General features: G+C 35.1%; 13 protein-coding genes across 32 annotated transcripts in view; 9 read left to right on the forward strand and 4 right to left on the reverse strand.

The window, feature by feature from the left end:
- The window catches only part of LOC142532965 (DUF21 domain-containing protein At5g52790-like), a 3264-nt gene extending 3259 nt beyond the window's left edge, over positions 1-5 (forward strand). The window contains exon 8 of the mRNA XM_075639532.1: positions 1-5. This exon is cut by the window's left edge and continues 46 nt beyond it. Within this exon, the coding sequence (XP_075495647.1) occupies positions 1-5 (5 nt within the window).
- A 704-nt stretch (positions 6-709) lies between these two features.
- Positions 710-2775, forward strand: LOC142532968 (uncharacterized protein PAM68-like). The gene is given in 2 exon segments (XM_075639538.1): positions 710-2368; positions 2371-2775. Coding segments are annotated over 2 exon segments (573 nt in total). The 5' UTR covers positions 710-2004; the 3' UTR covers positions 2580-2775.
- A 538-nt stretch (positions 2776-3313) lies between these two features.
- LOC142532966 (protein REVEILLE 6-like) lies at positions 3314-8013 on the forward strand. Of its 5 annotated transcripts, none has more exons than XM_075639536.1 (9): positions 3324-3741; positions 4336-4393; positions 5234-5357; positions 5444-5596; positions 5691-5774; positions 6218-6327; positions 6874-6933; positions 7333-7432; positions 7528-8013. In XM_075639536.1, the coding sequence occupies exons 1-8, from the start codon at positions 3566-3568 to the stop codon at positions 7426-7428; spliced, it is 861 nt and encodes a 286-aa protein (XP_075495651.1). In that variant the 5' UTR covers positions 3324-3565; the 3' UTR covers positions 7429-7432; positions 7528-8013. The 5 variants fall into 5 exon arrangements, with proteins under 5 accessions (XP_075495652.1, XP_075495651.1, XP_075495650.1 ...); XM_075639535.1 differs by having other exon boundaries at positions 3326-3741; positions 5441-5596; positions 7525-8013; XM_075639534.1 differs by having other exon boundaries at positions 3327-3741; positions 5441-5596; positions 7333-7446.
- A 4292-nt stretch (positions 8014-12305) lies between these two features.
- Positions 12306-14635, forward strand: LOC142532205 (uncharacterized). The gene is made up of 2 exons (XM_075638487.1): positions 12306-12604; positions 13352-14635. Exon 2 carries the CDS (start codon positions 13809-13811, stop codon positions 14433-14435), a length of 627 nt encoding a protein of 208 aa, XP_075494602.1. The 5' UTR covers positions 12306-12604; positions 13352-13808; the 3' UTR covers positions 14436-14635.
- A 587-nt stretch (positions 14636-15222) lies between these two features.
- On the forward strand, positions 15223-17317 carry LOC142532206 (uncharacterized). 7 transcript variants are annotated; one of them, XM_075638493.1, is made up of 6 exons: positions 15223-15382; positions 15638-15739; positions 16100-16127; positions 16407-16480; positions 16567-16693; positions 16765-17317. In XM_075638493.1, the coding sequence occupies exons 3-6, from the start codon at positions 16125-16127 to the stop codon at positions 17038-17040; spliced, it is 480 nt and encodes a 159-aa protein (XP_075494608.1). In that variant the 5' UTR covers positions 15223-15382; positions 15638-15739; positions 16100-16124; the 3' UTR covers positions 17041-17317. The 7 variants fall into 7 exon arrangements, with proteins under 7 accessions (XP_075494608.1, XP_075494609.1, XP_075494610.1 ...); XM_075638494.1 differs by having other exon boundaries at positions 15668-15739; XM_075638495.1 differs by lacking the exon at positions 15638-15739.
- Positions 17318-19205: 1888 nt separating this feature from the next.
- LOC142533155 (ferric reduction oxidase 2-like) lies at positions 19206-22610 on the forward strand. The gene is made up of 8 exons (XM_075639819.1): positions 19206-19528; positions 19710-19809; positions 19901-20095; positions 20203-20437; positions 20512-20839; positions 20950-21187; positions 21472-22187; positions 22415-22610. The coding sequence occupies exons 1-8, from the start codon at positions 19336-19338 to the stop codon at positions 22552-22554; spliced, it is 2145 nt and encodes a 714-aa protein (XP_075495934.1). The 5' UTR covers positions 19206-19335; the 3' UTR covers positions 22555-22610.
- A 1458-nt stretch (positions 22611-24068) lies between these two features.
- LOC142532983 (uncharacterized) lies at positions 24069-26715 on the reverse strand. 3 transcript variants are annotated; one of them, XM_075639553.1, is made up of 5 exons: positions 26458-26715; positions 25294-25386; positions 24769-25197; positions 24632-24678; positions 24069-24549 (listed from the first exon to the last, which is right to left on the reverse strand). In XM_075639553.1, exons 2-5 carry the CDS (start codon positions 25349-25351, stop codon positions 24337-24339), a joined length of 747 nt encoding a protein of 248 aa, XP_075495668.1. In that variant the 5' UTR covers positions 25352-25386; positions 26458-26715; the 3' UTR covers positions 24069-24336. The 3 variants fall into 3 exon arrangements, with proteins under 3 accessions (XP_075495668.1, XP_075495669.1, XP_075495667.1); XM_075639554.1 differs by having other exon boundaries at positions 25294-25363; positions 26458-26714; XM_075639552.1 differs by having other exon boundaries at positions 25294-25416; positions 26458-26714.
- Positions 26716-29339: 2624 nt separating this feature from the next.
- LOC142533217 (uncharacterized) lies at positions 29340-30395 on the forward strand. The gene has a single exon (XM_075639903.1). It carries the CDS (start codon positions 29406-29408, stop codon positions 30234-30236), a length of 831 nt encoding a protein of 276 aa, XP_075496018.1. The 5' UTR covers positions 29340-29405; the 3' UTR covers positions 30237-30395.
- A 2398-nt stretch (positions 30396-32793) lies between these two features.
- Positions 32794-35672, forward strand: LOC142532605 (silicon efflux transporter LSI2-like). Its single transcript, XM_075638919.1, has 4 exons — positions 32794-32954; positions 33195-34564; positions 34637-34826; positions 35153-35672. Exons 2-4 carry the CDS (start codon positions 33284-33286, stop codon positions 35416-35418), a joined length of 1737 nt encoding a protein of 578 aa, XP_075495034.1. The 5' UTR covers positions 32794-32954; positions 33195-33283; the 3' UTR covers positions 35419-35672.
- Positions 35673-35800: 128 nt separating this feature from the next.
- LOC142532606 (short-chain dehydrogenase TIC 32, chloroplastic-like) lies at positions 35801-39114 on the reverse strand. The gene is made up of 8 exons (XM_075638920.1): positions 38772-39114; positions 38052-38283; positions 37569-37648; positions 37302-37455; positions 37140-37218; positions 36815-36920; positions 36552-36598; positions 35801-36153 (listed from the first exon to the last, which is right to left on the reverse strand). The coding sequence occupies exons 1-8, from the start codon at positions 39067-39069 to the stop codon at positions 35995-35997; spliced, it is 1155 nt and encodes a 384-aa protein (XP_075495035.1). The 5' UTR covers positions 39070-39114; the 3' UTR covers positions 35801-35994.
- A 545-nt stretch (positions 39115-39659) lies between these two features.
- On the reverse strand, positions 39660-47981 carry LOC142532710 (uncharacterized). 3 transcript variants are annotated; one of them, XM_075639090.1, is made up of 10 exons: positions 47808-47981; positions 46124-46304; positions 45832-45968; positions 45547-45591; positions 45413-45466; positions 43345-43449; positions 43015-43221; positions 42502-42587; positions 40305-41296; positions 39660-40200 (listed from the first exon to the last, which is right to left on the reverse strand). In XM_075639090.1, the coding sequence occupies exons 2-10, from the start codon at positions 46302-46304 to the stop codon at positions 39968-39970; spliced, it is 2040 nt and encodes a 679-aa protein (XP_075495205.1). In that variant the 5' UTR covers positions 47808-47981; the 3' UTR covers positions 39660-39967. The 3 variants fall into 3 exon arrangements, with proteins under 3 accessions (XP_075495205.1, XP_075495203.1, XP_075495202.1); XM_075639088.1 differs by having other exon boundaries at positions 46124-46339; positions 47825-47980; XM_075639087.1 differs by having other exon boundaries at positions 46124-46339; positions 47808-47980.
- A 931-nt stretch (positions 47982-48912) lies between these two features.
- Positions 48913-51574, forward strand: LOC142533220 (signal peptide peptidase-like 1). 2 transcript variants are annotated; one of them, XM_075639904.1, is made up of 4 exons: positions 48913-49029; positions 49575-50556; positions 51070-51270; positions 51452-51574. In XM_075639904.1, the coding sequence occupies exons 2-4, from the start codon at positions 49759-49761 to the stop codon at positions 51566-51568; spliced, it is 1116 nt and encodes a 371-aa protein (XP_075496019.1). In that variant the 5' UTR covers positions 48913-49029; positions 49575-49758; the 3' UTR covers positions 51569-51574. The 2 variants fall into 2 exon arrangements, with proteins under 2 accessions (XP_075496019.1, XP_075496020.1); XM_075639905.1 differs by having other exon boundaries at positions 48976-49058.
- Positions 51575-52722: 1148 nt separating this feature from the next.
- Positions 52723-58761, reverse strand: LOC142532676 (uncharacterized). 5 transcript variants are annotated; one of them, XR_012816593.1, is made up of 14 exons: positions 58625-58761; positions 58382-58529; positions 57993-58129; positions 57799-57880; positions 56841-56992; positions 55949-56089; positions 55720-55830; positions 55440-55551; positions 54616-54756; positions 54462-54499; positions 54295-54387; positions 53582-53658; positions 52992-53138; positions 52723-52915 (listed from the first exon to the last, which is right to left on the reverse strand). XR_012816593.1 is itself a non-coding variant. In XM_075639030.1 (14 exons), the coding sequence occupies exons 1-14, from the start codon at positions 58691-58693 to the stop codon at positions 52781-52783; spliced, it is 1587 nt and encodes a 528-aa protein (XP_075495145.1). In that variant the 5' UTR covers positions 58694-58761; the 3' UTR covers positions 52723-52780. The 5 variants fall into 5 exon arrangements, 4 of the variants coding, with proteins under 4 accessions (XP_075495145.1, XP_075495144.1, XP_075495147.1 ...); XM_075639030.1 differs by having other exon boundaries at positions 53582-53665; positions 56841-56989; XM_075639029.1 differs by having other exon boundaries at positions 53582-53665.
- Positions 58762-60948: the final 2187 nt, after the last annotated feature.

The raw sequence follows: 60948 nt of genomic DNA on the forward strand, positions 1-60948 counted from the left end.
AGTAAGTTAGACTCAACCTCTATCCTCTTTGATCAAATGTAGCACGATTAATCAATACCATGTACCTATGAAGTATCCTTTAGAATAACCACTTATAATTTATTTGCCATGGCTTTTTTTCTGTTTCCTAAAATACTCCTCTATTATTTTGATTTTTATCTACTTTAGTTTTTTCTTCATTTTTAAAAGACTGAACCATTTACTAATGAACACATAAAATTTTTATCATACAAGTATTTAATCTCTTCATGTGTTTGTTTCACTCCCTAAAATACGCATCACTTTAATAATGATACACTTTGATGTTTAAAATATCAATATTATATACATAAAATCATTAGACTTGGTTAAGAATTCCCTCTTCATGTGTACCACAGGATAGAGATGAATATATTAACTCCAGTTAAATTTGGACCCAAGTTTCCGGGAATGGCATCATCTTCTCACCTGAATTGGCGAAGCCCAACTGGATCTCCCTATTCTTCTAGCCATCAGACACCACTTTCATATAATCAAACGGCTACCACACGTTCGCCACTCTGGTATCATCAAACAGCCACAACACGTTCACCACTCTCTCCGTATATTCAATCACCTGATACTAGACCAAGTCTTTCTCCATCATCAGGAAACTCAGTGGCAAATTCTACAAATGGGATGGCTCGCCCTCGATGCGGATCACCATCCACCTATCAGGTCAGATAAAATATATTTAGAGGAAGAGTGGTATCCAGAAATGGAAGCTTTCAATTGAAAGTAGAAATACTTCAATCAAACTTGACCAAATCTTTATATGAATTCTAGTAAGTCAAATATAAAATAATAAAAATTTTGTAAATAGAGAATGCACTACAGAGATTATCTTCATGTCATGAACACGTATATCCTTGACACAATGGTCAAACGGAAAAACATAATTGACTCTCTTTTAATTTAAAATACAATCATCACCCTTAAAATAGGTTAAGTTTTGGGGGATAAATATATACAGTAGAAAGTCTATTATCCTAACACTAAATCACAAGAAAATTACATCAAATTGAGTATAATGTAAAGCCAATTACGTAAGTTGATTATGTGATGTGATTTCCAACATAATTCCTAAGTATCTAAAGTGCAAAATACATATGCATTCTTACCAGCTTAACCGCAAATCTAGGTATGTTAACTTTACATAGTTTCTTAATTAATGTATGCTAAGGATGACAAAACTTCATTAAGAGTAATTGCATCCCATTCTGTTGTTTAAATCAGGTTTCGAGGAAATCATATGAGAAGCTGAGAAAGCCGGGCAGTTGATAATTCCCCAGATGTTAGGAAGATTACGCTAGCTATTGACATCAAGCTTTGTCAATTGTCAGGATTATTTCCTGTGATATTTTGAAGCCGACAATTTAAAAGCAAAAATCTTGGTTGTAACTTTGTGGTACTTATTTAACTTAACAAAACATTCTATAGCCACAAATCTGTATCAACACTACCTGCTGCTTTTGACTTTGTACACAACAAGAATCACCGCTGTGCTAGACTAATAGGTAATATATACAGCACTTTGACACAGATAGATACATAGAAAAGTTTCAACACACTAAAATGAGCATGAAGTTAAAAAAAAATATTCATGCGAAGGTGAGAGATTGACTATTTTGTGCTGCTAGATGATCCCTCTGGTTGCAATATCATAAAGATCCAATCTTTGCATAAACAGACAGTAAACAGCACCCAGTGGCATAGAATTTGGTTTCCCAAAAGTTGGAGATGTCTGGTTTGACTCGGTAGGCAAATGTATTTTATCTTCTTTTATTTTATTGTATAAAGACTACAATTGTGGGGCAATAAATATCCTTTAGCAATATTCCAATCAACTCATAGTGAGAATTTTTTTAGCATAAAACAGAACCATTCATCTGTCTGGATAAGATTTCAACGCATCAATAATGACAAATTGTGCGCGCACACATTTCTTTCGAAAATATTGACATACAACAAACTGGAAGAAAAGCCATGAAAACTCTCACCATTCTCCAACAAATCACACTCCCACACACAACAAAACCATTTCCATGGTCGCAAAGCAACCCAAATCTCCATCATAACCGCCGTGGGTTGCCATTCCCACAACCAAGAACATGGAGGGTGCACGGCGAAGCAAAGGGGTTCACCGGAAAGTCAGACCCATACAAAAGACAGCCCAAGAATAAAGAAATCCCTGCAAGAAAAGGTAAAACAACTGGAAGAAGCAGCAGAGACTACGAAGAAGCTGATGATAAAATACCTGAAATTGTGTGGAAGAGAATGATTTCAAGAATCTTGTCGTACGTAGGCGTGCCATTGTTAACGGGTTTCGCTTCGCTGCAAGCTTTTAGCATAATAAAGAACAAAAACTGTGGGATGTACCGATTTGGCTGCCATATTTGACGACTTTGATCACCTTTGGAGCTTCAGCACTTGGGATAGCTTTTGGCAGTCTCTCAACGAGTCTGGATCCAGATGAAGAAGGCTCGATCTTGGGGCTTGAACAGTTGGAGAAAAATTGGACTGAAGTGTGGAAGGAAGAAGATGAGAGTGGCGAAACATGACTTTCCATTTCGAGTGCTTGATTTACATCTCAATTTCATGGACCTATCATTTTTGGGTTTCGATTTTCGAATCAGAGTTGAATTAATATAAAATCTCACATTTGATTATTGGAACGTTGCTAGAATCTGTAAGAATTTAATGTCAATCTTGGGTTTTGTTCTAATATGGATTCGAGTTCACGTCTTACACCAGCGTTCCAGGAAGAGTGATGACATTGACATATTATGCTCAAGCTATTGCCGTACGATTGAATCATTCGGTCCTCCAATATATATAAATATTATATATATATATATATATACACACGATTGAATAATTCGGTCCTCCAATATATATATATATATATATATTTATATTTAAATAAATTTATTTTATGTGTTTAAAATAAATATATATATTTATAATTTTATATATTAACATATTTTAATTTGAGATAATATTTTTTTTGTTTTTAAATATTAATAATATAAAATTAAAAAATAATTTATTAATTTTTAAATGATTCTATGGTATGATGATTAAAATTTAAAAATTATTTAATTTTAGTACGGTCCAACAAAAACGAGGTAAATGAGATTCTACTTATGTGGGCACTACTTTTACTTCATTTCAACGGGTAAGATCTTGTCATACGTACAATTTCAAAAAAAAATTGAGTCCTATATATACATAGATAAATCTTGATCATTCATCCATGAGAGGTAATGCCCAAAAACGAGGCGGTGTAAAGTGAAACAGGATAGATCCAAAATTGGGCCAAAGCTGACCCCAAACCCATCTTCATTTCATAAGTTGAAGCTAACCGGCAACCTTAGCAGAAACCCTCACTGGCTATTACTTTTATTTTTATAGAAATCAGAAGAATCGGTCCAGCCGGTTAATATTTGCTTTTAGTGGAAAAGTGGGCTTTACTGAGAATAAAGGGTGCCTGCTCAGCTTAGCAACCAAGCAGAAAACCGAAACCAAACTGGAAGCTCATACAGGCATGGCTTTGCCGAACCTCGGCTCGTTATCATCTCCTACGGATGCGGTTGCGGCCTCCAGTACGACGTTGTCTCAGGACGACTCGAACAGGAAGGTCCGAAAACAGTACACGATTTCCAAGTCACGAGAGAGCTGGACCGAACCCGAGCACGACAAGTTTATGGAAGCCATTCAGCTGTGAGCAAGAAATTTTGGATTTGGCATTTATTGATTCGTGTTTTGTTTTACCGATTTACGTGGATTAGAGTTTGGTTCGGGTGAATTTGACCGAGACTGTGCCAAGGAATTTTAAGTTGGTTAGATTTTCTTTAGATTTCATGAATTAAGTTTTATATGTGAGTACTTTCATTAGGCAAGTACTGTATGGCCAAATTCTCTTTGCTTTCTGTTTTTTGTCTTCCGACCTTTGTAACTGTGCTTTGATCAGGTAGTAGAAGGAGCGATTATCTGTATTTTGGCTGTTTATTTGTCTTCTTGAGACGCATGATTTCATATGTTTTGATCGAGGGTATTGCTATACTCAAGGTTTACTTAATATATGATTACGGTGACCTTCAAGGGTGCGAGTGAGTGGAGAGGGTAATACATTGTTTTCAACTGCGTTCAAAATTGTTGTGTGGCTGCTGATCTGCTAATCCTGCAGCAAGATGTCGGCTTACTCTTTGATGAACCAAACGTCCAAACCATAATTTTACATTCTTGCTCTGTATTGTTCCTTTATTTGCTATTGGTTCGATTTACAAAATATTTGAGCCCTTATCATAAACACAGCTTTGATCGTGATTGGAAGAAGATTGAAGCATTCATTGGATCAAAGAGTGTCATTCAGGTAACTTCTAAATTCGTACAATTATTTAATTAGTAATTACCCTGTCTCGCCTGTTTGAATGACTGTTACTTTTATTTCTTGTTGAATTAACTCCCCAACTCCTAAGCATGACATGTACATATTCTACGGGCACATTTTCTTTCAAAGGATAGGTTCTGAGGGCGAGCACTTCAGAAAGACCAGCTGAATTCAATCTACTTAATCATAACCTGGTTTCTGAACTGGGAATTCTTTTTGAATATGTGTTTTTGACATGTATAAAGTTTGTATATAAGGAGTTTCATTATATTTTTCATGGGATACAGAATTTTAGACTCAGCATCAGAGGAACGTTGACTCACCGAGGGACTGGAGCTTAAATAACTCATTCAGAACACTTTTTAAAATATTACGTGGTACGATTAGGTCAAATAAGCCTTTCTGGAATAAATATCCAGCTGCTTGTGAACCTTCAGGTACTGTTTTATTGTTGGAAGCTTTAGAGAAATATGCCTTAGACTAGGACCTCTATCAAAATTACTGGGATACACCTAGATTTGTTAGTGACTCCTGATAAGCAGGCAGAGAGAGATGCTGTCAACGGAGCTTTTCCGGCCATATCAACTGGATTATAATTTTCCTGGCTCTGCCAGATACATTTCCTGTGTTTGTACTTATTGGATTTACCACGTGAACTTCAATTACATAATTGAAACAATTGTTTTGGAGTTTACTTTCTGGTAACAAGAAAATAACATTTCTGTTGATATTGGTTTTTTGACATCTTTCCACTTTCCAATTTCTGTGTGAAGATTTTTTTTTTTTGAGTGACGTGATATAAAATGAATCATATTTTTGTAGATTCGCAGTCATGCACAGAAGTATTTTATGAAAGTTCAAAAGAGTGGGATCAAGGAACATCTACCTCCACCTCGGCCAAAAAGGAAAGCTGTTCATCCTTATCCACAGAAAGCTTCAAAAATTTGTAAGAGCGGATTGATTTTCTCTAATCCTGTTGGGAGTGGGTTTGAAATTAGTATAAAACTCTGCCATGTATTGTAAGCTCAGCAGTGGGGGGTGTTTTGCGACCTATGTCATCTCCCCAAGCATCCTCTCTTGTGCCTGATACTGGATCTGTAAGTAGGCCAGATTCTTCAGCTTCGCTTAGGCATTCTGATATGGCTGCCTCCCTACCTTGCTTGCTTGACAATTCTGTAAAAAAAGGTGTTCTTAATCTTATGTACAAATAAAGATACCCTATTCCATGATTCGAAGACTTTTGCATTACATCTCTGAATATGAATTTATGTTGTTGCAGGTGATGTCAGATCTGGTGGACAGTCACTGCCTGGTATTTACTGTTGCTGTGGAAGTGACAGCAGTCCAAGGGCTAAGCCAACAGGTAAGATATTCCACTGATAATTTAAGTTTTTAAGAATAAAGTTGTCGAGGCATTGTGCTCCTTGAGCTGTAATGGTTGAGTGCTTATGCTTAATCACGTGTATCTTGTGCCAATTCGTAAACAATTAGGTGGTATTTGATTATCGTCACATTAAGTGTTACACAATAGTGAAAATTTATATGGTTTGAAGTGCCGACACTCTCAAATATATTTTCAAATGAGTTTTTTTTACCTGGCTCCAAACTGTCTTGTCCGGTTCCTTTCTATGCACGCATCTGCTTAATAGCTATTTTTTCGTGTACAAACATGAAAACTTCTTGATGTTTTTCACTTTTCTGATTCCATCTCTAATGGATGTAATCTTCATTAATTGCTTATTTTGCTGGCTGCTTTCTGGTTATTACTGTTATTAATGCATCGATTGTTTTCGGTTTTTATTGCAGTTCTTCCTGATTTTGCTCAAGTGTATAACTTCATAGGCAGTATCTTTGACCCAAATGTGACCGGACATTTACAGAAATTGAAGAAGATGGATCAAATTGACATCGAAACTGTATGATTTTCAAGCATGACATTTGTGCATCTCGTTGCTTCATCATTATGTGGTAGAAACTTGAAACCATTAATTTTTGGTGTGAAGCAAAATCTATGGACGCATCATCTAAATCCTTAGGACTAAACTGTTGGAAAGGAATGAAGATATGATGTCTGATCTTGTACTGATGCTCAAATTTTTTTTGTTCTGTTTGTTACAGTTGGAACGTACATTCTGACTTCAAAGCTACTCTTTTTACTCTGTTTGGTTTGTTTCTCTTGTAACATGCCTAATTTATGCCCAAAAAAAAAATCTTTTAATGAAGTTTAAACATAATATCTTTACTCAGATGTTATATTTCAAAATAACCCCTACTCTTTTAAAGCTTGTAAAACAAGCTGCAAAAGGAAATTATATTCTGGTCCTTACTGCGGTCTGAGATGTCAGAAATAGTGTTATTTCCCTTACCAGTATAATTTGATGATCTTTATTAACTCTATATACCCTTGACATATGCTATAATTTTTACTGATTTGTTTCTTTTTTTCCCGGACTCGTTAACAGGTTTTATTGTTGATGAGAAATCTCTCCATCAATTTATCCAGTCCTGATTTTGAGGATCATGTAAGAACTATGTAGTCCGAGAATCACCGTATTAAGTCTCCTTTCTCTAATCTTCTGTTGTTGAGCAATTACTTCTAATGAAGTTTCCTACGACTTTTTACTGCCATATTATTAACATATAATGCAACGATGGACTCGTGAATATGGAATGGCAGTGGGGGGAAGAGTTATATAATAAGAAACTTTTTTGTGAGACACAAAAAAATAGAAAAAAATTGATGGAGCAAAGCCCGTGTATCAGAGAGTTAACTGTAAAATTTGAGTAAATTTTCACCAGAAGTAGGGAATGGGGTTGCACTTATCCCGTTTTCTGCTCCATTGGCCCTGGTGCTATGGCACGCTCGATCCATCTCTGTTTCTAATTACATGGAATGTAACCATTGTGATATATTCTTGCAGAGACGATTACTTTCAACCCACGAGATCGACAAAAGGGACAGTGCCTACGATGCAATAAAATATATCCGTACTGATCAATTTGACGATTCGACATAATGTGGTACTCCTTTGGCGGTTCGTTTTTTGAAATTATGATATTGGGGGAATGATGCTTATGATTTTTAATTAAAAACCAAAACGTGCTCATTTTAGCAGGTCAGGACCTTGGCTTGGCGCTACGGGTATTGGATTGTATAAAGTAAGGCAAAATCCAGTGTTTGTGAGCATATTTTCTTTTGGTTAGGCAGTTCTCATGTCCTCGCGTGTTGTACATAGTAACTGTACAATAAAAGGTGAAGGAGGACTAGTGTTAGCTTATTTCTTAGGTTGGACTTGGGGTGCAAACAAATGAAATCGATTTGAACACTGATAGTGTTATGAACAAACTATTTGAGCTCATACCCGGCTCAACTGTGTTAAAGATTCGAGCCCTGTTCATTTGATTCAGACTTGATTATCGAGTTTTATGATAGCAAGAGTCGGGCCTGTAATTTGTTTTAATTTTAAACAGTTATAGATTAATAATTAGTAGATAATTGAATGTAGCGGCCAACGAGAATGGTCCATGAACTGTCCAACAAAATATTTTAAGCTCGAAATGGTGTGCACCCCAAGCACTGAGTAAACTAGGCAAAAGTGTACCGAGTTTCATATTGTGTTGTAAGGTTGGAAGAAGATGTGGCACTGTATAATTCAGTATCAAAACCATGAGAAGGATTGTGTTGCGGGAAAGCAAGTAATAAAATGTGGAATGTAATGCAATTTTTGGTCGGTCCTGTTTTCTAGATTTTATGCAATAAAATGTATTTCTAGTTACTTTGCATGAAATGTACAACACCTTGTGTGATATACCTTTGCTTCTTGTTCGATAGTTGGATAATATTTGATCCGTGACAAAAATTTGTGTGAGACGGTCTTATAAGTCGTATTTTGTGAGACGGATCTCTTGTTTGGGTCATCCATGAAAAATTATTATTTTTTATGTTAAGAGGAATACTTTTATTGTAAATATTGGTAGGGTTGATCCGTCTCACAAATAAAGATTCGTGAGACCATCGATCCGTTTGTTTTTCCATGCATCTACTTGTGCTACATATTAAAAAAGAAAATTTCAATTCAGGCTTTTTTTATACATCATACTTACATAAACATCATAATTTATGAATTTTAAAACCTTTTTAATTAAATATTATTTTTGGGGCTTGGCTCTCTTGATCCAATTTGCCATTCATTGTATCCCGAATTTGCCACCAGCTCTCGGAACCAATATCAGTCTTTGGAATGAAATTATGGGTTGCTATCGTAATCAGCGTTGTAGTAATACTGCTTTCAATACTCATCTCTGTTCTTGTATTCGGGAAACGCAGAAAAAACAGCACTGAATCATCAAGTTCAAGATTGCTGATCAATCCCCGAGTTTCACGGATAAGAGGCTGTTATCCGTTAAGAGGGGCTATCGAGGCGAACATGGAGTAGCCAGAAAACCAAGTGATGTATTGTGATGATAAATGGCCTGGGATTAATGGGGAAAGCATTGTTGGTACTAGTGATGTGGAGGATTTGAGAACAGTCGTGTTGGATACCGTATCCGCGAAAATGCGATCTGGAATGGGGATCATGGGATCGTTTTTCGTTGTTTATCGATCGATAACACTCAAGTTGTTGTCAAAAGGCTATAGAATAACATGCATATATAAGAACTGTTGGCCAAATTGCTAAAAACGACAATATGAACAGTAGCAATCTAGTAAGTACAAAGTATTAAACGAAATAAATATATTTATATAAACTGAAGTCAGTAACAAGTATAGTTTCCTTAAAATATATTTGTCCTCTCATATATGTGCTTCGAAGATTTAGCCGGACGACATAGCGATGTTACTGAAAGGATTGCTACGCATAATCGTACAGAAACTGATCAGTTCAAAACTAGTTTGTCAGAATTCAGTGTTGTGTACGATGTTGTCAACACAGGACACAACACGGCAGCGGAAATTAAATATTAAAGGCAAACAATAGAACATATAATAAATGAACACTTCGGTAAAATCATGCACAAGTATTCGAATACTTGTGCGATGCCTCATAGCAAGAAATTCACTAGAAAATCTGTAAATCGTTTACACCAAAAATCAATACTAGTGAAACTTAACAAAACTAAATTCCCTGACAATCCAAGGAATTAAATTGCATCAATAATTCAAAATAAACATCAGATGCAAGCAACGTATTGTTCACACACAAAATCGAAAAACAAACACCCTTCAAACAACCACTCTGCGTCAGTGTTGTTCTTGGATGTAGGTTACACCAATTAGCAACACCGTCACTTGACTGACGAACCCTCGTGCTTTGTATGCAAGTCTTCACCAGCAAAAACTCCTGCGGCCGTCATTCTCTATTGATAATGGACCCTTGTATATATAGTCTCTTCTTTGACCTAGATCTTCATGGATCCTTCACACCTATAAACAAGGAAACTTATATCTTATAGATAATTTTCCAACTAAATTGAATCATTCCTAATGATAGGATATAATAAATCATGGAAAAAAAAATCTATTAAATTTGTCTAGAAGTGCAAAATCAAAATAATATCTAAAATGAATTTTGGAATACAATATTTCTTTCAGTTACACAACGCAAAAAACATAGATGGAGGCACCCAACAATCAAGTATGTGAAAGGTAGCTAAGCGATTTTTTGCCTTGATCAGTTGGATATTCGACACTCAGGTCGCGTCCATATGTTTGTACAAAAAGTCAAGCCTTTTCTCATTCAAATCAGGCCCTTGATTTGCACCCCTTCTGCGCCGACACACGCAAAAAAGAGCTTTTTGACCAATGACACTTACACTTTCAATTTTATTTTCCTATGTGGATAAACCCAACCTTCTTTAATTTTCATTCACACGAATGGAAAGCCCGCACACAACTCAATATACATCATATATAAATATATAATCCAACAAAGAACAACCGAAGAAGATATATAATAGCTGACAAGTTAAAAAACATTAGAATTTCACGTGTGATTTTCTAAAAAGATTCCAGTTTTAAGCATTGAATTTATTGAATAACCCTTATAAAGAATTTGGCGACGGTATCCATGCAAGCGGAAGATGAATTCCATCATCACCATTGATTTTGTGGGCTAATAAATTGACAGGATAGGATTTGTTAGGGAGGCCGAGGCATCGTTGTTGATTAGGCAGAAAGAATTTGGCGAGGTTGATGGGATATTGTGCAGAAGTAAACTGATGAAAATTTGTGTGAGACGGTCTCATGAATCGTATGTTGTGAGACAGATCTCTATTTGAGTCATCCATAAAAAAAAAAAATTTTTTATGCTAAGAATATTATTTTTTATTGTGAATATCGGTAGGATTGACCCGTCTCACAAATAAATATTCGTAAGACCGTCTCACAAGAGACCTATGCAAGAAACACGTATCATCCCCTTTTTCTTGGTTATTTGACATAAAAAAATTCAGATAAGTGCAAGTAATATTATAAAAGTTTCAAGTTTTCTGCGAGTCATAGAACAATTTCTTGGTTGTAATCAATGTGGGAAAATTCTCTCTACTCCACCTGTACCAAATAGCAACTGTTTTTCTAACTTCATCATATTTAAAAAAAATGTCATATTAACAGGAAATGTGTTCCGTCTATAAACTGTACATTTTTCCAACAAATATTAATTCCATTTCCCTACTGAAACCAAATTCTTGAATATAATCTCATAATTTATTTGTTAATTTAATATTATTCGTTCAGGGAATCGGGATGCTTCTGTGGGTGGAGTATACAGAATGTGAATTTTAGCCAGTGGCTTCACCAGTTGATAGGCTTAGCAAACTCTTTAAGTTGGAAAATTCGAGTGAGGATTTTTATAGGAATCACAAAAAGGTTTATGAATCTTTGAACGAGTATAAACTTGTTTCATTTGTCCTTGAGCTACCAATGTAGTCAATGGTGCTCATAACGTATATAAAATGCGTACACATGTATGTACTAAATTTGTAGATATGTGTGATTTATACTCGGTTTGACTTACATCCATTAAGACACAGAGCCAGCGATGATTCATCAAAACTTGAAATCAACCAATATATTGGCTGATAAACAATGGAATCCCAAGATTTTTGATAATGGGATCACCAAGCTTTTAGGCCTCGAGTGGAATCATGTCATGGTTCCTCCAATGAGAATGACCGGGTAAATATACTCTTTATGTCTTTTGAATTTCAAGAATCTTTCATGCCTAAGAATTGTAAGTTTATGATTTCAATATAATTTCGTTGGCTATGTAGAGATATATTCCACTGGAGTTGACGAACACGAGTTTAGTGAGCGTGAAGAGTGATGTTCACAGCTTTGGGGTTCTTGCACCGTAGATTGTATCCGGAAAGCTTTCTACGTATTTGACTTTGGAGGATATAGAGGTTAATATGTCCTAATTTTATAGACAAAGACACCAGTGAAATATCAAATTTTTGCATTGGTATTTCAAGATTGTTGAATGAACTTGGGTTAATTTTGGAGGATTGTGTAAAATCCAAGATGACAGACTAAAAATATGATTTCGTATTTGATTCTTGGTTGCCTGAACGCCCCCAATGAAGGAACTCAAATGAATTCTTCTCATTGCTTTTCGATACATGGATTTTGAGGTTGAAAATAGATCTTGAATAGAAAAAATTATGCATATGTTAGAATCTCGTCATTTGTTACTTATGTAAATATATTTCATTAATTATCTTTCTATACACGTTAAATGAATAATTGAATTAACACGATAGTCTATAAACATTCTATCTATAATTATTATTATTAGTGCGCAATCGTCCTATGTACTCAAATTTATTTGAAAGTTCTTTATTTATTTTAATATTCACCGAATAATATCTTGTTTTGTTAACAGAATGGATTACAGGAGACCTTGAGAAATCCGCAAGTATGACCGACTAATAATCAGGTGACACGTATCCATAATCCTCTAATTCCCAATTTTACCCTTGTTCTATTCACTCCCGGCTCTTCCCAGTTCCCACCGGCAAGCAATCTCATTCGATCGGTTCTTTTAAGGTTTATCCGTCTCACTCGTTACAGATCCATACATTTTTCTTCACCCGATTCACAGTTTTTCTCCTTTTTTCCCCTTAAAGTTGATCTTTTTTGTCCCTGATATCTTGTTGTTGAGGGGCCTTCTTTTCTCTCCTTGATCGTTACAGGTTTTACTTGGTTTTCATTCTGAATTACTGATTTATTCTATTATTTTATCGTTACAGGTTTTACTTGGTTTTCATTCTGAATTACTGATTATTCTATTATTTTTGCAGTTCTCTATGTGGATTTTTTATCTGATGCAAAACAGTGCATATGAGTGATTGATTTTCTTTCGAATTTAGATTTTGGCTTCTGGGTCTGGCGAATCGTGCGATTGATTGTGGGTTTTTGTCGGCTAAGTGTTATTGGATTTGGGTTTTCATTTAATCTAGGTTCTTAAAAATTGATTGTTTAGTTTTAAGGGAAAAAATTAAAGAACGGATAATTGTTCTAGTCTAGTGATGATATAATTCTGTTTAATTTACACTTAAATTGGAAGGCTCCGGTTAGGAGGACTGCATGTTAATTAGGGTATCTGTACTTCATCGAGGATTTGATCTTTGAGGTGGCTAGCATTGATCGGATCTTGAATAGTTATAGGAGCATTTGTCGTGGGCATTTTTCGATTGATGCTTTGGTAAAGGCCAAGTTATGTGTGCATTGCATAATAAATTGTTTTACGTGTCGCTTACCTACTTAATCAGTATGGTCGTGTTGATTTTTTGCATTGTCACTACTATTCGTAGTATTGTTTTTATTTTATCTTTGTCGTTTTTTCATGTCAGCATGCTGTTGTGATTTCTCTCTTGAATTTTTCTTTGCATTTAGTCAGATCTTCAGTGCTTTCTAATGATTCATCGATCTTTATGCAGGAGGAAGGCCATGTGAGTTATTCGAAATAGAGAGAAACAGTTAACTTAAAATCAATCAAATCATCCTTTTTTTATATTGTGACTGTGATATGGGTGGCACAGGTTGTGGGAAATTGGGAAAAATGGAAAGGGTTGGCGGATTAAGTTCTCATATGTTTTCTATTCTCCTATGTCCAGTTATTTCTTTTTGGGAGTGTAGTGTGCGTAAAATGAGGTACTCCTTTAGACCGGAGTGGGTGTAGGTGTAAGTTTGATCTATCTAAATAATTTCTGTAGTTTCCAATTTTAATATTTCGTTTCCATTATTAAGTATTTAATAGCAAGGTTCAAAAGGAAACGGAAACATATAGGTAGATCATGCTCACTGCTGAGGTAAGTTTTCTCGAAAAAGCACAAGGGTAATTTAAGAGAGAAAGGTACAAGGTATAGAGTTACGGTTGAGGCGTGACTGGGCACGATGGATTGTGTTAAAGTGACAGCTAGTGTTAGGAAAGCCAAGAAGAAGCAGGTGAAGGGAGAATTAGATCGCCTTAAACAGGCCGAGAAGAAGAGGAGGCGCTTAGAGAAGGCTCTGGCTACTTCTGCAGCCATCCGTTCCGAACTGGAAAAGAAGAAGCAGAAAAAGAAAGAAGAACAGGAGCGGCTCGATGAAGAAGGTGCCGCCATAGCTGAGGCAGTTGCACTTCATGTCCTACTTGGTGAAGACCCTGAAGATTCAGGCAATGTCGTGCGGAACAAGGACGAGGGGCTGTCCTCGTGGGATCATGCTCAACAAATTGATGTCATTTTCGGGAGAAGATGGGGGCTGTTTCCTTACCATGACCAACCGAATTATTCATTTGAAAGCATGGGACGTGCTTCTGATGCTCGTATATATGGGCAAATGCAAAATCAATGGGGAAATTCTATGTGGGCGACTGATCCTCAAGAAAATTATTTATACTCTCTGTGTTATGAAGAAAATGATTTGTGCTCTGCTGATTTATCTGCTGATCATGTTGCTGCTGAAGCTGTTTCATCACTTAAAATAGCTGATGATGCACGGGTAAATGCATATGTCTTCAACCATATTTTAAGAGGGTAGAAGGATGGATCTTTTTGTGGTGTGGTGTGGTGAAGTTGTGGGCCTTGCGAGTTTTAGTTGTTTTGAGCAAATGATATGTACATATATTACATCTCTGAGTTGAATTAGCGTGTGATTTTGTTGAAGAATACAGTTTGTATTGTGACATTTTGAAACTTTTAACTTTCAAGATCTTGCTGTTTGATTTTTGTTGCCGGAAATGTACTCATTTTTCTTACCGCATGGCAATTTTCATCATTTGGAATATTTTATGAAGTGCTCTTCAATAGCGCTATTCGCTGCAAGTCATAGCAAGGAATCCCGACCGATTGGAAATAATATGGATGTCAATAAACTAGCAATGGGTTTATAAAAACGGCGGTCTTGCATATGTTTTAGGCCAAGAATTGATTCGTGATTTTCAAAAAAAATAATTTTTTTTATATTTTAGAAATAATTGTAGGTTGAGCAGGAGCTGTTTGGGTGGGGTCCACTGGATTGTCGGGTCCCGCCTGATATGCTGATCAGATCGACAGTTTCCCAACCCGTCAAAATAGTGGGCTGGCCTGTTTGTCCCCACCAAGTGGTGGGTAGTGGATCAATTCCTCAAACTTAATTAAAAATTGACTGATGGATTGTGGGTTTTAGTGGGTCATGGGTTGGCCCGTTATGATGTGAGCTCCGTCACTTTCAAGGCAATATCCAAAAAAAATGTGTAAAACTGGGCTCCATGCAAAACGAGATCGTGGTCAACCCTGCCGGTTGTTTTATGGGTTAGGTCCATTTTAGTGCAGGCTGAGAGATGGACCATTTGTTGTCCGATTGGGCTTTACAACCATTCGGCTTTTAAAGCCCAATCAGTTTCATTTAGCTCGCAAATGCGTAGCACACACGAGCGTTGACACCAAGTCCCCTTTAATCGACCAGCTCGATGAATCAAATTCTCTCTTTGGATTCTCAATCTTGAGGTTATTCATCTAATCTTACTCAGATTTTTTATTTTTATTGTAAATTATATTGTTTTTACGATTAGGGTTTGGTTCATCGTACTTTGTATGTGATTGGGTTAGTTTCAATTTCTGGAGATTATATGCTTCATATTGTGTTGTGTGTGAATCATGATACAAAGCTCGTTTTTTTCTTTTTTGTAAAAAACGGAACCAAAGCATTTCAAATCCACCAAATACTCAATTATTGGAGTTAATCAAATTCATTTTTACAAGTTCATTCCTCGATGAAATCCTTCCATCCAGAAAGGCGTGCTTGAAGTCTCTGGAAATTGAAATTCCTAGCAGAGCTGATTTAGAATATGTGCCTTTAGTGTGGTGAGTATTTTGATCATCGTGAATTACACAAACTAGCCATTGTACATGGTTTGATTTTTCTAACCATTTTTTAATAATTAAATGTAGAAGTACTTTGAAATGTATGTCTGTCTTTTGTGTGTGTATTAGAGAGTGTATAATTAAGGTTTGCTCCATATTCTTTAAAGTACAAGTCTGTGTGGAATTACCTTCTCTTGTATTGCCATTTTCTTTGATTTGGTGATATGCTGTGGAAGAATGCGTCTTTGCTCTCGGAAATAATGCATTTGGATCTCCTGAGTTTAAATGCGTATTCAATTGTCGTTGACATCATTTTTTTATTTCGGAATTGGTTTCTGCTTGCGGATTGACTCTCGAAAGGATTGACGTCTACTGTGGCTATATCATGGTATTTCTTCTACAAGCCTCTTTTTAGTCCATCGAAATTTATATGTTAAAACAAAGTGTAGTGAGTATATTTGATGTTCGTTAGCATCACTTGCTTTTCTTTATATTTCCCATCATTCAAGGGATGGAAACTCAGTTCTGAGTAACATTTCAAGTTTGCAGAATAAGAATTAAAGGTTTTCAAATCTGAATGAAATATCGATAAGTAATTTTTAAGCTGGTGGATGGTTGCATGTTATATCGCGAGTCGCTGACTTGGCTTTTTCACAACAATTGGCAGGACTCCAACAATTTCAATGATGAAAAGTTGGAATGTAGATTATATGTTGGGAACCTTGATTTGAGGATCACAGAGTAAGCGCAACATTCTTTGGTATCAAATATTTTTTATCAAGAATTCTAGGCCCCCAAATAAAACTACTATATGTGAATCCTTGTAGGGCTGCTCTGATTAAGATGTTTTCCCCCTTTGGAAAGATAATCTCCGAAGACTTCTTGTGGCATACCCGTGGCCCAAAACGTGGAGAACCACGTGGTTATGCTTTCATTCAGTTCAGTTCTATAGAGGTAAGTTGCTCAGTTTATAGTGTCCTTACTCGATGCAATTCCTGAATCCTGCTTTTAAAGTGAGAATGCAGGAAGCTAAACTGGCCAAGGAGAAGATGCACGGCAGGATGGCATGTGGCCGCCCCTTGGTCGTTCGTCTTGCTAGTGAGAAATACTCATTGGAAGGACAAGCTAATTCACTCAAATACAGTGGTGAAGGAAGTGCATCTAGCATTCCTGTTGGTTATTCAGGACAAATAAATCGATGTGCTAGAATTGCTGCAATAAAGAATAAGCTAAAGGCCATGGAACAAGAAGATGACAAATGCTCGAAAAAACAGAAGCAAACTGACATATCGGGGCACTGATAGTTGTGAGAACACCTTTCCCTCATTGAGGTCGTACGCTAGCAAAATCTTAAAGACGATGGGTATGCTGTTTCTACGTGTGTGCACAAATTTGCGTTAGTAGGATATGTCGACATTGTAACATATGATCGAAGGAGCAGTTCTCCTCTACACTTCTGGATATTCCTTCGTTGTAAAATTCTCTTTTGAATTTTCGCGCGCCAGTTTTTTTGCACCTCATTGTTGCGAGTGGGAGCTTTACCAAGGATATCTGTACAACATAGTATATTTCTTTCTATGCTTTGGTCCAATGGGGTCCATCTTGATCGAGCTATTATTCTGGTGTTGAATGCAAATTCCACTAAACAAGCATACTTCTTACAAAGAAGTATTGTAAACTCACACTTCAAGACAACCACACTACCCCCGTAATCAAGATTGCACTAACTTGCATGCTATTTATCGTGTGCCGATGGCTCCAGTTGGATTGAACCCTGAAATTATGTCCCCGTTCATGAAGCTTAACTACAGTGCGCAGTGATTGCAGATTGGTGTTCCTAGTGTATGGCAAAACTCTCGCTAAAAAGGCCTTCGGAGCTAAGTTACAAGCTCTGAAAAACAAAGTACGAGAATGAAGCTTAGAGATAATGAACAAAACTTAAAGATTCGGAGCTCGATACATGATTCTTTCTTGAACTTGTCGTTAGCTTATGGTTTCTTGCTTGCTTTTATGATACACCAGTTTGTTGTGTTTCCATTCTCAAAGGGTCAAAAACAAAATTCCAAAGAAATGACATGTTAGTTTCAGTTGCATCTTCTTCTTTTTTTTTTTTGACAAATTTCTACTCATCCAAAAACTATTTTTTTTTCTTTTAAAAAATGGAAAATATATTAAATAATAAAATTGGAAGAAAAATATAATACCTTCAATGTAGCCGGAAAATATTTATCTGCATGAATTTGTTTACTTTGCTAGCTAGGTTTGGCCGCCCCCTATTAGATAACTCAATCTAATATAAATACACCAAATCAAATTCAATTACCATATTTCTGTTTAAATACCGATGGACTATTGATGAGTAGCGTGGCCATCCTACAAGAGCAAGATGATCACGCATTCAAGCAGTGGCGGCCTATTTCTTTGAATCAAAAATAAATTTTAATATTTGATTCAAGAGTAAGTATCTTGTGAGACGGTCTCACGAATCTTTATATGTGAGACGGGTCAACCCTACCGATATTCACAATAAAAAATAATATTTTTAGCATAAAAAATAATATTTTTTCATGAATGACCCAAATAAGAAATCTGTCTCACAAAATACGACCCGTGAGACAGTCTCACACAAATTTTGCTTTAATTCAATAAGAAGAAAAGTATAAATATTAGCCCCAATTATGTCAATTGTTTTTGTGTTGATTTTTTTTGTAAAATTTGATTATTAATATGTTCATTATATTACACCGATTATTCAACAAGCGGAAAAAACCCCACCCATGTAAAGGGAAAAAGAAAAAAGAAAAAAGAAAAATAGAATTATTATGTAAGAATTTCAGCTAAACATAAATTTATATTCTTATTTGGTCCCAAGATGTTGCCACATACGAATGCTCGAGGTTTGACTTATTTTCAAGATCTTATAATATATAAATAGCAACAAGGCCAGAATTGAAATCATACGTATCGAATGTTTGAACATTTTAACTTGCTTAAGTCGTGCTTTGAGAAAAATGAAGTTCCAAGTCTCGCAGTCACCCACCACGTACAAATATTAATAGTGTTACGATGAATGTGTTGTATATCAACAATATGAATACTAATAATGTATATATATATTTGTGTTATAATTTTTTTTACAATAATTTATCATAAAATTATTTGATAATTGCAAGATGGGGTTTAGATAAGATTTTGTGTAATGATATTGATTGAAAACATGTAAATTTTCATACAATAATTTCGTTATAAAAAATAGTTTTCGATGTAGCATCAAACATGTATCGTAGTCGATTTGTAAGTATTGAATGAAAGAGGCATTTATGCCATTACCCTAAATGACACTAAGGAGAATTTTTTGGAGGGGATTAACTTTCTCAATCATAAACAAAATTAAAGCATAACTATGTTGGCTAAAAGCCTAACAGTTGGAAACTTGGTCCTTTTTCATTCAACACATGTGAAAACATTCTGGCTTTTCTTTTGTACTCATCTATACTAATTTTTTTTTCCATGTACTTAAAGACTCCTCTTGGTACATAGTTTCTGAAAAAAAAAGAAGGGGACCTTTTACAAAAAGAAGAAATATACAGACATACATGGATTTGGTTAGAACAGAAAGGAAGATTAATGGACAAATCAAGAATGTCCAACTTGTAATAAAGTTTCTTGTGTTGGTCATTTTTCTTGGGTACATGATGTTATGGATTATGATGCCTACAAATATATTTTGGCTACATTGGTTGCCTTGTATTCATACTGCGACTGTTTCGACTTACTTTGGGCAACAAGGTTTGATTTCATGTAGTGTGTTATGACAATAGAGTGTTTGGTAATAAATTTTCCGAGTTTGTTGGAGTTACAGGTGATCAGTAGTTGCATGTGGATCGTTGTTGTACATCTTGTAGCTGGTTAGAAACTTGGTTCTGAAAGTTTTCTTGTACTAACTTCACTCATCCTTTGATTACATTAGGTGCAAATTTTCTTATATATTCATTTCCGATCCTTCTTATCGCTACATTGGGATGTTTACATCTCTATTTGGACAAGTATGTTGATGATACAGACACTAGGTATGTGAATAATCTCTTATAGCACAATTTCTTATCAGGGTTTGTTCAGGAATTCCACTTGTACCAATTGCAATTTTTTTTTTCTCGATAGAGTTCAAAAGACTGCACATTTTGTCTCTTGGAAACGACCCGTACTCATGAGAGGCCCTCTTGGAATCGTGTCTTTGGCAGAATTATCATTTCTATTAATGTTCCTTGCGCTCTTGATATGGTCATTTTCTGCCTATGTACATGGCATGTTCAAGAATATAACTAGACAAGCTGCTTCAACTATGAACGAATCTGTGTAAGATTAATGTTTTCCAAGCATTTGACAACTAAATGTCATTGGTGTAATCAATTACTTGGGAGAAATATATCAAAATACATACCCATTTTTTGTGTTTGTATCAGGTGGGAACTCAAGCTACGCAGTGCTGCTCTGCTGTTGGGCCTTGTAGGGAATGTATGCTTGGCTTTCCTCTTTTTTCCAGTGGCTCGAGGATCATCAATCTTACGCTTGTTTGGCCTCACTTCAGAATCCACGATCAAGTATCATATTTGGCTTGGCCATACAACATTAACCCTTTTCACTGCACATGGTCTTTGCTATGTTATCTTTTGGGCTAATACACATCAGATCTCGGAGGTATATAATGATCAAGTCTTGGTCTAATTTTTGTGGGATTTGCTAAAAAAAACAGATTTTTGATCTTTTTTCAGATGATCAAATGGAATAAAATTGGGATTTCAAACCTGGCTGGTGAAATAGCTTTGGTCTCTGGATTAATAATGTGGATTACAAGCTTCACTCTTGTTAGGAGGAAAATATTTGAACTCTTCTTCTACACACATCATCTGTACATTGCTTTTGTTGTTTTCTTCGTTTTACATGTGGGATTTCCTTATTCTTGCATCATGTTACCCGGTTTCTACCTCTTCTTGATTGATCGGTATCTGAGATTTTTACAATCTCAGCAAAAAGTTCGTCTGGTATCTGCTCGTGTATTACCTTGCCAAGCCATGGAACTGAACTTTTCCAAGGATCCAAGTGAGTTATGATTCAGTATGCACCTCTTTACAGAGATATCATGCTTTTAGATTACGGAACAGCGAGACTTCACTTTATTGCCCATTTCCTAATTTTCCATTCGTTACCAGGATTGAGTTATAAACCATCAAGCATTATGTTCATCAATGTTAAGAGTGTATCTAAGCTCCAGTGGCATCCATTCACTGTAATCTCAAATAATAGCACGGATCCTGATCAACTCAGCGTTGTCATCAGATGTGAAGGGGGATGGTCTCAGAAGCTTTATCAGAAACTTTCGTCTCGAATACATCGTCTTGAAGTATCCGTTGAAGGACCTTATGGTCCTGCATCAACCTCATTTTTAAGGTTAAATTTTACCAAAAAAACAGCATTCCTATTATTTGAAGTCGGCCAATTCTGTTCCTTCTTTTTGATACAATATTAGAAGTGAATAGACATAAATTGGAAATCTGAGATTCATTCTTCTTTTCCATCGTGTCCAGAGAAAGAGGGAAAAATGTTTTTATACAAAGAGAATCATTTCTAACAACTCTTATTTACAGGCTGGAATATATTAACTTAAAATGTTATCAAGGACTTAAAATGTTATCAAGGGACATACCATGTGGACTAATGCATTACATATGCAGGCACGACATGCTAGTGATGGTGAGTGGAGGCAGTGGAATCACCCCTTTTATTTCCATCATTCGAGAACTCATTTTCCTTTCGAGCACATCAGAAATAAACATCCCAAGAGTTCTCCTCGTGTCAGCTTTCAAGATATCTGAAGATCTCGCAATGCTAGAGCTTCTGCTTCCGGAATCGGGAACTGTTTGCAATATTTCCACCTTAAAGTTACAAATTCAAGCATACGTGACGAGAGAGAAAAGGCCCACGATGGACAACCAGAAGCAACTTCAAACCATCTACTTCAGGCCAAATGCTCTTGACAGACCAATTTCTTCCATTTTAGGCTCGAACAGTTGGATTTGGCTTGGAGCTATAATTTCATGCTCTTTTCTCATTTTTCTCATTCTAACCGGTCTTCTGACTCGATACTACATCTACCCGATTGACCATAACACCGATCAGATATATTCGTACACTGCAAGATCAATGCTCAATATGTTGTTATTGTGTGTGTCTATTATGATTGCTGCAACGCTAGTGTTTCTTTGGAACAAGAAACAGAACGCTATATATGTGAGGCAGATTCAAAGTGCTGACTCCCCAACATCAATAGCATCTCCAGCACCAGAATCTCGGTCTTACAACATCGACAGAGAATTAGAAAGCCTTCCACGTCAACAATCTTTGGAGCAATTCACAACAATACATTTTGGCCAAAGACCCGATTTGAAAAGTAAGCTCCTCTTTATTCCCCAAAAAAAATAACAGAAACTAGTTACCAGGGTAAAAATCAGGCAGCAAGAGTGCGCCTCCTCCCCCACGAAACAAAAAAAAATCTCCAAATATATGTTTTTTCCATGCTCCATAAATTAAGTCACCCTTCCATGCATGAAATTCCATGCGTCTGCCTCTGAACATGCAATGTTGTTTTGACGAAATGTATGTTATTTTCTGAGGCAGAAATATTGTTGGAGTTCGAAGAATTCGACGTCGGAGTTCTGGTTAGTGGTCCCAAGAAGATGAGGCAGGATGCAGCTGAAATATGTTCATCTAGTTTAGCCAACAACCTGAGTTATGAATCTTTTAGCTTCAACTGGTAAAAATGAAGCCGTTTGAAAATCTTACCTTAGTTTAGTATCATGAAATCTTATCAGGTTATAATTATGTGCTTCTTTGAATGTACTCTTGTCAAATTTGATCAAGTTTTAGGGGTGTATTTTTTTATTCAACTCAATTTAATATGTTTGTTTAATTAATTCATATTTTTAATATTAATAAATATGTAACAATAATTTTTTATATTAATAAATAATAAACTTAAAATAATTTCATTCATTTTAAGTTAATTTTTTTATGAAAAATATATCAATTTTATTTTTGACAATATGTCTAATAACAAATAAACAAGACGATTATTTATAACTGAAAAATAGAAAATAATGATTTTGTTAAAATAGTTAGTATAATTTTATAAAATTTAATATATTATTATAATTATGTTATGCATGCGTGTGTGTGTTTAAGAGAAAAGAAATAATTTGTTCACTATATATCATATGTATGAATTTTGTGTTATAATCAATATTAAGATATAATTTTATTAAAATTATTGAAAATAAGAATTAATTAAAAATTAAATTTTATTTATTAATAATAATTATTATTATTTTTAATTTATGGACCAATAAAATATTGTTTTTTTTATATAGTGTAATGATTTTTTATAAATATAATTTTAAATTTCACGATGTTTTTTATCATAACTCAAAACATAAAATGAACTATATAATAATTTTGATTTTAAACTATTGTGAGCAATTAAGAAATTATGTTTTTAAAAGTCCTAAGAAAAGGAAAAATATATGAAGGGGAAAATAATGAATTAATTATTTTTTGTATTGATATTATTTTTAATAGAAATGAAAGTGAGTATATTATTTTGAGATATTTATTTCTCAATTACACGTCCATCCAAATTTTAAGGGTAATTCAAAAACATTTTTCGCATTTTTTAGTTGTATCTTAAGCTTTAATTCTTGTACTTAATAAAATTTCATCGAGTCATTAATTCTATTGACATTTTGAATATCTCTAGATTTTTATAAAGTTTTTAAAAATCAAGTTTAAATATCAAATGAATTTTAAAACTCTATAAAAATTTATATTGAATGTCACTAAATTTTTATAGAGTATATAAAAATCTAGATTGAATACCTTTAGATTTTTAAACTTCACTGGATTCATTAAAAATCTAGAACCAATTAAACTCCATTTGATATTTATTTAAACACCCAAACATATCATAATAAAAACAAACTAACAGGGATATTTACTATAAACCTCACAAGAGTCGAGCTGAGTATCTATTTTTTCAAAAAAAAAAAACACAAAAAAGCCAATTTTCTACTTATTTCAAAATTAAATTTCGGATTAATTGGGAAGCAAAAGTTCTAAAACTTTAAATGAGTAATGTGATAATATTTTTTTTCTGAAACATAATAATTACATTAAAAACAAACTACTCATCAATTTGACTAAAAATAAAAGTGACTATACTATTTATCTATCTACATTAGTTTGAGGCGAAATACACTAACCAAATTAATCGAAAATATCAAGGAAGAAAACGTCCACAACTGCACCAAACAGCCGTTTTTAAAATTGGAATTGCATTATAAACAAATGAGTTAGCAGAAAACAACGAGCTTCTGGCTGTCTCAGTACACTTCTGTCAAAAATCGTAAAGCCAATCTGCAACGCGGGGTGGTCACAATGAATTGACCAAACACACCTAACTAGTCTCCCTCCTCAGATAATCTCGGCACACCAGCAAGGCAGAACCTCACAAGCTATTGCCACCAGTTCATATTACCAATTTACCATCAAGGATGCATCAGCTTAGGTGAATCAATTGCCATGAGATCAGAAAAACTTTCTTCCCCCCAGTTCATGTATGGAAGCTTTGGTGACTCTGGTGATCGACAAGCAGGTGATAAGTTGCCAGAAGTCTCTGTTTTCCAGAATTTTAGAACTTGGTCATTAGAGGGCTGCTCGATCATCTCTTCCATGATCAAATTCCTAACGAGTTCCTCAGGCTGAATCATAATTGAATAAAAATATCTAAAATTTCAATGTTCAGAACTTTGTAAATGAATAACAGAATGTGAAGGAACCGACCTTCTCTGGTGATGACTTTACAACAGCAGATGGCCTCACGAGAAAATCTGAGAATACCAAGAAATGAGGATTCGGTTCTGGGGCATAGTACAAAAACGAAAATGAATATATTGATTTTTAAAGTTGATTGGCAATACCATTATCAAGTCCAACTGACTTCATAAAGAAGCCCAAATCCATGATTTTCGTTTGTGCTTTGATGCACTCTTGATGATTGTGATGAAATCTATCTTGTACTTTAGAGATGGGTACTTTTTTTTCTGCAACAGCGCGTAACTTCCCACCTGTCTTTGGCGCATATTGTAAAGGTCTCTTAACTGAGTTTGTAATGTCGCCAAGCGCTTTCCTGTCACCATCTTCTCCTTTCTCGGTTGTTTTTCCCCTTTTTTTGGTGGTAGCAATAGAAGCAGCACATAGATCTTTCCCAATGGAAATAGCATTTGTAAAATTGTCTGTTTTGTTCGACTGAAATACAGATGGTTTTCTCGAATTCGATATGTCATTCAGAGCTTTCCGACCACTGATCCTTCCTTTCTTATCTGCCTTGGGTACATCAGTCTTTCCACCTAGAGTCTCCAAGAGAAAAATCAAAGCTTTAAAACTCCACGCATATCAACAGAATATTTTGATAAAAATTTATGTTAGTATATGAGTAACTTTACCATTGTGGAGAATATTTAAATTTTGATCTTGCATCAGGAAATGAGCTGGGGTTGCCATAGATTTTTGTTCCTGTAACAAATTACTACCACGATCTGAAAATATTCAGAGCAGGCTGGCTAATACTGCCATGCAAAAAATCAAGGGATGAGAATGGTTACACACAGGAAACACCAGTGAAATTGTCTGAGGAATTTATTACACAGATTCAATATCTACTTCCATGGGAGAGGTAAAAGAATGTAAAAGTTTTTAAATGTGTGTAAGGACAATTAAGAACTACAATACGTTTTTCTACATTTACCCCTTTTTACCAAAAGCATAGTAAAAAATCTATTCATGGTTTAATAACTTCTGAAGGCAACCATCTATTCATGGTTTAATAACTTCTGAAGGCAACCAACACAATAGAAAATAGAAATTAAAGAAATTTTTTTAACTGAAGATTCTTTGAACTCCTCACCAGGGCAGTGCCATTTTGTCAATAACTGAGAAGTTTCCATCATAAGCTATTTGAATTTTAATGATTCAATACACTTGAATAAGACTGTATTGAATTAACTTCATCAAAATTCATATAAGTTATATCCGTCAACTGGAAAAAAAAGTTTTGAAATGGTAACAAACAAAAAATTTGCTGCAATAATTCCTCTTCCCCTCCAAAATTAACCAGAACTAGTATATCTATTAGTTCATTAGTGTACAATACTGTGATTGCTTAAATTAAATATCTAAGTTATCTTGGATTTATCAACTGCTTTATTCATGAAACATGGAAAACGCGTGGAATATATGATCCATTTCATAACTCCAATATCAATAATTCATTAAAAAAAACCACATCCTACGAAATCCTTCTTCACCCTTGAAGAAGGAGCAATTACCTCCCATGTATGATCAAAATCACTTTGAAAACACTCGAATGAAAAAAGAAAAAATATATCAACAATAATAAAACCCAAACACAATCAAAAGTTGAACAAAATACGAACACTCAAATTAGAAGGCTTTAATAATTCGCATGCTAAGGATAAACAAACGCTAATGATAAGAAATTTAACATCAATTTACAAATATAGATATTAACTCGAGAAACGTTAAGGTCATCATCCGACTTTTTGTCACGAAAATTTCCAATAAACAAGAAGATGGAGAAGAAAACTCACGGTAGATTCTCAGATTTTCAGAAATTTCTTTCGCGCTCCAGAGAATTACCTTCTTGTTTCGAAAAATTTCTCACTTATTTCAGGGGATTAAAGTAAATTTAAATTCTTCACTCGAATCTTCTCAATTTCAAGGGCTTGAAATCTTGAATGAATTCTCGCACTCTGGCGTTCTACGAATATGAAGGGGCCGGAGTGAAACAACGGTCATATTTGTAAGGGCGAAATTACAGAAATAGGACGTTCTCACCCACTAATTACAGAATTGGATTTATCTTTTTTCTTGATCAATTAAATTATTTTCCAATAACATACTCTATATCATATAAATATTTTAATGTTAGTAATGTACAATGTGATTTGAATTATTTAGCATGAATATTATTTAATATCAGTCAAGTAAATTAAATTAATCAAAATTTTAAATGGTTTAATCATGAATTTTAACAAATTAAATATTTTTTACTTTCCATCATACTATTTTTATAATTTAAATTTAAATTGAAGTTTTTGTTGAAAAATAAGTTTACTATAATTAAGTCTCGAAATCATGTGTTCTTGTGCATTTTCCCTAAGGCCTAATATAAATTGCGGGTTATGCGGACAATCGAAAATGTTTTTTTTTTTTAAAACATATATATAATTGATTAAATTTAATAATTAAATAAATAAAAATTTGTTAAAAATGTAATAATGATAATAATAATAATAATAATAAATTTACAAATAATTTATTTCACACTTATACATGTTAGTCAAAATAATTAAGGGTAAACTTATTGTTTTATAGTAAAATGAAAATTTTATCCCTTAAATTTTTCAAAATTATCATGAACTCGTGAACCAGGAATCCACATCGCATCCAAGTGGTTCGTGGTTCCACATCCCCATGGACCGAAGCTATTTAAATCGTCAATTCCAACATTATTGTTAAACCCATCTTTAGGTTACATGATAATCTCAACTCGAATAGATTAAAACTCTTGTGATGAGATTGTCTCATTGATCAATTTTTTTAGACGGCTTTTCGATATGACCCAGCTGACGAATAACATTATACGTAAAATATTATTTTCATGCTGAATATAGATTGAGTTGACCGATATGATAAATATAAATCCCTACTCACTCCAATATTACTATGTTTGAGAGTCAAAAAGTTGATGATAAATGACGATTCAATGCTTCATTAATCATTATGTATGTCGTTCAAATTCCACCAATATATGTTAAAATGAGCCATGTGGGAGGGCCACGCTCGTTTTCACACCGAATCATTGAGAAAATGACGATTATTCTTGTTCGCATTTTAATCCAACATTTTTCCATAGAAAAACCACATTTTGATATACATGATATGATAATGATGTGATATATAATATAAGTATAAGTTAAAAATAAATAAGATGTACGATATTACATTTAATGTGTGGTATGATTTTAATACGAGTGATTATATTTATGTATTAGATTGTAATGACAAAATTAACCTTATCACAATAAATTTTATAGTTTCAAAGTTGTTGCTTGAGTTCATATTTCTTATCTATTCATGCGCCGACAGTGCTTGCATGATTTATTTATTTTTACCTAATTTTATATATTATATAATATGATAATTGAGCCATTGATTTTGTGAGTCAAGTCGAATATCAATTTTTAAGGTTAATCGAGTGATACTAATAATTTTGTTGAAATTTATAAAAATCATTTATATAATTATCGTATTATATAATATATAAAAATAAATAAAAATATTTAGTTGATTTTAATTTCTACCTACTAGCAAAGATTTATAAAAATTATTTATATAATTATCATCTAGTGATACTAATTTAAAACTTGATTATATATAAGGTTTAGGATTTTTTATATATTGAGGGCAATTAAGTAATTTGTGGTGTTTTTTATTGTTGAATTAAAATTATCACATTTCATATAAGAGATATTTTATTCTTATATAAAATTATTTATCACGGATTTTCTAAAAAAGTAACAAATGTGAAATAAGAAGATTATTTATCAATTATTTTAGATTTTCGATGTAAAAATGCAGTATTTGTCCTACTAGTTTTGGTGGTATGATATTATTTTAATTCGATATTCTATATTTATTTATATTTTAGATTTTTCATGCCATTCTTTTTAAATTCCACGACTTTTCCATGTGGGTGTGGCCTTGAAATTTGAGAACTAAATGGCATTGACTGCAAAAGCATCCCGTGTGAAGTCCGCGTTAAGATAAGAATATTCTTTGTACTGAAATTTTCCAATTCCTCAATATTTTATTCATGACCCACCTTATTTTATTTTTTTTTAAATGCATGTGTACAAAAAATTATTTTTATATGGTTTCACATCTATTTTTAACGGCCTATAATATAAAGTCTTATTTGACATTAAAAAAAGGTTTTTGTTCTCATTTTTTTAAAAAATTAAACTTATTTTAAATCACAAAAATTGTTGTCAATATGTTTTATTGATTAATTTTATGAAATAAATATTCGACTCGATTATATATAAATTTAATTGATTCGTCTCACATGTACGAGACCAATCACATTGATCATTTTATATTAGATCAATATTTATTGAAGAGCAGCAGATATTTACAACTCTGAAAAGTCCCGTCTCATTAACCACTCCCTAAAATATAATTTCTCATCCGTGTCCCAAACGCAGGACTGTTTACATACCCAATTTACCCTTACTCGTTTTTTTTTTAACTTCCCTAATTTCTAATGGATGTTTTTTCATTGTATTTTTATCGTGTAGCCGATAAGGGTCAAAAAAGTCTGGATGGCATATCGGTAATAAATTCAAATGTGAAGCCCAAACAAAAGTCACTCCGCCCTATAAATGACTCAATCTCACTTCTTCTCTAATGCCCCAACCAAATTACGTGATATATATATTCTTATAAAAGAATCAATCAATCAATATATCGGAAAATGGCGTCACGGTACGAGGTTGAAGTCACCGTCACTTCCGCCAAGGACCTCAAGAATATCAATTGGCGACACGGAAAGCTCAAGCCATACGCCGTCGTCTGGATCGACTCCAAGAACAAGTGCTCCTCCCACGTCGACGAAGAAGGCGACACCTCCCCCTACTGGGATCAGAAGCTCACCATCCCCTTCGATTCCCCCATAGAGGACACCACCCTCTACATAGACATCGTCCACGCCGACGCCGATGAGGACACCAAACCTCTCATCGGCTCCGCCAAGCTGCCCCTCCGCAACGTTGTGGATGATGTCGGGTTGGGTTCCCTTACCGATCGGAAGCTCGAGCTGGTGCGCCCATCCGGCAGGCCACATGGCAAGGTTGAGGTCAAAGTCAGCGTACGCGAACCGCGATACCGTGCGGCACAGGATCCTTACCACGCTCAGCCGTACGGCGTGCCTCCTCCTGGGTCGAGGGACTTCACACCCCCACCACCGTATGGAAATCCATACAGTGCGCCACCCGCTTATGGTTCACAGACAGGATACCCGGGTTACGGGCAGCCGAGCTATGGACAGCCTGCGGGTTATGGACAGTCATATTACGGGCAGCCGGGAGGTTACGGGCAGGGTAGTTATTACGGGCAGCCACCTCCCGTGGAGGAGAAACAGAGCAAGTTTGGGGGGATGGGAACAGGCTTGGCCGTGGGCGCCGTAGCGGGGGTGCTAGGTGGAGTCGCACTGGCGGAGGGATTCGATGCGTTGGAGGACAATATTGCTGACGACGTGGCAGATCGCGTGGAGGATGATTTGGGCGACGAAGGGGATGATTACTAGGGACGTATTGGAAATTGCAATATCATTTTATAAATTTCGACGATCTTTATGCATTTGTTGTGTTTGATTTGAATTTCAAAATGATCCTTTGTGTTTTTAAATCATTTTTAGAATCCATCCCTGACTTTTATAAAGGGGTATTTTCGTTTTCAACAATAATTAGATTCTCAAGATTAATTAACAAAATAAAAAATGAATTGATAAAATTATATACCGCATACCGTATCGTATATAATTCTCAAGATTAATTAACAAAATAAAAAACGAATTTTTGTGAGATTGAAATACCCATTTCACTGAGAATAAGGAGTAAGAGCCAGTTGAGAAAAATGAATTTAAGATGGTGAAAGATTGCATTTTCGGGGATTGAATCGCAGAACGTAATAAGATGGTCAAGGAAGAATGCAAGAAAAATTGAAGTGGGAGTCAAAAATTGTGCAAGCCATTTCATTTCAAGCCATCACGTAAAATATATGTACACAATTTCCTCAAAGAAAATTCATTTGAATACATGGACACAATTTCCTGATTATGAATATATAAAACAAATGATGTGTTTTAGCTCATTTATTTGTCAAATAAAAATTTAGAAATATGATAAGATTTTGAAACAATTTTAAATAATATAAAAAGAGGTATTTTAGGAGTCAAGTCAGAGTGCTTTTAGTATTTAAATATTTAATATAACATATTATTTGAAATAAATGGTGGCCTACAAATATAGGGACCAAACGAAAGCTGGTCAACTCCTGGCTTTAATATCATTTTGAATAAATAAGAAAATGTTGATGCCTTGTTTGAAAATATGCAGATTGCTTTCAGCTGACCTGTTTCATTTGAAATGTTTTGAGATCAATAAAATTGAAAGGCGACCTTTTGTTTATTTTACTATTTATTAACCGACTTGCGATCTAGTTGATGAATTAAAATAAAGCAGGCCTCTTGTAAGACGATGTCACGAATCTTTATCTACGTCCAAATAAGAGATCTGTCTCACAAAATACGGCCTGTGATATCGTCTCACGCAAGTTTTTGTCATTAAAATATGTCAACCAAGTTATTTATTTAAAACCAAATTTCATAAAATAAAAATTTAGTACACTGATGGTATATACAAATATAAGATTGTTATATAAACACGGGTCGCGTGCGCTAAGTATAAATTTTTAAAGTTGGAGAATAATAACATTGATTTAATGGATAAGTGAGTCCACCTATATATTATCTCATAAATCTTTTACTTTATAAAAAAATGAACTACATTTTAAAAGAAAATCCCTAGATATTTTAATTTGAAAATACTTTTGAAATAAAATTTATATTACCATGCAATAATTATGAACAGGGTGGTGGTTTTGGATAGTTTAATTAATAGGTTTCTGAAGTATTCAATATTTTGGAGAAAAAAATACTGAATTATTTTGATAAAAAGGCAAAAACTTGTGTAAGATGGTCTCACTAATCGTATTTTGTGATACAGATATCTTATTTGGGTTATTAATGAAAAATATTACTTTTTATGCTAAGAATATTACTTTTTATTGTGAATGTCGTCAGGGTTGACCCGTCTCACCGATAAAGATTCGTGAGACGGTCTCACAAGAGATTTACTCTAAAAAAAATTTATTTCTTGAGTTTTTGTATAAATTTTTTTATAATGAGATATTTTTCATGTTTTTAATATTTAGTGTTAATATACACACCCGCATATACATACACATACATACATATGATCAAGTTGATTCACCCTTGTAAATTTGAGCATGATTCTAGATTTTGATGATTGTTAACATGTAACTATTATCAGACTTTATTTTCAAAGAAATCAACATAATTAAATTAGATTATCATAATAAGTAAAATATTATAAATATTCCATTTAATTTAATTTTTCTTGGCCCAGTAAAGTGAAATATGTCAAGCGAGTTATGTATATTATTTGGGACCAATTTACAATTTCACGTAAATATTTTAATCTCGATTACATCTTCTTGTTTCTAAAAATCAAGAAAAAAAACCATCAGCTCTCAGTTTTATCTTTTAGATTAGATCTTGAAATTAAAATTAAAAAAAATAATAAATCTGATTTCAATTTTGTTTATGAATTAAGTTTATGCTGTATTTAAGACAGATACATTGTGCATGATATACATAATTGAATTCATTATTATATCTGATCAATTATTTATCCAACTATATATACCATGGATTTTATTGTGCATGAGCAACTACAGATCTGTAATTACTATTGAATATGGGATGATATTCACGGAAAATTTAGGATCCGCTTCCAGTAAGTGTTACTAGTCCAGACGCAGTTTTTGAAATTATCTTGAGCCTGAAATCATAAATAAGAGCATTAGAAAGGAGCCAAGAGGGTGTCCTGGCGTAGCCCTTCGACGCTCAAGTCAGAGACTGAGGATATATGGGGAAGCAGCTAAGAGTGCTGCTGAAAACAATATAATGAATTTTTTCAATTGAACACTCAAATCTGGAATTTATAAGAGACTATATCGGTCTTTGATGGGCTTGTCTTCCATTTGGTCAGCAACGTAAATCAATCGCATGTTCCAGGACGTGTCTTGAAAACGTTGTCCCCGTATGCAGACGAATCAATTTCTATCCAATATTAAAAGAAATGATTGAAGTCATGAGAAATAAATGATGGCAAGTAACCAACTAATCTTTTTCACAAATGCGCTCTCTTTTCACGTGCAGGTAATTTTGGATTTCTTTAACATTTTCTTGATTCTGAGCGTTTGAATCTGTGAATAGTTTTTTGGGTTGATAAGAATGAGGTGTTCTTGAACTTTGTATTTATCTTACTGCTGTTGCGGTTAAGCTGTTTCATCAAAATCTTATCTTGTTTTGATTTGAGGTCATTTGTCGATAATTGATTAATGGGCACGTGTTTACTTTCAGAGTAATGAAACTATTGGGATTTCGATTGATTATCAGGTGGAGCAGAGATGAATCTTGGATGCAAATATTCTGAAATCTGGGGTGCTTAAAAAAAAGCTGGGGATTTTGATTGCTAAGTGTTAAACATGGCTATGGCTCCAAATGTAAAAGTGGTTCTTGGCTCAATCGCGTTCGGCATATTCTGGGTCTTGGCCGTTTTTCCGGCCGTCCCATTCATGCCCATCGGAAGGACTGCAGGTTCTCTCCTTGGCGCTATGCTCATGGTACTTTTCCAAGTCATAACTCCAGACCAAGCATTTGCTGCTATTGATCTGCCTATCCTCGGTCTTCTTTTTGGGACAATGGTTGTTAGTGCTTATCTGGAACGAGCCGATATATTCAAATATTTGGGCAAGTTACTATCTTGGAGAAGCAAGGGAGCGAAGGACTTGCTTTGCCGAATTTGCTTGATATCCGCTGTTTCAAGTGCCCTATTCACCAACGATACGTCTTGTGTTGTTTTGACGGAATTCGTGTTGAAAATCGCGAGGCAACACAATCTCCCTCCTCATCCTTTTCTGTTAGCCCTGGCCTCAAGTGCAAATATTGGGTCATCAGCAACTCCGATAGGCAATCCTCAAAACTTAGTTATAGCTGTTCAAAGTAAGATCAGTTTTGGAAAGTTTTTATTCGGAGTTCTCCCCGCGATGCTCGTGGGAGTTGTGATCAATGCTTTGATGCTTTTGTGTATGTATTGGAAGTTGCTATCGGATCAAAAAGATGAAGAAGATGCTTCGGTGGAAGTTGTTGGAGAAGATGATGTGAGTTTCCATCGATTTTCACCTGCTACAATGTCACATCTCGCGTCACTGAAGTCCCAAGATTTGAGCTGTATTTTAGACTCAATGGGTATCCACAGCCCTGTGAACGTCGACTGTCTAACAAATGTTCACAGCCCTGTGAACGTCAATGGCCATGAGTCGAAACTCAATCATCGTGGGAACATGCCCGAGAATGATAGCATTCACGACTCTCCTAATGTTAATGTTCATACAGATAACACCGAGAAGCTTAGAAACCGAGGGTATTTAGCTGAGAGTGAGATTCATAAGGTCCTAATTACGGGAGTTGAATCAGTTAGAAATTCAGATGTTTCAAAAGAAACTACAAACTTCGGGCCTATACTATCAAAAAGGGTTCCCTCATCTTCGGGGGTTGAGTTTGAAAATTTTGGGTCATTCACAGAAGGAGGACTTGGATTTTCCAAGAAATGGAAAAGAATCTTATGGAAAGTATGTGTTTATCTTGTTACTTTAGGAATGCTCGTGGCTTTGCTATTGGGGCTAAACATGTCGTGGACTGCAATTACCGCTGCACTCGCTCTTATTGTTCTTGATTTCAAAGACGCTAGGCCTAGTTTAGAAAAGGTAATATTCATTTCTTAAAAGTATTCTCGAACTTTTTTATGTCGTTGACATTTCGACATATTTGACTTCCAGGTATCATATTCGCTCTTGATATTTTTCTGTGGAATGTTTATTACCGTGGATGGGTTCAATAAGACAGGCATTCCGAGTAGTTTGTGGGAGTTCATGGAGCCATATGCAAAAATAGATAGCGTAGGGGGAACTACTATCTTAGCAGTTGTTATTGTCGTGCTCTCAAATGTTGCTTCCAATGTTCCGACAGGTATGTCAAAAGTTGAACTCGAATGCTTTTTTAAGATTTTCAACACTATTTACATTTGTAATTACGCCTTTAGTATTCTTATATAACCCTTTTTTGGCTGATCCTACGAAAATCAAAGTCCAAGAAAGTTCTTTTCAACATTTTAAAAAGATCTTTTCAAGTCGAACAACTTGATTCGAGTAGTAGCTAATCAAGTACATTCCTAGTGTAGCCCTCGGCTCGTGTCAAAGCTTAGTATGCAGCCTTGTTCTATGATTTATGTACAATTTCTGGGTCACCTTAACAATATCGATATATCTAACGTTGCACACTCTGGTTGTACTTAGTGCTACTACTCGGAGCTCGTGTGGCAGCATCAGCAGCGGCGATATCACCTGCAAGCGAGAAGAAAGCGTGGCTTATCTTATCCTGGGTGAGTACTGTCGCCGGGAATATGTCGCTCTTGGGCTCAGCTGCAAACTTGATCGTCTGCGAGCAGGCACGTCGTGCTCTACACTGCGGCTACAATTTATCATTCTGGAAACATCTCAAATTCGGATTTCCTTCGACGATTGTAGTTACCGCGATAGGTTTGATTCTCATCAGAGGGTGACACTCTTTTTTCCAGTCTAAGATTGAGGGTATTTTATGCAAGATGCCACCAAAAACTTGCCATGGTCAAGAGTATACACAAGTCTAAGTTCTTGGGAGAGTTTCTTAAGTTCTTTTGTCTTGTACCATCTGTATCATGAGATACTTTCCCCATAAATTTGTTATATTAATACATGCCCTTATTGATTTTTACTTGCGTAAAAAATTATGATATAAATGACGATTGTATCAATAATATCGAGCCGATTACCATAATTATATTATATATATTGAAATATTCAAACAAATATGACATTTAATTTTTGTCCTAAATCAAACTTCTAAACGAAAATAGTTATATCAACATCCAAATTGGCATCACTCAGAATCTTAGATGCCACCGATTTCTGTCCAAACAAAAGGTACATCTTCATAGGGTAGACAATCATAGTGATGAAATGGTAAGTTTTTGTATTCAATTACAGAGACATTACAAGTACATTTTTCGATATATATAATATAGACCATACTCTACTATGGGAATCAGATAAAAGTCCCAACTTCAAATTTTTCACGGTTGATTGGAGAATCATAACTATCATTTTATCAAATCCATGCTGAAATCCCAGAGTTTCTTTGCCACATCTGTGTCTCCAGCTTTTCCACTTGCTTTGGCTACGTTGTTGTCTGCAAAGTAGGCACCGGTCGTCCCCTTTATTTGTGGATGCAGCGCCAGATAACAAGTGGTTGAAGCACCCTTTATAAACCATGAAGGGTTAGAATTGAACTTTCAATCCATCAAAACATGGTTAGTGGTTGGCCGTGTTTGTTATTCGACACGCTAAAGCATACGTCAATGTAAAAAGACAGGGTATGATAACTCACTGAATTATAAAAGAGGAGTGAGGGGTTTTATAAGATTGTGCAATTAATAATTTTAAAATTTTCTTAATCTTTCTAATCAATGAGTGAATACGAAGCAGTTACTAGCGAAGTATATTGTCTATAGCCTCATTCATGAAATGAGTATGAATAAGAGCTAGTTACTAGCAAAGTATATCGTCCATCACCTCATTTATGAAGGCTCGTCGACTAGGGGTATGAAATTGACTTGGAATTAATGCATTACAATTTACAACTAGAAAAGAATGTCACCTGCTGAACATCTTTAAACAGCAATTTACCAAGTGTGCCGAGAAAACCTGTATCATGAAAAATCGTTACACAGTAAGTTGGATAACGGATGAGTATTCGCATATTCCAAATAAATTTTGTTTTAATAATATTTGTGCAAAAACACGTTGCACTTTTTTATGTCTAAAACGAAGTGAAGGAAATGTGAAGGGATCCAAGGTCCAAAGGGAGAGCATATATCTGGTCATTATGTCAACTGTCAAGTCTGAGTAATATGGTGTTACCTTCAAATAAGCCAAGGTTTCCTCCCCAAACACCAAAGTGACGGAAAAGATTAGTCGTGACTACTCCGGGATGAACTGAATTTACCGTTATTTCAACACCATCTTCCTGTTCAAGATCTATAAAAGATCAGAAATTCAAGAATCTTCAGATATTTTGATACAAATCCAGAAAAATATGTAGATCGATAAATAGCCTTAAATATGTGCTAAATCAAGTCAAGAAACAGGGAAACTCTTCAAATATTATTTAAAATGTTTTAAAGCCAAAAAGTCATAAGTCCCACCCCTTGATTTTATTCCATCATGCCAAAGGAAAAGGCATCACCTTTAAGCGTCTGGCCAATTCATTAGCATGCAGCAGATTAGCTAGTTTAGATTGACCATAAGCAAGCCACCTATTGTATCTGCAGACAGAGAATTGATATTAAAAGTTAAAACATATCGATTTCCATAAAGAATCTGCTAAAAAGGGAAAACTAAGGTGCACCCTTCTTGATCATTAAGTTTGTCAAAGCGAATTCCCTCTCTATATGAAAAGTGGTGAGCCTCTGATGAAACATTCACTATCCTTCCCTCCCTTTTCGTCTCACCAACCGTTCGTTTCATTGTGTCTAACAACAAATTCGTCAAAAGAAAGTGACCTGAAAAAAGATCGTTCTAAAATATTTCAATACTTGAAGCTTAAGTTAGTTGGATTAAAAAAAATTATTGCATATGGGCACACAAAACACATCTGAACAAGAGGTCTAGATACCTAGGTGATTGGTGGCGAACTGCAACTCTATATTGTCTTTAGATAGCGTGTACGGTGTTGCCATAATTCCTGCATTATTACTGACAGCGGAACATACAAAATCCATACTTAGAAAAATTTCATGCTAGATGCAAATTTTACGCTCGACAGAAAAATGGATATGGCAGACATTGGGGAACAACCTCCCCTGTTATGATATGTGGCTTTGTGGCTCAATATTCTAAATGCCGGCTCTTGATTGTTAAATAGTTTTAAAAGATTTTAATTACAATGATACCTTTAGATATAACTTTTAATATAGAGAAAGACGCTTAGTTTTACAGAAATGAGATATTTAGTGACAATCGTCCCTGTCAAACAAAGAAAATAAATTCAAATCTCACGAATGATTCTTCTAAAAGCATATATTTCTACGCTCAACATTCACCAAATCAAATTGAAGACAGGAGTTCAAGCCATAGGTGTGTAATGTGATCTACTAACATTAAAAGATTCAGTGGCTGTCCGGACGAAGTAAACTCGGACGCAAATTTTATAACAGATGCCATTGAACTGAGATCCAACTCCATTGCGTCTACTTTTGCTGCAGGAATTTCGTTAACTATTGCTTCTTTCACTTGTTTTCCGGTAGAAACATTCCTAGCACCCATTATGACATGCACGCCGCGCAATGCAAGAACTCGAGCAGTTTCTGAACCTATACCACTCGACGCCCCTGCAAGTGAAATAAGAGGATTTGAGCAAAACCAGTGGATGGAATGGCGCTGGCGGCAGTCTATAGAAGATATTTTAAATTTTATTTCTAAGTTTTATCCACAAAATACACCAAACAATCAAGCCAGGAAATTTTAGGTCCAACCTGATCCAGCTTCTAAATTTTTTGACTCATTTATAAGCTTATCATAAGTTTTCAAATTCTAGCCCGACGCACTCACTGACCGCACCAGTTTCATTTTGCATTGTTCTTATCCAAAATCGAGTAAAAAATTTAGAAAATTACATAATGCCAAAGTTTTAATGGAAAAGTTTTGATATTATAACGATGCTCGGTGATTAAACTTGATCATCCGAAGATTTCCACACAAAAAAGATTGTTATAGCAATTAAATCACAAAAAAAAAAAATGAAACCAGTACGAAAACCAACATTTTTCTTCTTTCAAAGCAGTAAAATCAAAACCGTGATCTCATCCTCATGCTTAACCTGTAACAATGGCAGTGAGCCCGGACCCATCAATTCCATTGGTAACTTCTTCAGCAGTAGACGAAGAAGAAAACCCAGATGTCCCATTCCTTCTAAACAGCCACATTTGCTGAGATAAATCACTCCCGCTCACAATCTTTCTCGAATTTAGAATGGGAGTACACAGAAACAGCCGGTGAAATTTTGAACAAATGACGTTCATAAAGTAATGTGTTGGATGAGCGGAAAAATGTCGACAAAGTGGATTGCACGCGTGGATCAGAGGGGAAGGGAGACGCGTGTAAGCAATTTGTGGCATCTTTGATTTCCAAATTGAAAAATCTTAAACTAGGAAGTAACTTTACAACCTCAACCAAATTGATGTAAATATAATATAAAATAACTTTGATGATCAAACTTGCTCACATGTATTGATATACTAGTTATCATGTATACACAAATTTTTTTTATCATTACTTGATGGTAGTTACTTTAATTGATAATTTATAGACGGACTAAATTGATATTTGAATTGTTGAAATAAAAAAATAAAAAAAAAATGTGTGTTGAAATTTAAAAAAAAAACAAAATAACAAAAAACAAAAATGTAATATTAGTATCATATAAGGGTAAAATTGAAAAAAAAGTTGATGTATTTCTAAGTAGTTACTATCATGTGCTTAACCTTAATAAAATTGAATAGATATAAATACACTGTTATATTAAATGATTGATAAAATAATCGCAAAGACAAAATATCTCGAGTGGAGATCGAGGTAAACCAAATAATTGGACAAATTTTATGTTAAATAATACCATGATTTATGTCGATGTTCAATGGCACAGTTCGCTTATTTTTGTTCACTAATTGATGTTCCATTGCACAGTTGCAAGGGAAAACAAATTAAAGAAAGTAATAAAGATCTAGATTGAATTATAATCCTCGACCCCTTTGGTCCATGTAAAAATAAAAGAGCGACAATGAGAATTGGAGCACGAATGTCGACTCTCCAAACAATAACAAGACTCGATTTATTTAAAGCATAAATCTTGCTTTCCGTCCTTTCGCCCATGTAAAAAATAAAAATAATGACGGACCTAATTCCTTCCCAAAACTTACTCCAATATTGAGACAGAAGATCTCTGGTAAAACGGAGCCTCTGCTAGAAAAGGGCAATTACGTAAAACACTACACAAGCTGATTATACTCCTGTATACTAGACAACACCTTTTTCTTTCGGTCTGTATTTAATTCGCAAACCCTTGTCCGGTTTTGTTCTGGGCGTCACACCTTGAGAATGTATACCAAGCCGGTTCTCAACGTTACCAAGAAGACTAATTTCTCCAAGAATTGATGCTTGAGTGGCCATTTTATCAGAGTTTCCAGGAGTTTCTGGTCCAGAAGCAAGTACTAATCTCACGTGGTCCGCAGATATAGCTTCCTTCCATCCTTCACAACAAACAACAGAAAATCAGGGAAAAAGGAAATTTTGCAAGTGCAAATTGTTAAGATGACGCGAGAAGGAATGGCGAAAACAGTAAAATTACGCGTACTCTGTGCAAGAAATTCTTTAGCTGTAATGCTGGAGAATGGTGCACGTTCTTGTTGAGGGGTTTCGCCTGAAAGTAGGCAGGTGTCCTTTCCAATGTCACAGTCATCGTCATCCTCTATTGAGTGTGATGGTACACATCTTTCACCGGATGAAAATCGATCATTCATACTCAATATACCACACATCACGCCTGGTTCCTCGCTACCACTCTCAACTGGAGAGGTACTTATAGCTTCACCTTTGGTGCCAGACTGGACACTATCTCCTTTAGTTAGTTCCTCCACCATAATATTCTTGTTGAGGATGGCATGCTCCATTCTAGGAGTGCCTATCGACTCATCTGGATGGCACTCATGTTTCCGTGAATCACAAACTTTTAGTGCGACAGAAATAGAACCAATCATCACCTCACTGTCAGTATCCTCTGTTTGGCAACTAATCTCTCCTGGCATCGCTGCTTTCAAGCTCTCCCCAGCATTATTTGGTTTAAATTTTCTGGTCCAAACTTTGTTCCCATTAACTAGAGCCTGGCCTTTGGTATGTCGGAGCTTTTGTGTAGCATCGGGTTTTAATGCTTGAAGATTTTTCCTAACGACAAAGCCATTCCGACCGGCCTTGTGTGATTTTGGAACCTGCCAGTTATTGATAGCAACATGCTGATGATCATTCACACCAGGTCCAATTGTCTGAAAATCATCTAGTATTATACGTTCAGTGTTAAAATCCAACTGTGCTTCAATATCTGTTTCTTCTTCTTTGCTACAAATCTGTAAGGAGTCTAAGTAGGACTGGATAAAATTGTCCGCATTTGGTGAAATTGAATTAGAATCAGATGGGGATGGAGTCACCGCAGATGCTTCAGCCAAAACTGGTCCATCTACTGCATCAACAGTCACATTCAAGTATCCATTCCCCTCGTACAAGTGTTCCTTATATTTTTGTTCCTTTTGACGAAGCTTTTTTTGTTTTTTCCTCTCCAAAAGCTCCGCTTGCCTATCAAAACCACAACCAGAATGAGTAAATACAGTTGTAATGCCATCAGCACTCAAAATAAGTCATGTCTCAGTTATGTAAATGAAGCGAAGTGAAATTTAAGATATGTTAAGGTCTTGCTGAATGACTCCAATACCAAAAGCACATCACGGCATATAGATTTTAAAAAAGACTCAATTGCTCGTGCTTTTTAACAAATAATACAAGCATCAATGATAGGAGAAAAGCTATGTTAATTTTAGAACGAATCCCACCTTGCCTCCTAGCCTTATACCTCATGCATAGTTAACCCCCTCGCACTCTTAAATCATTTTTCCTCCCCCAGATATATCAATACACACTTAACCCCTTATATTACTAATTGCACCAAATGTCCTCCCATATTATCAACTAACCTCCAATGTAGCTCATTTTTAAAATTAATTAAAAAACTAGATATTTGATTTTTTTAAAAAAATATTTAATATATATTAGATTCATTGACATTTTTGAATAAAAAACATGACTATAGCTACATCAGAATCTATAACTAAAAATATTTGATTAACTACAATTTTTTTAATGACGTCAATGAATAGAATAACTTGAAATGTATGAGGGGTACTTCAAAAAAACAATAATGGGGGTAAATTGAATCAATTAGTAATGCAACACAGTAGGACTCGAGAGGATTAATTGGATCAACACTTCTAACACTAAAAAAAAGAGGTAATACGGTTACAACCCCAACATCCAAGAAATTCTCCAATGTAGGAGGTAAATTCCAAGAACCGATTAATTATTAATTATACAATTTACCAAAGAAGCCCAAGAGAAACTATCTTAGTTTATATGTTTTTGGAAACATTTACATGACAAGACCAGCGACACAATACAGTACTCAAGACCAACTACATAGAACAAAGAAAAAACTGATTAGACATCATAGCCATCACATTCATTAAGTAATACCAATAATTAACAGCCAAAATCCAAATAACTATTTTCTGTCAAGTAGAGGAAAGGCACAAAATTATTAGCAGTAAAAGACATGCAATTAGAATGAAGGTTAACTCCAAAGGCATAACAATGCCACAACACATACATACATGTATAATATAGTAAAACACATACACAAATATCACATTACATGCATACACACACAATAGAAAGCGAGAGATGTAAGTACACAGTTTCATGCATAATTCATGTCAATTGCGCAATACCTTTTTTGAGCAGCTTCTTCCTCCTCGACAAGCAACTTGTGGCATCTCAAAGCCTCTGCATCTTTGTCCGCAACCCATGCTTTCACCTGGTTACAAAAGCATGAGCCATATATATTGTACATCATATTAAGTTACTCAAGAGACAAAACTGAGCCAGTAGACTAAGGTATGACTCTGTCCAATGGAAGGACAATATTCTTCAATAATAAACCACCAATCCACCTCCAAAAGAAGAAGAAAAGGGTTTATGATAGAATCCCTCATGGTTGGTCGGTATGTGGTTAGGCCCGTCACAGAAAATAGACATTTTAAGGATTCTGTTTCTGCTTTTCATGCAGTTATATTTGGGTTAGTTTTCCTTCAAAGATCCTCACAATTTCAAGTTCTTCAAGACAACCATTCAACCACAAAATTACTAGCTTTCAGAGTGCACATTGTGCGATAAACTAGAAGTCATTCAATGGTACCTAAACACAGTAACAAATGACGAAGGGATGGACGAAGAGTGAATACCAGCTGCAGTTCAAAGAGGAATCCAGTGCAAGCAACTAAATTCTTCAGCTCAAGGCTGTTTTTAGCCGCTTCTACATCAAAAACATATTTTTGCACAGAATCAGCGGTGCCAGCACATAAAAATGTTCTCTCGCTGGCATTATCAAGAATGCTGAACAACTCCTGTGAGGATATTGGCAGCCTGGGAGGCTTAGCATGAATAATGTCCTGAGAACGAAGTTTCACTAAGGAAAAAAATAACAAAAGAAAAAAAAATTGATAGCAGTGTAGAGAAGGCAGGGATGATTGAACAGGTGGCAGTATGGCGTAAAAATATGCCTCCTCACTCACCAATAATGCAGAGCCAGCTTTCACATAAACTGGCGGAAGAGTCCACAACCCTGGTTTGCGAAGAGAGGATGCCAAAGCCCTTACTATCGACGATCCGGGAATATCCTGAACAATGACATACTAGCTCAACCAGTGAATATTATAAGAAAGACCAATAATTCAACAAAAATAAAAGGAAGGATATCACACTATTAGATCATTTATTGGGAGACCATGTTATTCTTTAAATAATTCAAAGGGTTAGGACGGCAATAAAGTTTGCAATAATTTAAAGAAAAATTATATTTGCTCACAATGAAGACATTGAAACCATTCACAGATAGATAAAAACAACCTAAGGAAGAGAAGATCCCATATTTCAAACTCAATTTATGAAACCGGCTATTGAAATCCTTAGATAGTTGCCTAGTACTATTGTGCTTCTGGTATGATAGGCAAATCAATTGTGATGTTATCTTAACTATGACCCACAATCAAAATAACAGTGGAGCATCTAAATGCCTTAATTCTCATAAATTAAAGACGATGAAGGAATCTGAAGATCAAGATATTGACAATTTGAAGAAATTCAAGAAATGAAAAGATTATGCTTGGAAGTTTAAGCTATTTGATTAACGGGCCTGTTGAATTATTTGATTTAGTTGAAGGCCTATTTTGTTAGTTTATGAGCTTCAATCTTGTTTATTTCTTATACTTTTAAGTTTTCTTTCGTTGCAAGTTAAAGAGTTTCCTAGTTGTTTAAGATGTCCTTATTTAAAAGGTTTCCTTATTTAAATGGTTACTTAGATGTAGTATTGATTGTCTATAAATACTCTATTTCATTGTCAATAAATTAATAACCTTCTCATACAATTTGTGAGCTTTGCGCTCGTTTTTCGCTTACACGTGAAACACAAAAAAAAAAAGTTTATCAAAGTTTTCAACTTTGTGGCCTTCGTCGACTTATCGTTCTTAGGTTCTCAGAGACAAGTTCTTTGTAGCTTTATGGTTTGTGGCATGTTTCTTCTTATTGTTTTGGTTCCTACCTCGTTTATGGGCAACGGGTCAAAACACGTCATTGAAGCTAACTTTGAGTTCTTGATATTTTGTTACAATTTTGATATTGGGTTTCATCGGAGTTGTTTGGGTTCATATGTCTCGTAGGATATTGTGTTCATACACGTTGTTGTCGGTTCTCTATCACATCGTCAGTGATTTTTGACAACCTAAAAAACCGCATAATATTTCAACTATTTTCAGATTCACAAACACAGTCAACAGCAGCAATGAAACAGAACACAAAATGACATAATGAAACAGAGCACGACAGTGCACGCAGTCACATTTAGAAATGGTTTTAACTTCGAGGCACTTCCTGTTGAGTGTATCTATATCTATATATATACTAAAATGAGTGATATGGTGCTACGGAATATCCTAGAACTATCACAAATGCAACACTGCACACTGTCAAAGCACAAGGATCATAACATAATAATGGTAGAAATGAGAAAGAAAGATAATCAGGTAGACTTTGTATAAGAAGCTTGTAGATTCTGATCAACGTATAGAAAATTCATGAACACACAAATTATTTTCATTTCCCCGCGTAATTACAGGTAAAGAAGCCAAATGCTGTTTTCTCAGAATATACAAGACAAAATCCATCGACTTCCAAATCCCGTCAGTACTCAGCCAAGAAAAATTTCTATGAAAGGAGAAAGTATCAAAGTTCAACCCATTTCATAAAAGAATCTGTAGAAATGTAAGCCTGATATAATATCTACAAATCTACATGTTCCCAATTGGAAGAATATTTTTTACAAAATGAATAGTTCATCTTCGTGAAAGTTCTTTTCTTTTTTGGGATAACCCAGAATAAAAGTAGTCCAGCTAAAAGGTCCAGATCGTTCAACTACGAAGTCCAGGTTAGATTTTCTTACCATGTACAACATTGGCTTATCATCAAAGAAAGCAATTTTCTCAGCACGATGCAGACAGGCAGAAGCAGTCTATTAAACATAAGGTTGTACGTTGTGTAAAACAAACATAACAACACACATAGAAAAAGAATTTAGATTGCAATTACCTTTAGCATCACATCACTAAACGACACTATTTCCATGGACTCCTTGAGAGATAGCTGTGGAGATAACGTGAAATTATTTAAATAATGGTGAAATAAATAAGAAAAAAATGCAACAGGGGAAGGTAATCTATTACCTTATCCCAAAAAGCAGCCAATAAATCCCTATTTTTGTGAGATTCCTGCATAATGTGAAATCAAGAATAAGAAATATCTGAGAAACGAAAACTCGGAAAAATCAATTACATACTGTCTTCACCAACTTCGACATCTAAGGTTCACCACAATATGCTAGGAGAACGTAACACTAGGAAAATATGTGAATAATTAATACTATCACAAAAGATTAAAGGTCAAGAATTCATCAAAAAGGCTGCCCATATTCCACAATTTTTCATTAAATCTTGTAAAAATCATACAACCTTATCCACATTCAGAGACCGACGGTGTACACGAATGTGTCTCCTGAAGTTAATTGGCGAACAGAATTCTCGGGAACACTTCTCACACTTTTGCATCTGAACTTTCACAGGAGTAAGCAAGGGCCAACCAGGAAGATCTGCAAGAAAGTAGAAAGAGAGAATTAATAGCAAACTAGAGCAGCTGTTGATAACTTGATGATATCCAGTGATTTTTCATGGGTCGATAGCTTACAGGCTATAGAAACATAAGAGCATTACATCAAAATAGATAAGACTTAAATTATTTACCCACCTGGTTGATCTAAGGAATGAAGCAACTGAATCCACTGTACTGGGCTGTCCCCAGTTTTTGAAAAGGGAAGAATAGGTTCCTTTCCAACAGCTTGTCTGATGAAACTGTTAAGGGAATCATTCCCTTCATCTGGTTCCATTGCATTGAGACTTCCACTGGTGCAGAGATTTGCAACAGACATCTAAGATTCAACTACAATCAGATCATGCGGTGGCACTGCACGGATATAAGATTGCATGATCATACATGGAAGAGAGAGAAAAATTCATGGACTCACTTGAACAAAGAGAAGAGCATAGTGTCAATTGACTTAACCAAACAATGCAGCTATAATAAAAAATTCAAATTGCAGTGAGAATTATTTGATTTGTACAGCCAAACCCGTCATCTCATGAATAGGAGAAGGTCGAATTTGATTTTCAAGAGTCGTGTAAAATAAGGATTATAATAGCCCAATTAGTTGAATAGCTAATATCATAAAACAAGACTTCACTGAATGGACATACGCAGAGAAATAATGCAGTTGTAACATGAAGGAAAAGCTTGGGCAAAACAATCAAGAAAATCAAGTATCAAAGGTTTATATGGAAAAGCTAATACATTTTAACCCAGATGAAAATCAAGTCAAATTTTCTTTGTAGACAAGCACGAATTTTAATTGCCTCCGGAAGCAGTATGGGGATTAGATGGTGTGTAAGGGTACATCAAAGGATGTTAACGTTTTGAATATAGCTTCATCTTCTACAACGTGATAAACATTAATAACAGATAACCAGAAGTTTTCAACATAACTATTTTAAGTCTCACAACTGGCCATTGACCAATATAAAGTTTATGACATTCCTATAGCATATAGAAAATCATCTGAAAATAAAGAGGCCTTCTATGAGTGTGTTTAGATAGAAAAGGCGAATTAAAGAATTATTTTTAGAAAATTGTTTCTTCAGGCAAGTTGTTTAAAAAGCCTTTGTGTCCAACAAGAACTGATTCTGCTGCGTGAACACTTAAAAAAACAATGTTTAATAGAGTAATTTTGTAAGCTCGATGTTTTTACTAGCCCTATAGCTAAGAAATGTACTAACAAGTAGATGTGCACGTCTGCGCACACTCCACCCGGCAATAAATATTTAGTGAATCGCAAATATTAGGAATCAGATTTTCCCATTTGCACAAACACAACACAATCATATCCCCAGCCTATATAATCAGCAAATAAACAGTAGCCGAACCCCATGATCTTCTTTCCCCCTTGATCATCCCACCACCACAAAAGAAGTTCCCGATGATCCTAGCCACAATCTTATGTGTCAAGTAATTCGATGAAGTGAATCATTTTAACTAGGCTACACTCGAGCAAAATTCTACATAGAAAACCTAGAACCACAACATAAAACTTTCCCTTCAACGAAAGGTCAGAAAAGAAAACCATAAAAACAAATCCACTGCACACGCACAAACAATCTCATTGAACTCGGACAAATAAACGAGCAACGTACGGAACGATTCAGTTCAAGATTCATAACAAAATCAAATAGACAGATAAATAAACAATCAGCAATGACAAAATTGGCCGCGACCAAAAATGAAGGATAAAAATTAACAACATATGCTAGGGTTCATGAGATCACGTGATCTGTGATCCGCATGTAACCTACAGTTCATAAGAGTGAAAAGAATCACGTACCGGTCCAGTTAACTTACAGGAGGATCGCCGGCAACAGGTGAAAGGTTGCTTGTCAACTGAGACGTCGTCCTCGAATTTGTTGATATGAATCTATTACCTAAACGAGAGATGAAAGGAGTCGGCGAAGGTTTTTAGAGAGAGAAATGAAATGAGGTGGAAATGGGACATGAAATTAGGAGACTATATATATACATTCATGGACGAAACTGTGAAAAGTAGATACTAGACCAACCCTCTTTCTTTTTTCCCCCTAAGTTTAGTATTCTGGGACCAAACAGTTGAGTACATTAGTCAAGTGAAGATTGTATGTTGCATAGTTTTGAAACTATGTTTTGCTTGATGATGCACGGTGAAATGATTATTTAACTATATACCGATGTTTTGATTGATATATATAAACTATTTTAGCTAGATAAATCACATTGAACAATTCATATGTGATAATCATTTCATCATGTATCATCAACCAAAATATCGTTTATAATTAAAAAATTATATTGGATAGTATATTTTTTTTAATGAATATCAGTAAGTTGGCGAAGTGTTTTGGATTTTTTACTCCATTCTCAATTTACAATTTCTATCTATTCTAATATTTAGTTAGATAAACCACATTGAACAATTCATATGTGATAATCATTTCACCATACATCATCAATCAAAACATCGTTTATAATTAAAAAATTATATCGGATGGTATATTTTTTTAATGAATATCAATAAGTTGGTGAAGTCTTTTGGATTTTCTCCCTCGTTCTTACTTTCTTACCTTACAATTCCTATCTATTTTAATATTTATTTCAATTTCATTATGGATTCCCAAAAGGCTGGATTTTGATTATTATTCTACATAAAATACATATTCCAAAAATCTTTTGCTCGTGGCATAAATGATAAATCTACCCCGAAAGCCAAACGGTCCTCATGTATGCTTTTTTGAAATAAAATATTCCTGAAGATTTAAACGGGCCAGGTTCATTCTTTTATGGGTGCGCTTTTTTGTAAATGGGTTAAATATGAGCTTAGGCCCAGGAACACCAGACGGTTTGGCTCGGTCCATGTCAATCATTGGTTCGAAAATAAATATCCATGAATCTGGGGGCCAATTCAGTAATGTACATAAAAGAAAAGGGGAAACTCTGAATTTACGTTTGCTTAAATTCATTTCGTTTTCACAGTCAGAACATCTTCTTTCTCTGCTTGCAAAGATTTCAAGTCAAAGGTGATCTCACTCTCCGAAGATACCTAGATGTAACTATTTGCTGAATTTTCAATGGCTTATCGTTGATTTTTGCCGGAAGATGTTCACGTTTTCAGCGTTTTCTTTATCTTTCATGAGCGCGTGTTTTTTTAATTTATATCATTGTTGATTATGTGGTGAATTGATTCCAATTCTGTAGAAGTGTTTTTGTGTTTTTAAGATTTTCACCTCTCTCTTTTTTTCCTCTGGATTTCGTACTTTTTATGTGATTTCTTGCTTTTTCTCGCTCGTGATTATTTGTGAGTGAACGAGAATTGACTAAAATTTATTTTCTTTTCGTCTGCGGTTGAACGCGAATTATCTATAGGGTTTTTAAATTTAGTGATAAATTGCTGAAACGGTCTTAATGAGCTTATTTTCTTATAAAGAAAAGTAGAAAAGAAGGGAGGAATGTGCTAATTTGTGTGGTGTTTTTTTGGCAGTCTTGTGGATGTGTTGTCAATGTAAATTTTATTCTCCGAGACCCTATACTTTGGCATTATGCGTGCGACTTTGATTCTTTGCAGGAAATTCATGCGGCAGACATCGTGGGGATAAAAACTCCTGTTTTGTTTGCAGTTAGTGTTTTCCAGAAATCATGCCTATGGTTTCCAAAGGGACTAGTTGGATTTTAACTGAGCCTGATTGTTGGCCACTGTGTTTTTGAAGTTATTAGACTCGGGTTTCATAAATTGTTAGTTTATTTCCTAGATGGAGCCACTCTGGAAACTTGTTTATTTGCTGGAACTGCCTTCAATCATTCTACTAATCACCGCCGTAGCAGTGACATATGCCTCTGCTTCTAGAGCTCTAAGTTATGGAAAGGAAATGGAGCGAAACCGTGACCTATCAGAAGCTTCCATTACTTTGGACAGCTCTCAGGCTCTGATGATCCCAGTAGTGAGCTCTTGCAGCTTGCTTATTATGTTTTATTTGTTTTCCTCAGTCTCTCAAATTCTTACTGTTTTTACCACAGTTGCGTCAGCATCAGCCCTATACTTTTGCTTGTCACCATATGTTGCTCACATCAAGTCACAGTTCAGTTTGTCTGACCCACATGTATCCCAGTGCTGTTCCAAGCCACTCACCCGTATCCAAAGTCTTTTGTTGTTTATCTGCATTGCTTTAGTTATGGCATGGATTGTATCTGGGCACTGGATATTGAACAACATTTTGGGTATCTCTCTTTGCATTGCCTTTGTCAGCCATGTTCGACTTCCCAATATCAAGATATGTGCAATTCTTCTTTTTTGTCTGTTCTTGTATGATATATTCTGGGTTTTCTATTCTGAGAGAATTTTCGGTGCTAACGTCATGGTATCGGTTGCAACTCAACAAGCGTCTAATCCGGTACATACAGTGGCTGATAGTTTGAGTCTTCCGGGGCTACAGTTGATTACGAAAAAACTAGAGTTGCCTGTCAAGATTGTGTTCCCCAGAAATATGTTAGGCGGTGCAGCACCTGGGAACAATGCTTCCGAATATATGATGCTTGGTCTTGGAGACATGGTAAGATATGTTGTTTATATGTTCCTGGTGATTTAGATTTATAGCATCTGGTTGCTGGCGCGGCGCGGCTGGAGACTGTTTAAATGCTTTCAGATTTGAGTTAAGTGTGTTTTGGCTCACAGTGTGTGAGCTGGCTCTACATGTCCTGTGGTATCATGTAGTTAAAAATCATCTCGATCTTACCATAATTATGCTAATGTCTTTCTTTTGCATTATTTTAAAGTAATTTGGCTTTTCCATAGCCTCGTAGTCTCGTATTTTGTTCAAGTCCCTCTCCAGAAATGCAGAGCATATTAAGTCTGTTATTGCTGAGAGATGCTAAAAGTACAATGAACGTTTTAACCATTACTCACATCTTTATTTTTTAATATACCGGTCACCTTCACTGTACTTTGGCTCTGGAAGCATGAGTTTACAGCATCCTACTACTTTTTCCGGCATAATTTGTGTATTGCTTTTGTATACATTGCGTGACAATGATTTGAGCTCTTGCTATGTTTATTATTTTTGCAGGCTATTCCATCTATGCTTTTAGCTATGGTTCTCGGTTTTGATCATCGAAAAAGCAGGGATTCTGCCACTTCCTTCGATGTACAATCTTCAAAGGGTTTCAAGTACTTTCCACACGCACTTACTGGGTATGCCATTGGACTGGTAGCCGCACTAGCAGCTGGCATTTTGACTCGCTCACCTCAACCAGCTCTTTTATATCTGGTATGTACAGACACTGATTATTCTGACACTATACTGTTGACAGTTGAAACTAAGGTGAAATTCAAATTTTGAAACTGTATTAAGAGTTCCAACATTGCCTTTCGATTTAGACTTGAACTATTGTGCTTAGATATTATCCGACTTCGCTTTTCAATTCTTAGCAATTTTGCGACAAATGCAGGTGCCTTCCACCCTGGGACCCGTAATCATTCGCTCTTGGGTCAAGAAGGACCTGGCCGAACTGTGGGAGGGAAATTCGATAAATGTAGATGAGAAAGCCCATCTAACAGTGCCCTGATACTTACTTGTATTTGGCCTCGACCTGTCCGCCCTCGGGGATGTTGGAAACTCGGAAAATATAAATGGGTACGATTTGGTCCAACTTGATCTCAAATTGGAATATGATAAAACATCAACAAGTAGTATGGCATGTACTGAGGCCATCTGAGGAAATTTATATCGGGACAAGACTTGAATACTATTTTATGCTCTTTTGAAAGATAATTATAATGATTTGTTCACAGAAATCGCCCGCGATAATCTTCGTAATTGAAAGAAACCAATAGAATCGTCAAGGAGTAGAATCCTAGGACGTAACCTTCGAGCGATAGAATCCGACAAGTTATATTGTCAATTGTTTTAATGAGGGGTTCATCTTCCGGGACAACGTCACTAAAATATCAGGCAAAATGGAACGGTGAAGAAAAATAAACATATTTATATGAAATCGAAATTGATTTTAATTGAACATGACGGGAAGTAGATGTTAAAATTTAAATATTTATTTTCTTAAAAAATTATATCATTAGGTTTATTTTTTTTTTGGAAAAATGAAATCGTTTCATTAATCAAACCAGCAAGTCAAGGGAAGGAGAGGCCGAAGGAATAGCATAATTGCTTCTAAGAAATCGAAATTATAACGAGATTGAAAACTTCGATGAGCCAATTCATGTGCCGCTTTGTCAGCACTACGAGGAAATGATAGATTGGAAATTGATCTAAAGATTCGGCAATAGGTGCATCCATGTGCTAAGTTGTAAGCATTTTTTGGCTAGCTAGCTGATAAAACAAACTGGTTGACATGCCTTCTACTCAGGCAGATTTATAAGCGTAATGGTTCTACCATCATTTATAACTACTAGTGCGGACCAAGCGATGGTAAGAGAAATAGTCCTAAAAAATAAAATAAAAATCTAAAATACCAAAATATCCTTTTATATTTATTAAATTATCATATAAATCTATAATTTTTTAGAATTATTAAAATATTTCTTGATTTTTATCCAGACTTTCGAATTTTTTAATTCATACCACTCCTAGCATAAAATTTTTATTTAACAATAAATTTTAAAAATAACACCAATTTTTTTAATATGCATCGTATGCCGCCAAAATATGCTAGTTAAATATAAATACCTAATGATGGATAAATAGCATTACTCAAAAACTATGAAAAATAAAGATTTGTTTTATAAGTCGGAAATGCAAAATGATGGATAAATAGCATTACTCAAAAACTATGAAAAAGCATGATAACATCATCAAGATTTATCGCGGAAGATTCCAAAATAACCACAATTCTAAAGAATCGTTTATATTTTTTTTCCAGTTCCCCAACTAGCTTTTCTCTTGGTAATTGAAGAACCTGCCACAGGTATAATGAGGAAAATCGATAAGTTTCTTCCAAAAAACATAAGGATGAAGAGGTTACAAAATTTTACCTCTTTTGCCTGCTCTTGTTCATGTACGATTCTTAGCCGCACATTTAAAGCGGCATGGTACATTTCATCACGAATTTTTTCAAAAAGGGGTTGCTTATTTACTCTCCACAGCAATGTAGCATGTTTAGATCCATTCACTGAAACTTTCTGCAAAATATCAAAGTTAATTCAAAGCTTCCATTTCCAACATAAACATTATTTTCTCCCAAGCAAAATGTCACCAGTAAAAACTAATCCAGTGCATCTATAGTCCCTTTTATCATTTATGTATTATTTTTTCTTTCTGATTGAACCTTACATATCTGCAATCTCACCAGTCAACAATGTCATATATAACCGCATTCTCGAAGCACATCTGATAGGGACTGGTGTATTATGCATAGGTCACCTCACAGATTCGCCAGCAGCCAAGAGCAATTACCAAATAAAGTTTCATTATATATACATTCGTTTTGGTCGAATGTCTTTGACTATTATCTGTGAAACTTCACAAAATAATAATCCAGGACTTGATTCATGAATCAATTATATCAATGTCTAGCCTAAACATGAGGTGTACTCTAGAACATTGATAATGCAATTAAAGTTACCTCCATGTCCAAGAAATCATCCTTCCAAAGCTTGAATAAAGTCTTGAGTGTATCTTTCTTTTCAACAAATGTATCATCTGAAATCTACAAACGTTAATATATCAGATGCTCCACAAGAAACATTTCCTATTAATCAGCTTAAATCTAGTCATGTTTGGTATTCACCAGAATAGTTAAACAATTCAAATCTACCGTCATTTTTCCTTCCAACAAGACCATAAAATCGTTATTCTACTCTAATTCACAATCTATAACATGGAATGAAGTTTACTTCCCAAGTGGAAAAGGGTTTCAGAGATCATAATAACAAATTAATATTTTCCAGCAAAGCACACAAAAAAGAACATAAAGTTAGTGCTGAATCAGTGAAGACTGTTGAGCAGCCTCGAATCTAATTATAAAATACATGAGTTTACATCAAATGTCATAATAATCCAAATCTCTCAAGCTAAGTCAATGCTATAACAACTTGATCCAAGAAAAAAGGTCTCAAGTACAGAATATAGGTATCAGTTGCTACAAAATGAGAACAGCTTGTGAAAAATCACAGGCCAAAAAGGTCTGATAAGAGCAATCCACCTTTCAGAAACAGTTAAATGTTCCAAGTCGATGAATCAGTGCAGTGGAAAATTATTTTGACATTGAGTAACATCTCCAATGTAGAAATTAGCATGCCAAAAAAAAAGCGTCAAAATATTAGTCTATAGAGTTACCTTATCAGTCTCAAGAAGACGACCGGCTTTTGACAGTAATTTGAATATCCTGCATGCCTCCCTCCCATATCTCTTCAATATCACCGACTCCACCTATGTAAATATTGCAATTAATATTAATGCTGAATACATGAAAGAAGCCAAGAATATGGAGGAAAATTACAGACCTCTTCATTTTGAGCCTTTTCAGTGATGCCCTTCAAATCTGTTGAGATAACAAAAGGGTGAAGCCAGTGCATTAAAACCTAAGGGATAAACAACGGCTGATATGCAAACATTTGATGACTGCACCAGAAAGTAGCACAGAGAGTACGTCCATACCAATACTATAAGTTTCACCATCTGCTGATGAGCGTGTACATCCAAGCCGGGCAAGTGAAGCTCTAATACGATCAAAATCCATACCAATACCGCCATCCTTTTTAATAACCTCATCATAAATAGCATTTACTGATAGATTAGCTGAAAATTATATTCAGAGTGGTGAGAAATTACTAAGTGGAACACCAAGTTCAATCACACGGAGAAGAGATATCAAAAAACTAAACACCATCATGTGAAATATCACTGATCAATATTTAAAGTGGGCCTTCATAGTTCACACACACCAACTACAGAGTTCTAGATGCACAGTTGGAAAAATTAAAAAATAAAAGTTAATGGGACGCATGAGCCATGACAGAATAGTTTAACCTAAACACTTTATCCAAGAAACTCATGAGGAGTTGAGCAGTTGTCGAATTGAACCCAATTTTTTAGGCTTATCTATGGCGGAAATATAAGAGAGCATGTGTTAAGGGAATTTGTTATTCAGTATATTATTTTGCTAGGTGTTTTCTAGCTTGAGCTAGAGGCGAGTATAAATCTGAACAGATTGAAGCCAAGTTCACAACCACCTATCTTTTTGTGCTTTGGAAAATCAACCACCAGCACTACATAAACTGAATCATCTTCAGATCATTTTTTAGAAGAAACTTTAGTGATGGATCTCTAAAGGCACACTAGAGGCAAAAGGAAAGAGTCTCAACAGTCCAAAATGGTCCCACGGTGGATATAATTCCTCAGAGTAACTACCAAGCACTGATAAGGATGAGCAACAACGTTAGAATAAGTAGACTTGAGAATGAAAACTGGGGATTAATTACCTGATTCTTCAGCTTTCTGCCTGACAGTAGTGTATTTACTTAACTCCAAAGTTGCACTCAGCACAATCGAAGCATCATCATTCAGTCTTGTTTTTACGTACGAAATGAAAGTCTAAACCACATATGCAAAGAATCAAATACTAGAGAGAATATACATCACGATCTATTATTATTAGAGAAATACAATTCATAAAGCTTAGCAACATTTATCAAGTGTTGCATCCCTGATCAAATGAGACAATCGTATGCATCAGTCCAAGAAGTAACCATTACAACAAACCTTGTCCCTCAAACGTCGTACAAATTCTTCATAGTTCACACGCCAAATAATTTCTTTCTTTTCACCAGCACCCATCAAATCTTCATCAAGCACCATAGCCTCTTTTTTACGCTACTTAAGCAAAATATATATATATATATATATATATATATATCAAAACTCAATCAAAATTTTCATTAAACTCAATCAAAATTTTGAAAGAAATTTCAAAACAGGGTAGCACACAAACCTTCTTCCCAAGTGTCACTCTTGCATGCCTTTCTTCAATTTTTTCTTCAGAAGCACAGTCTATGTGCTCTAAGAATCTTAATGACTCCGTCGGAGCAGCTGCTTCCAAAACACTCTGCTCTACTGTCTGCACTTCTTCAGTCTGTCATTACAAAATAAGCACTAACTTGCCAGGAAAAGCTGCCAAATGGATCCGAGAAATATACAAACTAGTTCAGAATTAGCCACAACAATATCAAAAGTTGCCAAGGAGAAACTATACAGGAACAACCAACTGAGTATATTAGCGTTCTCAAACAAAAGAAATTACAACTGAAACTGTGCCTCAATCATCTGAACTAGTACTCAAAGATACTCTAAAACCTGCACAACACCAGTCAGAATTCCTATAAATTATATGTATGAGTTATCAACTAAGCTTTTCTGATGTGATCGTGAGAAACAAATTTCATCAATAAACTGTACAAGTTAAGAATAAAACCTACTTTTTTAATCAATCTCCCTAACAAAATAAAATAATAAACGAATTTGTGACAAGGATTAAAATTCATATACATTATATCGGCCAACTACAGCTTAGAGCTCTATTTTATTGCGTGAGGAAGAATTTCTCGGAATAACTAATTCGGAGGGGAAAATAAAACAGAATGATCAACATTTATTGAATTGTTTAGAATAATTGAGCAGTCCTACTACCTGTAAAAATATTCGAAGCAGAAATCATGAATTTTCTACTCATTGGCATTGCCTTATATTTCTGCTTAAGTGGAGCCTAAGTTACGACGTTGGAAATCACCCATAATTGTGAACAATTGGAGGAAGAGATTGCTTCCTCCATATTTGTACAAGTGAAACTATATTATTAGTAAACTGACCAGTCCGCAAACGATTACCTTGCCTTTCCTGGCACCACGTTTATTCGCAAGAGATTTGTCATCAGAAGGTGGCGCAAGAAATGGCTCAGGGTTAGGACATCGTTCAATAAATCTAAAATTCAGAAGCTTGTTGAAGCTTTCTTTTACAACCATAACATCAGACTCTCCTGCTACAATAGTTTAGAGAAAAAGTGATGATGTTATTAAGTGCTTAACAAGATGTTTTCTGACAAGTAAATAGATAGATTATTTAAAAAGTTTCAAAAGCAAGGGTTCTGATTTATTTAACTTATGGCGAACCCTACATTTCTATCACATCAGATTGAGATATGAGGTTTGCCTAAAGCCTTTGCCAGGGAGTACATATGTCTAAAGAAACTCGATTGAGGTTGAATACAACATATCAACGATGTCGATGTTTCTATTATAACTCAACAATGCACATAAACAAAGTAGGTCAGCATTTTTTAAGACTTGTAGGCCTGCATTTAGCATCAAGGAATTAGAATCATTTTATCTTGAATCAGGACAATGATTTTATTCATACAATCACGTAGAGTGGGTGTGGCATGTCATATATTTGTGTAAAAAGGTGGACCAAAAATAAACACCTGAACCACTCTAGTTAGGATCTGTAATCAAATTGTTCACGGGATTGGGAAATCAAATTGAAGCATGCTTATAGTGTAACGAAATTATATATTTTATTCTAATTCAGGGCCTAAATCCCTCACCACCTATCTAACTTTAGAATTGCAAAGATGCCAAAAAGCACCCAGAATCACCTGTCACCAACAACTCTCTAAACAAATGCAGAGAGCCGGTAATCAACAATTTCAAAAATTATTATCAAACTATTTTCAGATTGCAGAATCTGAAGTGGTCACCCATTAATTGCAACAATGAATCAATCAGATAATACAAGAGCTAATCAGTCATAAAAATAAACATCAACTATTTATAATACATGATTTACCCGTGGTTTGCTCATTCCTCTCGATTATTCGATTAAGAGAAAGTCTTCCATGCTGAATCAACCCATGAAAAATTTTTAGGCACTGTATTGAAAAGAACTTAATCGATAGCTCCAGAAACCAACTTCAACACCAGAAGGCACAAGTGCAACAACAAATTAACCAGCAAAACAAATTATCAATAAACAATTCTCACATCACTTCCAAGCTCCTCCGATACAATTTGAATAAATTTACGAGCCCTCGACTTGTGAATAATGTTGTCAAACAAGGCAATATACTGTGTCACACTCTTCGGGGCCTCATCATTCTTCGGGGCCTCATCATAAGCACCTAAAAATTTAAAAGAATTGAAACATTACTTGACCCTAAAGAATTTTTTAACAATCAATCACAACTAACAAGAATGAAAAACTTGATCCCCAACATACCATTGTTTTAATATTCAAAACAATGCCACCGAAATCCGGGAGAGGACCAATAATCTCCCTCAAACAAGAGAAAATTAATTTTTTTAAAAAAAAGAAAGTTCAAAAAACTACTTCAATCAATGAGAATTCGATTTGAAATAATTGCCACTTCTACCTTCCCGCTGGGTTGAAAAGGGTTGGACACAATTTTGGTTGAATAAAACGCGCAAGCAGTTTACGACACTCTCCTTGCTTAGCTCCGTGAATCGGATAATCTGAGCTAGGGTTAGGGTTCCTCGGCGCAATAAACAGTCGCATACTTTCTGCAACGCCAAAAAATTACAGAAAACGTAAAATTAGAATAGGAAACAGAGCGGGGAGAAGGAAAGTGAGTGGACAATCAAATAGGAGCGGCAACCGAGCATTGTTCTCCGTAAGAAGAAGATATTATGTGAGTCGCTAGTAAAATTCCATGCTGCGACACCATTGCAGCCCAGGGTTCCAGCGCTTGCAAGGACGATGAATTTGTGTTACTTAAACCCCATTTTGCGTGAATTTATACTAAAATAATACACAGCACGCAACGTACAATATTTTTTATAATCATTTGAGTGATTTATTATACTGTAATTTTGATATATAAATTAAAAAATAATTTTTAAAATAAAAAAATAAAAAAATGACTCAAATAAGAATTGAACCTAAAACCTTAACCCTAATAAACAATAGCTCTATCCACTAAACTATATATATTTTACATTAAAATTTTAACATTTTATTAATATATATAATTATTAAAACAGACACACCAAAGTTAGTTATTCTAAGTGTTTCAAACTTAATAAAATAATATAGATAGTGTTTGTCTCGAAAATTTGCGAGTGTGCCAGGCACGTGTTCGTGCCAAATGTGAATTAATCTGACTCCGTTTACCAAGCGTTGCGAATCTCGATTCGACCGTTAGTTATAATTCCTTCGAAATGGCTCCAAAAATAAGAACGTGGAGTGGCGAATATAATGAACTTAAAGGGGAAATTCATAAACAACATCAACATTTGTTATGCCATTATAAATTCGAACAAAGTTTTTACAAGAAACTTGAACAAACATTCTGAAATCTATGGAAGGCGATTGGTGGAAATAAAAATATACGACCAAATATATGAGAGCAAAGTTGCAGAGAAGTTGCTGTATATTTTTTGTGAATTTGTTGGGGACCTCTTTCTGATTATTCTTTTTGCTTTTGTTACATTCCGCACAGCAGTTTTCCCTTCCCCCATCACTCCACGTTCTTCCACGTCAGGCACTGGCAGCAACTGATATCACGTTGATTCATTGGGTCAACTGCAATTTCACTTGGGCCGAATTTTGGGCTTCTTTGAGTTCTGGACATAACAATTGGCTTTCATCTGTTGAATTTGTTTTGGGCTTCTGAAATATTAGGCACAACAATTGCTCCCCGTAGCCAATTTGGCCCATGGGCCAATTTGGCTAATTATATGTTTAGCCCACTTTGGCCCATATTCAAAAATTGGGGCTCATATTCAAAACTTGATATGAAGATCACATTCTATGTCACGGCATCCTTCAGAATTCTTTAATAACAATCCCTAACGTGAAATTCTTATTTTATACTCCTTTCATTCTCCCTTCAAATAGACAAGCACAAACCCACATCAATCCTCAAAATTTGGCCTTCACATAAACAAAATTTGATTCCCTCATCGTGTTCTCACTTCACAGTTATCAATTATTCGATATTTGCCACCGGATCGTGGAGTCACGTGGACACCATTCAACTTTCAAGTAAATTTCCACCCTCAAACTCCTTTGCATTAAGCCATTTCATCTCAAAAGAGCAGGTAGATTTCTACAATTTTTCTATTTCTTCATGACACAAATGCTTTAGGACTTCACCTGCTTTCTTGATCATGCACTCAAGGTGTTTGATACATTGTCTGAGCTTTCGATCTTCCACGATCTTTGTTGGCCATTATATGTGATCATTGCGCCTTATGCTTTTTGTTGTTGTCTAGAGAACTTGTCTGCATTTATTTTCATGTACCTTCATTCAAGTATACAAGGTATCTACTTGCCTTGATCTCGACTTCACTTCAAAGAGAACCAATATCTTGTTTGTTTGATGTCACTTGTTCAAAAGCCATTACTTGGTTGTCAACTGAAGATGATCTCTTGGCCACTTTACACAAGTGTATTGATTTATTTTTCTTTACTTGCAGGAATGGTTAGTGATCCTCCGTCTCCTAGCGCAAATCCATCGAGCCAACTCTGATATTCCTTTGGCTGTTAAGACCATCTTTGTCCCTAATTCTGCTGAAGATTCCAACATGGTATCAATCCAAGTCTTGATTTTCCTACAGTTATTCCCCTATTTCAGCTTTCCAAGATTCTAGGTCCACGTGTTCAGAACCATTGATACAGCTTGGAAGCTTCAAGACCAACAATGGGAATACACACTGAAGGAGGCTGAACAAGTTCGAACACATTGTCATTCCAAATGGGAGAGATTTGTTCAGATTGGATATTCCTTGAGCTTTTGCTATTATTGCCTTTGCACAGACTCGAGATGATTCTCATTTTTATTCTGATTTCTGCTGTCTCTTTTTGTTTGCCATAATTTGACGGATGTCCTTCTGATTTGTAACTCTGGAAAGTGGCTCGAAAGCCAAACTTTATTTGGGAAACATGTTGTTATTACCATATACATGCTGCTTGAGATTT

The sequence above is a fragment of the Primulina tabacum genome, chromosome 18, assembly GCF_025594145.1.
Source record: "Primulina tabacum isolate GXHZ01 chromosome 18, ASM2559414v2, whole genome shotgun sequence".
NCBI lineage: Eukaryota > Viridiplantae > Streptophyta > Magnoliopsida > Lamiales > Gesneriaceae > Primulina > Primulina tabacum.

What these genes read in the sequence shown, in the direction of transcription:
- LOC142532966 (XM_075639535.1), top strand. Translation starts at nt 3,566, where the DNA reads ATGGCTTTGCCGAACCTCGGCTCGTTATCATCTCCTACGGATGCGGTT. An exon ending in TGACAATTCTGTAAAAAAAG is followed by an intron (nt 5,597 to 5,690) that starts GTGTTCTTAATC and finishes ATGTTGTTGCAG; the next exon opens with GTGATGTCAGATCTGGTGGA. An exon ending in ATCAAATTGACATCGAAACT is followed by an intron (nt 6,328 to 6,873) that starts GTATGATTTTCA and finishes ACTCGTTAACAG; the next exon opens with GTTTTATTGTTGATGAGAAA.
- LOC142532205 (XM_075638487.1), top strand. Translation starts at nt 13,809, where the DNA reads ATGGATTGTGTTAAAGTGACAGCTAGTGTTAGGAAAGCCAAGAAGAAG.
- LOC142532206 (XM_075638493.1), top strand. An exon ending in CTTGATTTGAGGATCACAGA is followed by an intron (nt 16,481 to 16,566) that starts GTAAGCGCAACA and finishes GAATCCTTGTAG; the next exon opens with GGCTGCTCTGATTAAGATGT. An exon ending in TTCAGTTCAGTTCTATAGAG is followed by an intron (nt 16,694 to 16,764) that starts GTAAGTTGCTCA and finishes GTGAGAATGCAG; the next exon opens with GAAGCTAAACTGGCCAAGGA.
- LOC142533155 (XM_075639819.1), top strand. Translation starts at nt 19,336, where the DNA reads ATGGATTTGGTTAGAACAGAAAGGAAGATTAATGGACAAATCAAGAAT. An exon ending in GAACTTTTCCAAGGATCCAA is followed by an intron (nt 20,840 to 20,949) that starts GTGAGTTATGAT and finishes ATTCGTTACCAG; the next exon opens with GATTGAGTTATAAACCATCA. An exon ending in GCATCAACCTCATTTTTAAG is followed by an intron (nt 21,188 to 21,471) that starts GTTAAATTTTAC and finishes TTACATATGCAG; the next exon opens with GCACGACATGCTAGTGATGG.
- LOC142532983 (XM_075639553.1), bottom strand. Translation starts at nt 25,351, where the DNA reads ATGGCAACCCCAGCTCATTTCCTGATGCAAGATCAAAATTTAAATATT. An exon ending in TTTAAATATTCTCCACAATG is followed by an intron (nt 25,198 to 25,293) that starts GTAAAGTTACTC and finishes TGGAGACTCTAG; the next exon opens with GTGGAAAGACTGATGTACCC. An exon ending in TAAAGTCATCACCAGAGAAG is followed by an intron (nt 24,550 to 24,631) that starts GTCGGTTCCTTC and finishes ATTATGATTCAG; the next exon opens with CCTGAGGAACTCGTTAGGAA.
- LOC142533217 (XM_075639903.1), top strand. Translation starts at nt 29,406, where the DNA reads ATGGCGTCACGGTACGAGGTTGAAGTCACCGTCACTTCCGCCAAGGAC.
- LOC142532605 (XM_075638919.1), top strand. Translation starts at nt 33,284, where the DNA reads ATGGCTATGGCTCCAAATGTAAAAGTGGTTCTTGGCTCAATCGCGTTC. An exon ending in CTAGGCCTAGTTTAGAAAAG is followed by an intron (nt 34,565 to 34,636) that starts GTAATATTCATT and finishes TTTGACTTCCAG; the next exon opens with GTATCATATTCGCTCTTGAT. An exon ending in TGCTTCCAATGTTCCGACAG is followed by an intron (nt 34,827 to 35,152) that starts GTATGTCAAAAG and finishes GGTTGTACTTAG; the next exon opens with TGCTACTACTCGGAGCTCGT.
- LOC142532606 (XM_075638920.1), bottom strand. Translation starts at nt 39,069, where the DNA reads ATGCCACAAATTGCTTACACGCGTCTCCCTTCCCCTCTGATCCACGCG. An exon ending in CAGCCACTGAATCTTTTAAT is followed by an intron (nt 37,649 to 38,051) that starts GTTAGTAGATCA and finishes TTCCGCTGTCAG; the next exon opens with TAATAATGCAGGAATTATGG. An exon ending in AATTGGCCAGACGCTTAAAG is followed by an intron (nt 36,921 to 37,139) that starts GTGATGCCTTTT and finishes GATCTTGAACAG; the next exon opens with GAAGATGGTGTTGAAATAAC.
- LOC142532710 (XM_075639090.1), bottom strand. Translation starts at nt 46,304, where the DNA reads ATGTCTGTTGCAAATCTCTGCACCAGTGGAAGTCTCAATGCAATGGAA. An exon ending in AAGCTGGCTCTGCATTATTG is followed by an intron (nt 43,222 to 43,344) that starts GTGAGTGAGGAG and finishes CTTCGTTCTCAG; the next exon opens with GACATTATTCATGCTAAGCC. An exon ending in TCCTCTTTGAACTGCAGCTG is followed by an intron (nt 42,588 to 43,014) that starts GTATTCACTCTT and finishes TTTTGTAACCAG; the next exon opens with GTGAAAGCATGGGTTGCGGA.
- LOC142533220 (XM_075639904.1), top strand. Translation starts at nt 49,759, where the DNA reads ATGGAGCCACTCTGGAAACTTGTTTATTTGCTGGAACTGCCTTCAATC. An exon ending in TGCTTGGTCTTGGAGACATG is followed by an intron (nt 50,557 to 51,069) that starts GTAAGATATGTT and finishes TTATTTTTGCAG; the next exon opens with GCTATTCCATCTATGCTTTT. An exon ending in AACCAGCTCTTTTATATCTG is followed by an intron (nt 51,271 to 51,451) that starts GTATGTACAGAC and finishes CGACAAATGCAG; the next exon opens with GTGCCTTCCACCCTGGGACC.
- LOC142532676 (XM_075639029.1), bottom strand. Translation starts at nt 58,693, where the DNA reads ATGGTGTCGCAGCATGGAATTTTACTAGCGACTCACATAATATCTTCT. An exon ending in GTGGTGCCAGGAAAGGCAAG is followed by an intron (nt 56,090 to 56,840) that starts GTAATCGTTTGC and finishes TTGTAATGACAG; the next exon opens with ACTGAAGAAGTGCAGACAGT. An exon ending in TACGACGTTTGAGGGACAAG is followed by an intron (nt 55,552 to 55,719) that starts GTTTGTTGTAAT and finishes TATGTGGTTTAG; the next exon opens with ACTTTCATTTCGTACGTAAA.